The sequence below is a fragment of the Littorina saxatilis genome, linkage group LG8, assembly GCF_037325665.1.
Source record: "Littorina saxatilis isolate snail1 linkage group LG8, US_GU_Lsax_2.0, whole genome shotgun sequence".
NCBI classification, from domain to species: Eukaryota; Metazoa; Mollusca; class Gastropoda; order Littorinimorpha; family Littorinidae; genus Littorina; species Littorina saxatilis.
The window spans coordinates 33,535,267-33,607,355 of NC_090252.1; the positions used below are offsets into that span (position 1 = coordinate 33,535,267).

General features: G+C 41.5%; 1 protein-coding gene and 1 long non-coding RNA gene across 2 annotated transcripts in view; both read right to left on the reverse strand.

Annotated features, from left to right (window-relative positions):
• Window positions 1–20,466: 20,466 nt before the first annotated feature.
• On the reverse strand, window positions 20,467–34,281 carry LOC138974614 (myosin-10-like). Its single transcript, XM_070347336.1, has 8 exons — window positions 33,604–34,281; window positions 32,230–32,727; window positions 28,722–29,399; window positions 27,348–27,845; window positions 23,826–24,503; window positions 23,280–23,360; window positions 22,674–22,949; window positions 20,467–20,574 (listed from the first exon to the last, which is right to left on the reverse strand). Exons 1-8 carry the CDS (start codon window positions 34,279–34,281, stop codon window positions 20,467–20,469), a joined length of 3,495 nt encoding a protein of 1,164 aa, XP_070203437.1.
• Window positions 34,282–61,261: 26,980 nt separating this feature from the next.
• Window positions 61,262–72,089, reverse strand: part of LOC138973373 (uncharacterized) — a 458,327-nt gene continuing 447,499 nt past the window's right edge. Inside the window, exon 2 of the long non-coding RNA XR_011457994.1 lies at window positions 61,262–61,880. This is a non-coding gene — a long non-coding RNA (uncharacterized lncRNA). The remainder of the gene's footprint in view (window positions 61,881–72,089) is intronic.

A 72,089-nucleotide genomic window follows, 5' to 3' on the forward strand; every position in this document is an offset into this window, starting at 1 on the left:
ACAGTTAAGCCAGTCTTACTAACTCTTACTTTTTGCAAAGACGTTGAGCAGTTTTCAGATGTATATGAATCTAGGGCTTTCAAAATTTACTGACATGTTGGACTCCATGACATCCAAACATGAAGTTCAGTTACCCCTTTTCAACTTTGAAGGTCACATTGTGGGCGAATTTTTAGCAAAAAGTTGGAACATTGGTATGACTGTTCTTACTCACAAGGGAAGTGATTTAGTTATTTACTGATTTTCATTTTGTGTGGCCTTCTTTCACCCATTTAATCATTCATAAATGTTCATACCCAAGGGAAGTAATTCACATATATATCTATGGCCAATGTTTTCACAGGGCATCTTCCCCCCCCCTCCCCTCCCAACACACACTCACATGGGCTAAAACTTACATGGCTTTTATGGGTATGACGCTCTTACTCACAAGGGAAGTAATTTACTGATGGTGTGTTTTCATTTCGTGTGGCCTTCACCGATTTGAATAATTTATTTTAGCTTATCCAATTATAGTGTGGATGAACACTGTCTCCACTCAAAATAGTCCTTTGCTATTGTACATTGTGAATCAGCATTTTTGTTTTTGTCCTGTTTGAATAAAGTGCAATAATTTTACAACCAAAGTGTTAATGTTAAAGATGTTTACATAATGTGTGAAGGATGATGCATTTGAAAACTAATATTGTTAAATGTCAATTGACCTGTGACAAGTCAGCAAAGTGCAATATCCAAGCATGAAACCCGCACACAATTCCCAAACAACATGCTTTCTTTTCCACAAAATTCCATCCAGGTGAAAACAATTATGTGAACGTCATAACATGGTGTTTTTTTACATTAATAATCAAGCCTAACACCAACTAACATGGTGTTAATAGGCATTTGAGCAAGCTTTAACACCAACATAACATGGAGTTAATAGGCATTTGAGCAATCTTTAACACCAACATAACATGGGGTTTTGCATGTTAAACCAGCAATAACATGATGTTAATCACATTACAAGCAAGCTGTAACACCACCAAAACAAGCAGTTTTGCAAGTTAAGTCTACGATAACATGATGTTACTTGGCGTTAAACCAAAGCTTTAATGCCATCAAAACTTAACATTTTTGCATGTTACAGACATGCTGTAACATGGTTTAACATGATGTTTTGACCGTCGCAAAACGCGCTGAAATTCCAGGCAATTTCGCAGCGATAACTTCAACAAAATCCAATCAAAATCTGGCGTTGTCGTGAACACCAAAATGTGATAAACCCATTGAAACTTGAAGTTTTGTTGGGATTTTGAGTAGTTTTGTAAGATACAAAACGCCACTTTTCGCCCAGTGTAGGCAGTGAGCCGAACTCAGTGCCCGTGTTGTTTTCCGGACTTGAAAAAAAGAGTTGTTTCGGACTGTTGCAACTTGGTTCATTTCTGCACGATGGGTCGTCCAAAGGATAGCTCTGCCAAAGTGTCCAAGGAGAGGTTGGCTGACATATCTAAATTCCTGTCTGACGGCATATTTCCCGAAGGATGCCAAGACCGAGGAGTACGAGCAAATTGGAGACGGATGTGTCTTCGTATGAGCTGCAAGGTGGAACTTTGTTCAAGCGTCAAAAGCGCGACGGATCACGTACGTAGCCTACCTGTATAAAACACTATCGTAAATGTCAGTTGCATTTTATTTCTAATTTTATAATGCTCTCTGAGGTTTGGGTTTTGCATCACCCTCGTCAAAAATGACGATTGACCTGAAAAAAAAAAGAAATCAAATCCAAATCGCGCCTCACTAAATATACGGCAAACATTTCGTCAGGCACTTGAGCGTGCGAAATGATGTTTACTGGTGTTAGTTGTCAGCTAATGATAATAATAATAATAATAATAATTGTCAGTACGTACTGGTGTCACATGACTGATGTGAACCAGTTGATTGGCTAATGGCGATGCGCTTAAATCTGTTAGCGCACTCTTGGAGTGCGCTAACTTTTCCACAGAGCGTATTCTTACGCCCTTTGCCAAAGCGAGACTGTACTCTCATCCTCAGAATTAATTAATGACATGTAGCTTATATTCTCCACAATACCAAATGACCATAAATTCCCTGCTTCTCAATTAAAGCAGAAGTGGTTTTTTTCTGACAGATTGCATGTGCCTGTGCCAGTGCCAGTGATCTAAAAATAGAAGCCGCTGTGTTTCATCTCATTTTCGCCGACTTGCATAGATTCTTCTCATAATATGCCGTGTTAGTGGCATGTAGCTTATCATCCACATTTCCAAATGATGAGTTAGCATACAATTCCCAGCGGCTAACAGAAAACACAAGTGTTATTCCGATAACGTACACAGCATTTGGAAGACTGATTCGATCGACTCTGTCATACGTAGCAGACTACACTGAAATACGACTGCATCAGTTCAGTAAATGAATGGTTTCAGAATTATTATTTCAAGGCAAGAACAATCGTATACGAAAACGTGTAGGGTTCAGAACGTTCTTACCATATAATTATAAGACTTATTACCAGCCTACCTGGCTCATTCGTGCAGACTCAGTGACAGTGCAGACTGCAGTGGTTCGATTGTTCTTGCCTAGCAGACGACATAAACCCCGCTCAGCAAATTAACATGTTGGGCAAATGTGAACGAAAAAACGATGGGGATATAATACGTGTAGGGTTCAGAGCATTCTTACCGTTCATATTTAGTATCAGACTCCCCGATGAGTGAAGATACAACACGAGAAATATGCCACATTTATTTTGAAAATGTGCGAACCGTCGAGTCCTTCGTGGGGTAGTCAATTCAAGGGGAGTCACTCCGCACAGTCAATCCATCGAAGCTCGACTGAAGGTTTCGAATTGCAAATAATGAAGAGCACAGTCCTTTCTCCGAGTTCAAATGAGGTATCTCTGACAGATTATCACTGTTTAGCTTAACGCTACACTGGAATTTACCAACAGAAATCAAAATGCGTGAGACGAAAGCACGACACACTTGAGACACCGGCCCACACAAAAGTAGATCTTACTGTACACGACCTGACCACACAGTTATGCCTATTCAAATGCGCGTAGCAAAATGTGCTTTTGGAATCTTCTTTTTTCTATGGCGGTACTGACAATATCGTTATTGAAACAATCCCAGTGCACTAAGGGATTTATAGAGCAAATCTCGAAAATAATTATTGAACTCAGCGCTATGCGCTTCGTTCAATAATGAATTTTCTCGATTTGCTCTATAAATCCCTTAGTGCACTGGGATGTCTCAATAACTTAAATAATAATAATAATAATAATAATAATAATAATAATAATAATAATAATAATAATAATAATAACTAAGCTTGTGACAGTTCTTTTCTTATTACGAGACCAGCAATTATAGATGAATATTAGACTTCACTACACTGAGGTGGTATTTTTGAGATGCATTCATTATAGAAGTGTCCCAAGCAAACCGTCCCAGCCTAGTAAAGGCAAATGTTCACATCATGTATGATTGTGGTGTTGTGTGGGTTTGGTGTGTGTGTGTGTGTGTGTGTGTGTGTGTGTGTGTGTGTGTGTGTGTGTGGTCGTTCTAGTTGTCACTGAGACAACTTTGTTAGTCGGCTAAGTATTCCTCTCTTTTTTTTTTTCAATCTAGATATCCGCGTCATCACATCCGAAGAGGAGAGGAAGAAGATCCTTCGATCCATGCACGATGGTGCAGGCTGCAGTGTGGAGTCCCGAGCAGTAAGGGGTCACATCGGACGTGACAAACTTTTCAAGAAAATCAGAGATGGTTGTTATTGGCCTGGTCTTTCGATCGACGTGAGAAACTATGTAGCAACGTGTGACCAGTGTCAGCGCATGAGCACTCGACTTGACAAGTCAGCTCCATCTCTTCAGAGTGTCGCCGTGCCATCCTCCCCATGGACTCAGATCGGCATCGACATCTCATCAATGCCAGAATCTCCAGGTGGTTTCAGCAGTATCGTTGTTACTGTGGACTATTTTACGAAATGGGTGGAAGCCAAGCCCCTGCCATCAAAGTCGGCAAAAGACACTGCAAGGTTCCTTTATGAACTGATCTGTCGTCACGGGTGTCCTAAGATACAGATTAATGACCAGGGAAGAGAATTCGTTAATATCCTTTTCCGGTCAAAGATGTATACAGAAATTTCCCTTTATTTTTGGCGATGTAGCCCTCATAGAAAAAGAAAGTCATAAACATTTAGGTGTTATTTTTCAAGATAATTGTAAATGGGCCTTACACATACAGTCTATTGTGGCAACTTGTCGAGTACTTGTGGCTTGTTTAAAATCTTATAAATATAGGCTCAGTCGAAGATCCCTAGAAGCAATGTATAAATCTTTTATTTTACCTCATTTTGATTATTGTGATGTTGTGTGGGATAATTGTACAAAGAAGCTTTCAGATGAGCTGGAGAAGCTGCAACTCGAATCCATTCGAATTATTGTTGGTGCTGTTAAAGGCACTTCACACGAAAAATTTTATACAGAATCTGGCTTTATACCACTTATAGAGCGAAGACGCCGTCACAAATTAATGTTATATTATAAAATGGTCCACAGCAATGTACCAAATTACCTCAACGTTTTATTGCCACCTCTTGTTTCTGACCTAAATCCCTACCACCACAGACACCCACTAGAGCGTAAGACTCCCCAGTGTAAATCAGATTTGTACAAGTCATCTTTTATTCCTTCTGCAACTAGCCTCTGGAATAAGTTGAATGAAAATATACAACAATGTGATTCTGTTGGTCTGTTCAAGCGACATTTCACAGCTTTTGATATTTCAATTCCACCATATTACTATTCCCCAAATCGCAAAACTGAAGTTTTGCACTGCAGGTTAAGACTTGGAATGAGTGATTTACAATATGATATGTTTAATCGCCACCTAGTAAACAACCCGGAATGTTCTTGTGGTTATTTTGCTGAAACTGTTCATCACTATTTGCTATCATGTCCCCTGTTTAATGATGCAAGAACCGCAACAATCGGTACATTAGCTCCAGAATTTGTTAATATTGACACACTCCTGACAGGTGATTCAAACATTTCCATATTTGAAAATAGTGCTATTTTTGTTGCTGTCCAAAGCTATATTGAGAAATCAAACCGCTTTGGGACACCTTAGTTCGATGTTGGTGTGGGTTTTTCTAAATATATTACTTGGGGCCCATCTTTTTTTTGATATTTTGTTGTGTCTTTCGTTCTCGTTTTGTATTTGTTTTCGTTTTCGGTATTGACACAGATTGTGTTCGATAATTCAAACTAAGTTTTCCTTGCTGTTTTTCTCCTTTTCTTTTTTTCCTTTTTATTTATTTTTTTTTTTAATTTTTTTTTTCATATATATATTTTGTTTTGTTTTAAACTTCCGCTCCTTGACGCACCCCCCCCCTCACCTCCCCTCATCTTCCCCCCTCCGCCCTTGTGGGCCACACACAGACTCTCACCCCAGAGATGTACTCAGTGACTCTCCCTCCATTCTCTCGCAGACATTCCAAAGATAACGACTGTTCACGAGTCTCGTACATTGGGCAAAACCAGGGGGGCCATTTACTTTCCTCTTTTTCATACAGGTCAACAGACACATACATACATTTGATATCACTTAACGGACATCAACAATACAGTTGTCTGTGGACTTCTCCACACACATTAACATTACAGTAATAAAATGAAAATAAAAACCCTAAAACTAACATCGGTAACAAATCAACACACAATTCAATCAATTACAACATGTTATTTAACGAAAACACATAAGCCCCCCTTTTTCAATGAAGCTTTTTCATACAGGCTGAAAGAATACACATACGTCCAACGACGGACACGTACGATGGAAATATGATCAGGTGATAATAAGCAAACATCATGCATTTGATAAGGCTTAGTAGAAGTCTTTATCGACATAGGACGAAATCCAGCAAATTGCCATGGGGGTGGATAGGGGTTGGTTGGTGGGGCAAATAATGTTCAATTTCCGACGCGCGCACTTCAATGCTGCTGCCGCTGCTGCCGCTGCTTTGCCGCTAATGCAAGAGCGCGCGTGTATCCTCTGGCACTCCCTTGCCAGAAAGTTTGGCGCCAAAACCTCCACTACAACACCCTCCCCCCTCCCTCCTTACTTCTAGGCCCCGCCCACATCCGCTATCTCCATTCCTTCCCCCCCTCTCACCATCCCTGTCCAGTCCTAAATACCATCGCCTCACCTTCAGTTTAAAAACAATTTATCGTTCCTCTAAACTGACACTTAAACTTCCGCTCCTTGACGCACCCCCCCCCCTCACCTCCCCTCATCTTCCCCCCTCCGCCCTTGTGGGCCACACACAGACTCTCACCCCAGGGATGTACTCAGTGACTCTCCCTCCATTCTCTCGCAGACATTCCAAAGATAACGACTGTTCACGAGTCTCGTACATTGGGCAAAACCAGGGGGGCCATTTACTTTCCTCTTTTTCATACAGGTCAACAGACACATACATACATTTGATATCACTTAACGGACATCAACAATACAGTTGTCTGTGGACTTCTCCCAACCAAGGAAGCCCTTCCTTTGCCCAATAGACGAGAATCGGTAATCAGTGTTTAGGTAATTTATCGGAGAAAAGAGATCTGTACTTGTCTATAATATTATTTGGTATTTGGTCTAAGTACCTTAAGTAACAGGTGCTTGCCCAGTCTCCCATGAGTTTAACAATTTCCCCCGGGACTCCGCAAGACATAGCCCACGTTGCGCCACCTCTTCTAAAACTGTGACTACTAAAATTCCCCGCAGCAGCTGCAGTAACAAGGCGCAAGCGTTTATTAAATTTGGAACCTTTGAGTGGAAAGGCTTGGGACTTCGAGGGTGCCGCGCCCAAGATCCGAAACATTGCAGTTACCGCAGTAACGGGGCACAGAGGATGATCCAATAACACAGGTAATCTGATAGCTAGTGTTTTTTCTTTGCGTTGGATCGTTTTACTCCACGTCACCACAATTGTAACACAGTCATGTTCGGTCATAAGGAAGCTGTCTCTAGTCAGCTGTTTTGTCGGGTCAAAAGTGCCATCGTCTTGAAAGAGGTTTGACTTCCTCAACAGTCCAAAGAAAAGAACCAAACAAGCCGCCCAAAACACACAGTCTTCAGCATACAAAAAGTTTAGTTCTTTGCGAATTGATAGTAGCACTTCAGGAGTAATCGGCGTCTTTCTCGTAGGAGGACACCCCATGCATTTGTCAATTCCCTTCAGGGTGGTTTTGACATACCAAGAGTCTCTATATGGGTGCTGTTCGCCACATTCCAAATGAAGAATGCGAATTATGTTGAGGTACTGTTTCACCGACGCTGGTTTGATGCGCCTCGCAAGGAACGCAGCATACTGTGCCACAGTTTGCTCTGACGCTGGCACCGGAAGAATGTTCATAGAGTCACAGAACTGTAGGTAGGAATTTAAGTGAGTCTGGTAAGTCTTTTTGGTACTGTCCGCAAAGTTCAGGGCGCGATAACCTGCCACCTCTCTCTTCAGTTCCGCACCCAGACTAGCCGTAGCCGCACCTGCAACCAAGAAAGGCAAGCGTCGCACTTGACATATGATCTTCCCAAAAGATTGCGGGTCTGCGTCCGTGGTGGTACCATGATAACAAGTCCACTAATTGGTCCAACTTCCCTTCGTGGAGGCGTGATATACTGTCAGCCATAATATTAACCGATCCTGCCACATGCACCGCAGAAATATTACAATTTATCTTAGCACATTCCCACGCCATTTTTCGTAACAGACAATTAACGTAAGTGTTCGTCGATCGTCCTTTGTTTATGACACCTTTAGCAACAGTACTATCAGTGTGGAAAACCACGCTTTTTCCTGCCCACAAGTGCGACCAGCGTTCAACTGCTTTCACGACTGCAATGATTTCCTTGAAATTTATGTGCAGGTTTTTTGCTGCGGGAATGTCCTTTTCAAAACAAGTATAAACCCAGTCACTTTGGTAAAAGGCTCCTGCTGCTGTATTGCACGCATCGACATACACATGCTGCGTAGCATGTTGATGAAAATACACGGTACCATTGAACACTGTAAGAAAAGCCAACCACCATTGCAAGTCTTCATGAAAGGCTTTTGTAAGTCTAGTTTTGTGCTTTTGCTGCTGCAAAGGTTTTTGTGCGTCAAGTATGCGACGGAGAAAAAATCTGCCTCCCCGAACCACACATGACGCCCAGTTGAGAGAGCCTGCGAGGCTCTGTAGCTGCTGCTTGCTTGCGCGTTGTTTCCGCTGAAACTGCTGTAGCTTCTGTCGTAGCTGTTGTATCTTGTCGTTGCCCAACGACAGTGTGCAGGCCTGGGTGTCAATGTCCACCCCCAGGAAGGTGATGCGCTGGGTAGGCCCCACCACTTTCTTCCAACTGATGTTAAATCCTAATTCTCTGAGTAATCTAATCAAGGTAAAAAGCATTTTTTCACACTCTTCTTTTGTTTCTGTTGCTAACAAAAAATCATCAATATAGGCCACTACTCCACTCATTCCTCGTCTAATCATACACCGTCTCACAGCCTGTGAAATCCTATGGAAATGAGCGGGACCTACGTTACTGCCAAACGGCAGTCTGCTGTCAAAAAGATAAGTAGGTGTTTTGTCATCACCAAAAACCCATTTGAGTCCAGTTACCTGATAGTTCTCTGGGTGGATACACACAGATCTGTATGCTGCTTGAAGATCAACTTTAGCGCACCAATATCCGCTCTTTGCTAATTTACAGGCATCTCTTAATGTTTGAAATTTAACACTTTCCGGTATTGAGTAATCGTTCATTGCTTGTCCATAAGGTCTGCTGCCATCGTGAATGAGTCTGATTTCTTTATCGTTTTTTGGTATAGCTGCCAAGGCACTAACTATGGTAGGCTTCTTTGAAGCAATAACGTAGTTTCCTTTATTTATCTGATCTATGAGTTCCTGCTCTACTGCTACTTCTTGCTGTATCGCTGATTTGTGGTTCTTATGTTCTACTGGTGTTACTACACTGCCTCTTGCAATAATGCGAAAACCGTGTTCTATGCCATCCAACAAAAAGGTCTTATCGCTATCATCTACCAGCTCATTTTGCCAAATATGAAGTTTTGCGCTAATGTAAGAACTACCACAGAGAAAGTTACGATTGTCAGGGTTCTGTGCTGCATAAGGACTAGAGTGGTTGGGGCCTACCTTGGCCGTAGAGGCAATTTGCTGTGCTGGATCCTATATTAGGGGGTGGCTGCCAGGGTTCGCTGAGTGCTGGGTTGTGGGATGGTCCTTGCCGCAGCTGCTGCACGCGTGCTCGTAGATACAACGTGGACCATAGGCGCATGACCCCTTGTTGTACTGCAGGCACACCTCTTTGCCCCCCGGTCCTGTCGGTCGCTGTCGGTGCGCGCCACTGGCTCCGCCGTTGCCGCCCGACTTCTTGATGGTTGGCGTAGCCCGCTCCCGAAGCACAACTGTCGCCAGGTGTGGTGCTTCGGTCCCCCAGGACAATTTGTCGGCCGCCTGACGCTGTCGATATTCGTCGTCGAAGATGAGCACAGACTGCCAGGTGAAACGGCAGCCTAACTCCCCCACCATCTCTGTGTAGCGTAGATAGGCCGCTACATCAAAGTCTTTATCCCGGGACAGGAGTGTGGCCATGATTCTGGCATTTGCCACAATCCAGGCGGAGGGTGACACCCGATCTAACTTCGGCTTTGTATTGGGTAATTTGATTGTCACCCCTCCGCCAAGAGACACCTCCTCCTCCACAGCCAACGAGGATGAAACAAAATCGATGATTTTTAATCCCTCACCTTTGGGTCTTGCCGGCGTCACTGGCGAACCGTCCATGTTGAGTCGCCCCAACAATTCCGCCAAACCACTGGCACCTCTGGCGGTGTCGTTGCTCATGGGGCCTCCCCCATCTTTTGCTTGCAGGGTTTTAATCCCTGCCCGAAGCAGGGCAAGATGCCCCCTTTTCATGTTGGCACTCAGGGAGTCCAAATCCTCCGGCTCGACACATTTGAGGGCCGCCAACGAATCGAACCCCTCTTTGACGAGGACGCTGGTCACCGCTGAAGGAAGGTTTGACTCCTTACACCATTGTTCTATTTCGGACATGATCAACAAATAATGTTCAATTTCCGACGCGCGCACTTCAATGCTGCTGCCGCTGCTGCCGCTGCTTTGCCGCTAATGCAAGAGCGCGCGTGTATCCTCTGGCACTCCCTTGCCAGAAAGTTTGGCGCCAAAACCTCCACTACAACACCCTCCCCCCTCCCTCCCTACCTCTAGGCCCCGCCCACATCCGCTATCTCCATTCCTTCCCCCCCTCTCACCATCCCTGTCCAGTCCTAAATACCATCGCCTCACCTTCAGTTTAAAAACAATTTATCGTTCCTCTAAACTGACACTTTTTGTCTCATCTCTTTTTCAAAAAATGTGTCGCATTGATCATAATCCGTCATGAAATTTCAGGAATGTTTATGTGAGCATTTACCATAAGTTTTAAACTTGTTGTGCTCCTTCTTAACCTTTACCTTTGACCATGGGTCCTCCAGGACCCAGAGACACAATAAACCAAAGATTTCTCCTAAACTACTGAACAGAAATCAATGAAACTTTATGTAATTGTTGATCACCTAGTTGTGCACATGCACACATGAGGACGCTAATCTAGGTGAAGTGGTCATTAGGTAATTAAGGTGTTAATTTGATTATAACACTCACGACGATACGGGTCGTGGAGGACCCATACATATTAAAGAGTGCCCTACGTGACTATTCCTTAACCGACAGCGCGGGTCGCACAGGGCCCATGATGTTCAAAGAGGTAGACAGCTAATTATTCTTCTCCCGATGATGCGGGTCATCCACGACCCATACTGTACAAAGTAGCTCTAGGCAGAGTGTTGTTTATACTTTACCTGACAATACAGGCCTATACAAGAACTGTTGGCAAAAAACATACGCCTGCTTGTTCTGGATAAACACATTTTGTTTGAAAGTCTGAGATCCAATCGCTTTCGTTTTGGTATTGACATTCTGAGAACCAGTTGCCTTTGGTTTGGTTTTGAAATTCTGAGAATCAGTCGCTTTTGTTTCGGTCTTGAAATTCTGAGAATCAGTCGCTTTTGAAATTACGAGAACTGGACGCCTCCTTGAGCCACTTAGACAATCGCATCACTGCCACTCTTCGGCTGCATGATTATATTTGTCATTCTTCACTTCAAAAGAGCGGCAACATCTTGTAACTGCAAGGATGGAGAGCAGAAAAGGTGAGTCGTTGTTGTTGTTGTAATGCAATGTAATGGTGTGTGTGTGTGTGTGTGTGTGTGCATGCGTGCATGCGTGCGTGCGTGTGTGTGTGTGTGCGTGCGTGTGTGTGTAACTTGTTCTATCCGGCTGGCCATTGAATGTACATACTGTTTTACATATTTATTCTGTGTTCTCACTAATTGCTGTCTGTAATGATTTTAAGTCTTGTCTTATTACTTTAAAAAAAAAAGTTTTCTGTAATGTGCAATGAGCTTGTTTTTCAATGAGGAAAGGCGCATTATAAATAAAATTCATTATTATTCATTATTATCATTATTATTACTGTTTCTTTTAACTTTGGTCTTGTATTTTCATCCATTTGTTTTTATACACAGTGGTGTAGGCATGTAATGGTGTCGTGATGTCGTGATATTGTTAGTCAATGTTGTTTATCGTCTCATGGTGAAAGTAATAGAAAATCGATATCTTCTTCTTATTCTTGTTTGCTCGATCAAACTTGGAGGCCAGTCCTTGAGACAATCTGTTCATGAAATTAATGGCCTGTGTCTATGGTTGCAGATGCGCAGGAGAGACCAAACATATTTGAGGCCTTGGCAGTAGCAGAAGGCGGCGCTTTTGAGGATGAGGGCCTGTGTAAGTTATAGAACCACCCATCCCCCCATATGCATGATATTACAAACCACTAACACCCCCCTCCTCTCTCTCTCGTTGTGTATATCGGCCGGTGTGCTTATCACTATGCACGATCATCTGGTTTATTTGCACTGGTTTTATTTTATAATTTTTGCATTGCTTTCTGTGTGCATGTACATGCAATGTGTTTACGAGTGAGAGGTCTGTGTTTTTGTGTCTTTGTTTGTATTTTATTTTTTTATTATGGTGAGCTTATATAGCGCGAACCACAATTAACTGTGCTCTCCGCGCTTTACATACTAATTTCTGCCGTGTGAAATGGAATTTTTTACAGACAGACAGACAAACAAACATTTTTTACACACAATATATAACGCATTCACATCGACCAGCAAACCTCAAGCCTGTTAGGCGAAACTTTACCTTTCACGGCCTTTATTCCAAGTCACACGGGTATTTTGATGGACATTTTTATCTATGCCTATACAATTTTGCCAGGAAAGACCCTTTTGTCAATCGTGGGATCTTTAACGTGCACACCCAATATAGTGTACACGAAGGGACCTCGGTTTTTCGTCTCATCCGAAAGACTAGCACTTGAACCCACCACCTAGGTTAGGAAAGGGGGGAGAAAATAGCGGCCTGACCCAGAGTTGAACACGCAACCTCTCGATTCCGAGCGCAAGTGCGTTACCACTCGGCCACCCAGTCCATGTATGTGTGATACAGAGAGAGAGAGAAAGAGTGAGAGAGAGAGAGAGAGAACAAGAACAAGAACAAGAACAAATCTTTAATTGTCTAAGGCCACAGCCCCTTACAATAGTGGTTAAAATAACAGCAATAGTATCTGCACAGTTATAAATTATAGTCACGCATAAAATTCAACAAATACATTAAAACCCTGATGACATGTCACTGAACCTCATTTATAAGGGTTCGTCTCTTCTGTAGCATGAAGAACACAAATCTGCTGAAGCTGTTCATCACATTTTCCTCATTATTGCCACAGAAATACACAAGTTGTTGTTGCAGCGTCTTAGAGTTCGAGATTTTCAAATACTTTGCTCGAAGGTCTTGATAGAAAGGACATAAAAATACAACATGGTGTTCATCTTCTTTATCAGCTGTACAGAGAGGACAGTTTCTTGTCGTTTGGTTTGGTGCGTACCGAAACTTGTGAGCGTTGATTTCGGATACTCCTGCGCGGAAACGAGTAAGAGCAACTCTGTACTTAATATCTTCGATTAATTCAATGTATTTCTCTTTTTCCAAGCATGTTTTGTAACAATTATAAATGTCAAAACGTTCACTGCATTCTAAAAAGGAGAACCATTCTTGACAAAAACAATCTTGTAAACGTCTTTTAAACTCTTGTAAGAAACACTTCTCATTCCCAACCGTTCCGTACATCCACACAGCAGCAAAACCATTACAACATAAAAGACTCTGCACATGTGAGACCCAATTTGTGTGGCCCTTCGATGCCAAATTACATAAAGCTTTATATGCAATCTTGGAATATCTTGAATCAGGTTGCTTCAGCAGTGTAAACCAGTATTTCACACATCTGACTGCAGAGTTAATATACAGCGGATGTCTTCCCAATTCACCATACACAATGTTGTTTGGAGTTCGAATTGTCACTTTCAGAAACTTTTTACACGCAAACAGGTGGACCCTTTCCACAGAGTCATACTTTCCATATCCCCATAGCTCTGAACCATACAAGAGCATAGGAGCGATCCGTGCGTCAAACAGTTTGAAAAACACCTTTGCCGAATGGCAGCCAAGTCTGTTCAGTAATCTAACGATTTCGATCACTCCTTTTTTCGCCATTGTTGTCTTTGTTTCTACTGCAATGTTCCAGCTCAGTTGGGTGGAAAGGGTTACACCGAGATATTTAAACGAGTTCACAATCTCAAGACGATCCATTCCGTAGAACCACTTCTCTTTCTGTGCAATGTGCCCGCCCTTTCTAAAAACCATGACCTTAGTCTTTGTCAAGTTCACGTTCAGACACAGTTTTTCTGCAGAGCAGCGCAGGACATTAAGCTGGTTTTGTAGGCCTACTACAGTGCTGGATAACAGCGCAATGTCGTCAGCAAAAAGCATTACAAACAGTTCTAACTCAGACGGAGATAAACGTATCCCATGTCTGCCTCGTTGTATGACATCCTGCGCCAGTTCGTTGATCAGAAACGAGAAAATTGTCGGTGAGGCCACACAACCTTGCTTAAGGCCTTGTATACATTCAAAGAAATCAGTGTATTCGTTTCCGCACCGCACGCATGCTTTCACATTTTCATACATGCTCTTTAACACCTTAAATAACAACAATAATAATAACAGCACTTTATTGTCCATTAAAATATTACATAAAAATGGAAATTTTTCTTCGGCACACCCTGTATTTTGCCTTGTATGCCTAATCGAAAAAGCACTGACCAGAGCACGGGGCGCTTAATGCTATCGTAAGCCTTACAAAAATCTATGTAGGCTACATACAGTTTGGCCTTTTGTGAAAATTGTTTCTGGACGCAAGCGTAAAGGGTAAACACATGATCAATAGTTGAGTAATTCCTCCGGAAGCCAGCCTGGCTTTCATCTAAAATGTTATTATTTTCTGACCACACAGACAGGCGGTCGTTCAGAACAGACATAACAATTTTGCTCATCGTACTGGTGAGGGAAATTCCTCTGTAATTATCAGGGTTATCACAGTCTCCTTTTTTATGTAACGGCACAATAATGGCCTTGGACCACTCTCTTGGGTACACCCCCTTCTCGAGAATGTTGTTGAACAATTTAACTAAAAAGGGTAAAATAAGACTTTCAGACACTTTCAACATTTCATTCAACACACCATCAAACCCTGCCGCTTTACCATTTTTCAAATTTCTGATTGCTTTACTAATTTCAATTTCAGTTATTTCACTGTCAAGAATTTCGTCACTGATACCTGTATCAGGCAACTGATCGTCTTCGGGTTCACCTTCAACTGTATCGGTGTTTAAAACATCCTTAAAATGTTCGTACCATGCCTCTTTTGGTACGGAGTTGGAGTGCACCTCTTTTCTATTACATTTCCTTATTTCCTTCCAAAATTCCGTTGGTTTATCAGCAGAGAGCACTAAGTTATGAACTTGTTTTAACCTGTACTCTGTTCGCTTTGTTCGAAGAAGGTCTTTATACTCCTTCCTGACTTCAGCGTACTTTTGCTTTGCTATCTCTTTTTCTTCTTTATCTTCTGTTTTAATTCTTTGGTAACTTCTCAGCAACCGTCTCGCAGATCGCTTCTTTTCCAAACATTCAACATCAAACCATGAGGACGCACTTCTACCTTCATCGTCACCTCCGACTTTTTTGGTCATGCACTTTGCCGACTGTAACATTGCTTTGTTAAAAATCTCCAGCCCCTCGTCCATGTCTGCGCTGATGATGTCGCACGCTTCCTTTAACTTAGCTTTAAAATCGTCTGATTTAACACTTTCAATAAAATCATTCTTTTTTGCATCGTTCCACACAACTTTTGAGACACGTGCTTGTTTAGGGGGCTGGCGCTGATTCCCTTTCAACCCAAGCGCAAAGGTCACAGGCATATGCATTGATTCAATTCTGTCGCCAATGGTTAAATCGTGAATGTTATTAGCTAGGTCAACAGAGGCTAAACAAGAAATTAATATGTAAATCGCCGTGAGCTCTTGTGAGAAACGGCGATTAATAAATGTCCATTTCTATTCTAATCCACCACACTGTTACCACTATGGGAGATATAAGTAAACTTGCACGAGTTGTCCGCATTGCAAACACCATTCAAGATTTTGAGATCAAAGCATACACATAGATCGATAAGCTTTGTACCAAACCCATTTAGTGTATAGTCTTCAGTCATTCTACCATGTGAAATCGTGTCATGGTCATGACCTTGATCAAGGAGGTCAAACATGTTCTGCGTATCTACCTGGTAGTCTAGTGTTCTAGAATTAAAATCACCGCACAAGAGCGTGTGGCAATCACTTGTCATTTCTAAAACATCACTTAAACATAGCTCCACTTCATTTAGATGGCACGAGGAGTCTGTCTTTTGGTAATAAGGGCTCCCACATGGTGGCACATACACTGGCACGAACACAATATCTCGATCACCACCACACACATGTTTTGACAGTTTCAAGACTAGCATATGATCATGTGAGGAGTCAACCAATTCAACGTGCTTTGCTATGTTTTTCTTACACATCACGACAATACCCCCTGACTTGCGACCCTGATGTGAGAGCTTGATAGCTGGAGACATAAATTTTACGTAATTTTTAAAGTGTAGGGACAGATCAAAGGAGTCATCAATAAACGTCTCAATAAAACATACAATATCAAACTTTCCAACATAGGCAGAAAAATCTGTATCACCAAGCTGAGAGGCAAGACCTCCCACGTTCCACACCAAAAAAGACAGTGCTTTACCTACACTAAATGTATCACTAGCTTGACGGGAACGCTGATCATGAAACCTTCCCCTGTACTCGTCTGATCTTGAACTCATCCTTGTATCAGTGTTTGTCCCCCTTGTGTTGAGAGAGAGAGAGAGAGAGAGAGAGAGAGAGAGAGAGAGAGAGAGAGAGAGAGAGAGAGAGAGAGAGAGAGAGAGAGAGAGAGAGAGAGAGAGTCCGGAATTTCTGAATAGTTTCTTGAGCAGTTGTTTTCTTTTCATCTGTTGCATTATCAGTTTGGCAATGTTTGTTTCAGCGCAAGATGTGGATGCAGATGCAGGCTCGGACACAGAAGGCCTTGTCAGTGTAGATGACGAGACGAGTGAAGAGGAGCCGCCTGCACCAGCAGATAGTGGCACACCCAGTGAGGAGTCTGATTCTTCGGGGGAAGGGGCCAGACTGCCACAACATTCACGGGTGAAACTGCCAAGAATGGGACAAAATGGAGCAGGAATCCAAACCCCAACAAGGCAAAGACCCTTGCCAGAAATGTTTTCAGGGTTTCTGGCAATCAGGCTGTTGGTTGTCAGCATGCTAACAGTCCACGTGATTCTTACAGGCTGTTTGTAAATGACAAAATGATAACTGAGTGACATTGTCCAGTTTACAAACATTGAAGGTTCCCGGATCTTGAAGGAGAAGTGGGAGCCAATGGACACAGTTGAATGTGAAGGTCTCATTGGTATGCTTCTTTTTCTGGGTACCAGAAAACCAGGCTTTGTGAACAGTCAACACTGACACATTGTTGGACTCTGTGAATGGTTTCACTATGATCAGAGCATGCATGAGCAGGAGACGCTTCCAGCTGCTCATGAAACATTTGCGTTTTGACGACAAATCAACTAGAACTGCCAGAAGGCAGAGAGACATATTTGCACCGTTCTGTGACATGTGGGACGAGTTGGTTTAAACAGTGTTTATTCAACAATTCATATATGTATTTGAACATCATACATGTTACGGATCATCAACAAGCTCAAGCTTATGGTGGTGACCCTAACGGGAGAATTTAAAAATGTGGATTACGATAACTTGCGACGAGACTTCGACAAGTACTTTTTAAACCAAAACAAACAAGAAACAAACAAAATGTGCAAACATTTATATACATATATATATATATATATAAACGTATTTGACAAAAAGCAAAGGCATAATGGAGACAGGACACGACAATAGAATGGACAAAGAATATAAAAGGGAAAGAGAGAGAGGAAAGGAGAGGGAGAGAGAGAGAGTAAGCGAGAGAGAGAGAGAGAGAGAGAGAGAGAGAGAGAGAGAGAGAGAGTACATAAGTATACATCACAATTGCATATTCCAATAACAATCGCTATAACTTCTTAATTAAATTTAGACTTAAATTATCTTTAATGAATGGGGCATACTGCACTTGTCCCAACATTATGTCCCAGGCTGCTATGTGACTGTGGACGAGCAGCTGGTGCTCTTTAGGGGGGGGGGGGAGGCTGCAGCTTTCTGCAGTACCTGCCATCCAAGCCGGATAGATATGGCATAAAAATCTTCTGGGTGGCAGATTCTCAGTCCAACTTTCCATTGAAGGGTATCCCTTATTTTGGGCGAGCAGCTGGTCAGCCAAGGACTATCAATCTGGGGCGAAAGTGATAGAGAGATAGAGTGAGAGAGAGAGAGAGAGAGAGAGAGAGAGAGAGAGAGAGAGAGAGAGAGAGAGAGAGGCAGAGAAAGTGATACAGAGATAGAGTAAGAGAGAGAGGTATGAAATCAGAGAAAAGGAAACACAGAAATAAAGAAAGAAAATGAAGAGAGAGAGAGAGAGAGATAGAGAGCGATAGACAGAGACAGATAAACAGATTGACAAGCACACAGACAAACTGCTAGACAGACAGACAGACATACAGACAGACATATACACAAAGAGAGAGGCTGATAGAGTGAGAGAGAGACAGACAGACAGACAGACAGAGAAAGTGACAGAGAGATAGAGTGAGAGAAAGAGAGAGAGAGGGAGAGAGAGAGGGAGAGAGAGATGGAGAGGCAGAGAAAGTGATACAGAGATAAAGTAAGAGAGAGAGGTATGAAATCAGAGAAAAGGAAACACAGAAATAAAGAAAGAAAATTAGTGTATCTTTATCTTCCATGCCTCAGCAACTCGGGAGCACAACTTTTCCCGCAAAAAAAGCATGATCACATGATGTATGACTCTCTTGGAGAATATGGGTCGTGGAGGACCCGCACCATCGGTTGAGGAATAAACACTTCGAGGCCTCTATAAAAAGTATGGGCCATGGACGACCCGCATCGTCGGTTATGCAAGGGTGTATGTGTGTTCTGGCGAAGGTTAATGATGTTGTTATATTATCATGTGTCTGTTTATGAATAAAATACTGTTTAAAGGAAGAGAATTCGTGAATCAAGTGTCTGCTGAGCTTCACAGGCTGAGTGGAGGGAAACACAATATAACAAGCGCCTATCATCCACTGGCCAATGGCCTTGTTGAGGGAAACAACCGAACAATCCAGTCTTCGCCGCTGAAAACTCTGCGTGATGAAGAAGATTGGGTTGATGCTTTACCAGGTGTGTTGTTTGCCTTCAGAACGAGCGCACAGAAAAGCACACGGTACACCCCTTTCTTTTTGCTGTATGGCCGACAAGCCCGACTACCGATTGAGGACGAAATTGACCCCATCTGCTCATCCAGCACCGATGGCAACGACGTTAATGTCAGCGTCTTCGAAGGTTGTGAAGACACGTCTTGTCCTGAAGATATCAAGCAAAGGCTGGACAGTATCAGGCAGCTGTCCACTGTCGTGAAAGACAAAGTTTCAGAGAACATCACTCAGGCGCAAGACAGACAGAAACGTGACTACGAAAAGCGCCACGGCCAAAAGCGAATGTTTGTGGTGGATGAGCAGGTACTTCTGTGGAATCTGCGTCGCGCGGATAGGAAAGGGGGGAATGAAGGCTCCGTGGCAAGGTCCCTATGTGGTACATGCTGTCAATCAAAATCAGACTTACATTTTGAAAACCCCTGACGGCACAATCTTAAAGCAAACAGCACATGGCGTTAATCTAAAGCCGTACAAAGCTGCAAACGACTGCGGTCCACAAACTTCAATGAATACTGGTGCCAGTGTTCCGCAGAGTTCATCGACTGACGACGTCAACATTTTTGACACTTCCTGCAGTGCCAGTGCTAGTGTTCCCAAGAGTTCATCGTCTGATGACGTCAACATCAATCAGCAGTTGATGCAAGACGGGAAAGGTGAATTGTGCTCAAGCAAGAGAAAGCGACAGAACAGCCTGAGCCGAACCTGTTTATGACTCTTCCAAACGGGTAAAACCTGACCGTTCATCAGAACCACAAAATGTTAGGGTTGACCCTGCGCCTCCAAAGCAGTTTACCCCAACGAACTCCACAAGGAGAAGACTGAAATGCAAGACTCTGGGGTTAGCCGCACCTACAAGAATGCTCTTCAGACCGAAAACAAAAGTGGGTGCTCCGCGTCAAACAGAAACAATTATTGGTGACGGGAATTGTTTTTTCAGAGCGTTAAGCCTGGAGGTCCCAGGGTCTCAAGATTTTCATGAAAAGATCCGACGCGCGGTTGTAGAAACCATCAAACACAACAAAGACGTGTTCGGCCGTTATATTGGTATGGACACAGAAGAATACCTCAGATCGACAAAGATGGCAGCAAATGATATCTGGGCTACAGAAACAGAGATCATGGCAGCTGCCATGTACCTGAACACCACGATCAGCGTGTATACTCCAAGTGGAGATGAGAGAAGGTGGCTCGATCACAACCCCCATGACAGAGCTGAAACCCAAGAGAAAATTTATTTGGTGAACCTCTGTGCGCACTTCGAAAGGGTTGTTTCATGCGAGTGTTAGACGTGTTCTTAAATAATTTAACAATTATTTTTTTTGCAAGTGCACTTTTAAACTAGAGCAGTCTTTTTTCCCTGGGCGTAGTCATTTTTACCTGGGTGAAGGAGTGTAATCTTCCCAGGAAAATAACACTCCCAGTGATATTTTACTGGGAAAAAAACACTGTTGTAGTGTTTTTTTCCTGCAGTGTTATTCTCCGACTACACCGGTACAGTACGTGCTGCACACACAACAGCGGACTGTCGATGTGCCGCATGCAAATATGCCTTGTCTATGCTGATACACTTTGGAACGATTGGTACCCACGGCTGAAAGAGATTTATGTACAGTCTTAATACACGATAGCAGACTGTCAAAGTGCCGGGAACAACCAGCTTCGCTATGCCGGTATACTTTGGGACCATTGGTAGCGACGGCTGACAGAGATTTACGTAGACTGCTGTCCCAATACAAACAACAGCGCACTCGGTTGAAGTGTCGCGGGCAATCGATCAGCTTCGCATATTGGGCAAAGCTTGCACTGATTGGTAGCGACGGCTGACAGAGTACGTTTTATCGCAAATCATTTAAAAGTGTGTTGAGTGTAGATCTGTGTTCACTGATCCCCAAGCATTCCTGTCACGAAGTGGTTTGCATGTGAATTTATTATGCGTGTTCTGCCCTTTTGCACTGTCTCTACTCTTTCACACCAAACACTTCAAAAACAGAATTTGGGAGGATGCAGGCTCATTATTTCCTCAACCAAAACATACTTCTTCACTTTAAATACATCAATACGAACAACTTTTCAACACACAGTTCGCACAATCTTCCGGCTTTCACTCAAGGCATGTAAATACATATTCTAACAATACTTTCTCAAATATAGATTAACGCACACAAGAAGGTACCAACAGACACTCACGAGTTCGTATCACGGCTCACTGCATGTCGCCAGTTCACTTACTTGTCTCGCTGAATCCTCGTAGAATAATGAATTCAGATGCCAACACACAGAGATGCTAACACACCCCTTTCGCTGAAGATGCCGACACACCTTTCACTGAAGATGCCAACACGCACCTTTCACTGAAGATGCCAACACACATCTTATGGACGATGCCCACACACACCTTCCAGGTTTCTCCCCGAGAAACCCTTCCGCCCGTAGCGGAAACAACCGTCGTCAGCTACGACCGGTCTCGATGAAGACTCCACTCGTCTAGTCATCTGCGCAGAGGTGGTCCCTTGCTTCCACCGTCGTCTAGCGCTTCTCTCGTGTAAGGTCCCTCCCTTATACGCCATGGAAATCCCTCATGGAAACTCCTAAAGAATTTAACCAAGTCTTAATACAACATTCTCTAAAACCATCTCTTCTTCCAAACGTTCATGTACCACTCATACATTCTCGTTCATTCCACGTTCACATTCCGTACAGATTCAATATCCAAACTAACACTTAATCAATGAATAACACTCCCCATACAAAGCATGACCGTCTTAAACATAACATAAATGCGTAGCAATTATGTTCAAGAAATTCCCCATGAAAAACCGTGAAACAATTACATCAAGAATTCTCTCAACGCTTCACACTAAGATTGGGTGCACTTTATACACACTAACCTTTACGCTCCAGCTATGTATTCCAACGTCAATAATATACAACATAGTAAATCATTTACCTTAAGAGACCCGTCTCTTGAAAGAGTACTTGTTCCCAGAACAAGTCTGACACACGCTGAACAACCTTCCCGGTTGGAAATCTCACACGCTGTGACGTTAGTTACCCCAGACCAGCTACATGTCTCAAACACAGCTCACATCAAGCTAAGCCAGTTTTACGTGCAACACCCGAAACACGTGAATAACGCCAGTCCGGTCAGCTACCCTCGCCTGTACAACATTTAGGGAGGTTAAAAACACGACGTGGTTTCACCTCACAAATATGCTACTCACATCTTTGTGACATCCCCCTTCCCGGGGAAAAAAGAAAATTCTTGAGTTTTCTTTTGATCAAAACAACCTTCTTTTTCCACACATCCCATAAACCTGTGGTATGCTCTGATCTACGAATGACCTGGACAACATGTCTGTCAACGTATTCCTGTCTCATGCTATTGGATGAACCTCGAATCCTAATTCTTGCCGTTAAAGACACCACCGCATCACATGTTTTGAAAATGTCAACCATCTTTCCAAACACCTGCTTCATTTCATCCTTTTGACTATCTGTCAAACCAGGATCAACAACAATATCTCTGATTGTCTCTTCCTTCCCCTTAGGCAATGTAGGTAACGGCAACGTTTTCCTCTCCTCAGTCAGAGGTAACACTGCAACATTTGCCTCTCCACATTTACTTGGGAAAACATCATGACTGCCCCAGTCAGACCTCAGTGTAATGCTTTCGCAATAATCACTACTTACTTCCTCAACATCAACAACTTCCTCTGCACAACCTGCATACTTCTCATCCTCTCGTGACACACTCAACACCTCTTCCAATGTCTCATCTTCTCTCAGCAAACTTTTCAGATCCTCCTCTTTAACCGACAAATCAGGAGTAACCACATTTTTCAATGGCACCGGGGAATCCTCCAGTTTCTTTTTGGCTTTTGCCCTACTCGTACCACACACGACCTTCTCAAGTACCACCTCTTCAGTGATTTTCTTGTGACTTACATCAGCACACAATCCAACACCCTGCGTATTCCCAAGGAATAAATCTACTCTGGGTACCACACCCCGAAGATTACCTATCACTAGGTCAGCGACTGGGTCTGTGAGCACACAACATTTCAACTTTCCCTGAAAATATGGGGTATCGACAACCACTTCCGCCAATGAATACAAATCAATCCGTCCACTAAAACCCTTCACTTTTTGGACCTCTCCCTTTATGTACTGGCTTGGTAAGACCAACGACTTCCTTACCCCAGCTACATTAGCTCCTGTGTCTCTCAGTACTGAAACTTGCTTCCCATTAACGAGACCTTCCGCTAATGGCAACGACCCGAATGCTGCCGAGCTTACCAACACTCCAGCGTCCTGACAATCCGCTACCGACTTGGCTGAATATGCCACCTGAATACATTCTCTAGCGTAATGGCCAAACTGCCCACATCTGTAACATGTGTCCTGATTCTGCTGTTCAGTACCTGTATCTCTAATACTTCCTTGCTGCCATCCTCTTCTACCCGGCCTACGATCATCTCCTCTGCCTTGAAACCTGGTATTTCTGCTCATACCCTCCTGTCTTCTGCCACTATCACCTTGACCACGATTGTAAGACTGTCCTGATCCACGATTCTGATTGAACGCTACATTCCCAGTCCCCAAAGGATTTACTTGACTCTTTCTGGCCAAACATTTATTTGGATGGGCTGATTTGTACATTTCTGCGCTAGCAATCATGTCTTTTGAATTTTTACAATCACGTTCTTTCAAAAAGACTGCCAAATCAGTGCATACACTGGTAAGAATCTGTTCACACAACACAAAATCAAACAACGCTTCATATGATGTCTCTATATCCGACAACCTCAACCAACGGTTGAACAAATGCGTCATCCTTGTTACGTATGTGCCAAAACTTTCATCAGCCTCTGGCTTCGTACTGCGAAATTTCTCACGACATCCCTCTCGAGTGCACTGAAACTTCTTCAACAACTCTTTCTTCAAGTCTTCATACGACAAAGTACCCGTTGAAAACAATGAGTGAAACAAAGACAACGCTCCACCCTCCAGATAAGCTGATAAGTACGTAGCCCACTCTGAATCATTCCATTTGTTCGCCTTTGCATGCGTTTCAAATCTGAACAAGAAACTGTCAATGTCATCTTTATCTTCCTTGAACATGGGTAGTTTTGGGTACTGGGGCCTAATGCTGGGACCTGATCTCCCCCCTGCATTTCCACCTGTACTTTGCTGCGCTTCTGCTTTCTTAAACTCCAAATCCATTCTCCTCGCTTCAGTATCTGCTTCTAGCCTCTTTGCATCTAATTCCCTATTTGCCTCAATTTGTAATTTCTTTACTTCTGTTTCTTGTCTCTTTGTCTCAGCCTCAGCTTCTATCTTCTTTGCTTCAACTTCAGCTTCAGCTGCTACTTTCTTTGCCTCCCTTTCCTGAATTCTCTCTTCTCTATCCATATGATCCTGAGCAAACTTAAACAAAGCTTCTGCCTTTAAGCCATGCTTCTCTCCCAATGCCAAATAATGATCATAAGTGCTACCACCAGTATCACTATGCTCTGCCATCTTTACAATGTCAAAATATCAAAGTAATCTCAAAGTAATACAATGGATCAAGTAACACCAGTTCACAAAATTGTTTTAAGTATCAAAAAGTTGTATCATACACCAGTTTCTCGCAATACTAAACACACACAAAAGAGTATCATAAAATACTAAACTAAAAGAAATCTTGTGCCTTTTTTAAAAACAATCCTCCAATTGTTTACTACTTAACTAAAACCAGTCTCAAAAATAAACAATAAACTTAATAGAGTCACACACAAAAAAAAATTAAATTTGGAAAATATCAGATTAAACAATCAATAGCAGCTTCAAACACTTGTCAATCAATGTCAAACTTAAACTAACAACTTTAGAACATCAACAACAACAAAAAAAATACCAAATAATTAACTAGAAATGTCAAAGATTCTCAAACCCAAATAACACACTTTAAATGAAGAATTCACTTCCACACACCACTAACCAGCGTCAGATCCTTTAAGGAAAATCAATCGCCAGAGCAAAACCAAAACAAAATTTAAATGTTCACAACAACAACAACAACAAAAAATGTACCCAAAAATTTGTCCAAGTACAAATGTTTACAAATTACTACTAACCAAAAAAACCCAATAAATTTACAAAAAAAACCAAACAAAAAACTTTCCCCAAACCAACAACTAAATATCAAACAGTAGTATAGGGGAGATAATCACCCTATTACTAATCCAACTCCAAATAGGAACAACAATAACAATGATAAACAAAACACTTTTCAAACCCAAAGTACACAACTAAAAAAAAAATATCAGAGTCTAAACAAACCAAAAAAAATACAAAATTTCAGAATTTACAAAAAAAATGGCACACCCTATACTATTTTATTTAAAATAAGCCTGCACCTCAACGACAACAATCATACACAACAATCAATCCAAGATAGAATCTAAGAAAAATAGTTTTTAAAAAACTTATAGGACAGGGAGCTAGAATTTAGATAGAAAGATAGATAATAAATACACAGAACAGGAAGCAAACAGAAACTAAGGCCCTCTCTACGTAAGAACTATACAACTACGTAGACCCCTAGAGCTGGAGAGGGGGTGTCCAATAACATACACATACACAAACACTACAATACGCAAAGTATCAAAGTATGTATAATTAGCTACACTAAGGCACTTCTTTCTCAATTTCTCAATTTCTCCAATGAAAGGGAAGCAACTGCTTTTTAACTACAACAAAAATCTATCCTTAGAAACAAAAACCTATTTAGGGCTAAGTCGGGGTCACCACTGTCACGAAGTGGTTTGCATGTGAATTTATTATGCGTGTTCTGCCCTTTTGCATTGTCTCTACTCTTTCACACCAAACACTTCAAAAACAGAATTTGGGAGGATGCAGGCTCATTATTTCCTCAACCAAAACATACTTCTTCACTTTAAATACATCAATACGAACAACTTTTCAACACACAGTTCGCACAATCTTCCGGCTTTCACTCAAGGCATGTAAATACATATTCTAACAATACTTTCTCAAATATAGATTAACGCACACAAGAAGGTACCAACAGACACTCACGAGTTCGTATCACGGCTCACTGCATGTCGCCAGTTCACTTACTTGTCTCGCTGAATCCTCGTAGAATAATGAATTCAGATGCCAACACACAGAGATGCTAACACACCCCTTTCGCTGAAGATGCCGACACACCTTTCACTGAAGATGCCAACACGCACCTTTCACTGAAGATGCCAACACACATCTCATGGACGATGCCCACACACACCTTCCAGGTTTCTCCCCGAGAAACCCTTCCGCCCGTAGCGGAAACAACCGTCGTCAGCTACGACCGGTCTCGATGAAGACTCCACTCGTCTAGTCATCTGCGCAGAGGTGGTCCCTTGCTTCCACCGTCGTCTAGCGCTTCTCTCGTGTAAGGTCCCTCCCTTATACGCCATGGAAATCCCTCATGGAAACTCCTAAAGAATTTAACCAAGTCTTAATACAACATTCTCTAAAACCATCTCTTCTTCCAAACGTTCATGTACCACTCATACATTCTCGTTCATTCCACGTTCACATTCCGTACAGATTCAATATCCAAACTAACACTTAATCAATGAATAACACTCCCCATACAAAGCATGACCGTCTTAAACATAACATAAATGCGTAGCAATTATGTTCAAGAAATTCCCCATGAAAAACCGTGAAACAATTACATCAAGAATTCTCTCAACGCTTCACACTAAGATTGGGTGCACTTTATACACACTAACCTTTACGCTCCAGCTATGTATTCCAACGTCAATAATATACAACATAGTAAATCATTTACCTTAAGAGACCCGTCTCTTGAAAGAGTACTTGTTCCCAGAACAAGTCTGACACACGCTGAACAACCTTCCCGGTTGGAAATCTCACACGCTGTGACGTTAGTTACCCCAGACCAGCTACATGTCTCAAACACAGCTCACATCAAGCTAAGCCAGTTTTACGTGCAACACCCGAAACACGTGAATAACGCCAGTCCGGTCAGCTACCCTCGCCTGTACAACATTTAGGGAGGTTAAAAACACGACGTGGTTTCACCTCACAAATATGCTACTCACATCTTTGTGACATCCCCCTTCCCGGGGAAAAAAGAAAATTCTTGAGTTTTCTTTTGATCAAAACAACCTTCTTTTTCCACACATCCCATAAACCTGTGGTATGCTCTGATCTACGAATGACCTGGACAAAATGTCTGTCAACGTATTCCTGTCTCATGCTATTGGATGAACCTCGAATCCTAATTCTTGCCGTTAAAGACACCACCGCATCACATGTTTTGAAAATGTCAACCATCTTTCCAAACACCTGCTTCATTTCATCCTTTTGACCACCTGTCAAACCAGGATCAAAAACAATGTCTCCGATTGTCTCTTCCTTCCCCTTAGGCAATGTAGGTAACGGCAACGTTTTCCTCTCCTCAGTCAGAGGTAACACTGCAACATTTGCCTCTCCACCTTTACTTGGGAAAACATCATGACTGCCCCAGTCAGACCTCAGTGTAATGCTTTCGCAATAATCACTACCTACTTCCTCAACATCAACAACTTTCTCTGCACAACCTGCATACTTCTCATCCTCTCGTGACACACTCAACACCTCTTCCAATGTCTCATCTTCTCTCAGCAAACTTTTCAGATCCTCCTCTTTAACCGACAAATCAGGAGTAACCACATTTTTCAATGGCACCGGGAAATCCTCCAGTTTCTTTTTGGCTTTTGCCCTCCTCGTACCACACACGACCTTCTCAAGTACCACCTCTTCAGTGATTTTCTTGTGACTTACATCAGCACACAATCCAACACCCTGCGTATTCCCAAGGAATAAATCTACTCTGGGTACCACACCCCGAAGATTACCTATCACTAGGTCAGCGACTGGGTCTGTGAGCACACAACATTTCAACTTTCCCTGAAAATATGGGGTATCGACAACCACTTCCGCCAATGAATACAAATCAATCCGTCCACTAAAACCCTTCACTTTTTGAACCTCTCCCTTTATGTACTGGCTTGGTAAGACCAACGACTTCCTTACCCCAGCTACATTAGCTCCTGTGTCTCTCAGTACTGAAACTTGCTTCCCATTAACGAGACCTTCCGCTAATGGCAACGACCCGAATGCTGCCGAGCTTACCAACACTCCAGCGTCCTGACAATCCGCTACCGACTTCGCTGAATATGCTACCCGAATACACTCTCTAGCGTAATGGCCAAACTGCCCACATCTGTAACATGTGTCCTGATTCTGCTGTTCAGTACCTGTATCTCTAGTACTTCCTTGCTGCCAACCTCTTCTACCCGGCCTACGATCATCTCCTCTGCCTTGAAACCTGGTATTTCTGCTCATACCCTCTTGTCTTCTGCCACTATCACCTTGACCACGATTGTAAGACTGTCCTGATCCTCGATTCTGATTGAACGCTACATTCCCAGTCCCCAAAGGATTTACTTGACTCTTTCTGGCCAAACATTTATTTGGATGGGCTGATTTGTACATTTCTGCGCTAGCAATCATGTCTTTTGAATTTTTACAATCACGTTCTTTCAAAAAGACTGCCAAATCAGTGCATACACTGGTAAGAATCTGTTCACACAACACAAAATCAAACAACGCTTCATATGATGTCTCTATATCCGACAACCTCAACCAACGGTTGAACAAATGCGTCATCCTTGTTACGTATGTGCCAAAACTTTCATCAGCCTCTGGCTTCGTACTGCGAAATTTCTCACGAAATCCCTCTCGAGTGCACTGAAACTTCTTCAACAACTCTTTCTTCAAGTCTTCATACGACAAAGTACCCGTTGAAAACAATGAGTGAAACAAAGACAACGCTCCACCCTCCAGATAAGCTGATAAGTACGTAGCCCACTCTGAATCATTCCATTTGTTCGCCTTTGCATGCGTTTCAAATCTGAACAAGAAACTGTCAATGTCATCTTTATCTTCCTTGAACATGGGGAGTTTTGGGTACTGGGGCCTAATGCTGGGTCCTGATCTCCCCCCTGCATTTCCACCTGTACTTTGCTGCGCTTCTGCTTTCTTAAACTCCAAATCCATTCTCCTCGCTTCAGTATCTGCTTCTAGCCTCTTTGCATCTAATTCCCTATTTGCCTCAATTTGTAATTTCTTTACTTCTGTTTCTTGTTTCTTTGCTTCAACCTCAGCTGCAACTTTCTTTGCCTCAACCTCAGCTTCAGCTGCTACTTTCTTTGCCTCCCTTTCCTGAATTCTCTCTTCTCTATCCATATGATCCTGAGCAAACTTAAACAAAGCTTCTGCCTTTAAGCCATGCTTCTCTCCCAATGCCAAATAATGATCATAAGTGCTACCACCAGTATCACTATGCTCTGCCATCTTTACAATGTCAAAATATCAAAGTAATCTCAAAGTAATACAATGGATCAAGTAACACAAGTTCACAAAATTGTTTTAAGTATCAAAAAGTTGTATCATACACCAGTTTCTCGCAATACTAAACACACACAAAAGAGTATCATAAAATACTAAACTAAAAGAAATCTTGTGCCTTTTTTAAAAACAATCCTCCAATTGTTTACTACTTAACTAAAACCAGTCTCAAAAATAAACAATAAACTTAATAGAGTCACACAAAAAAAATTAAATTTGAAAAATATCAGATTAAACAATCAATAGCAGCTTCAAACACTTGTCAATCAATGTCAAACTTAAACTAACAACTTTAGAACATCAACAACAACAAAAAATACCAAATAATTAACTAGAAATGTCAAAGATTCTCAAACCCAAATAACACACTTTAAATGAAGAATTCACTTCCACACACCACTAACCAGCGTCAGATCCTTTAAGGAAAATCAATCGCCAGAGCAAAACCAAAACAAAATTTAAATGTTCACAACAACAACAACAACAACAAATTTACCCAAAAATGTGTCCAAGTACAAATGTTTACAAATTACTACTAACCAAAAAAAATAAATCTACACAGAAAATAAACAACAAACTTTCCCCAAACCAACAACTAACTATCAGACAGTAGTATAGGGGAGATAATCACCCTATTACTAATCCAACTACAAATAGGAACAACAATAACAATAATAAACAAAACACTTTTCAAACCCAAAGTACACAACTAAAAAAAAAATATCAGAGTCTAAACAAACCAAAAAAAATACAAAATTTCAGAATTTAAAAAAAAAATGGCACACCCTATTACTATTTTATTTAAAATAAGCCTGCACCTCAACGACAACAATCATACACAACAATCAATCCAAGATAGAATCTAAGAAAAATAGTTTTTAAAAAACTTATAGGAAAGGGAGCTAGAATTTAGATAGAAAGATAGATAATAAATACACAGAAAAGGAAGCAAACAGAAACTAAGGCCCTCTCTACGTAAGAACTATACAACTACGTAGACCCCTAGAGCTGGTGTCCAATAACATACACATACACAAACACTACAATACGCAAAGTATCAAAGTATGTATAATTAGCTACACTAAGGCACTTCTTTCTCAATTTCTCAATTTCTCCAATGAAAGGGAAGCAACTGCTTTTTAACTACAACAAAAATCTATCCTTAGAAACAAAAACCTATTTAGGGCTAAATCGGGGTCACCACTGTCACGAAGTGGTTTGCATGTGAATTTATTATGCGTGTTCTGCCCTTTTGCACTGTCTCTACTCTTTCACACCAAACACTTCAAAAACAGAATTTGGGAGGATGCAGGCTCATTATTTCCTCAACCAAAACAACATACTTCTTCACTTTAAATACATCAATACGAACAACTTTTCAACACACAGTTCGCACAATCTTCCGGCTTTCACTCAAGGCATGTAAATACATATTCTAACAATACTTTCTCAAATATAGATTAACGCACACAAGAAGGTACCAACAGACACTCACGAGTTCGTATCACGGCTCACTGCATGTCGCCAGTTCACTTACTTGTCTCGCTGAATCCTCGTAGAATAATGAATTCAGATGCCAACACACAGAGATGCTAACACACCCCTTTCGCTGAAGATGCCGACACACCTTTCACTGAAGATGCCAACACGCACCTTTCACTGAAGATGCCAACACACATCTTATGGACGATGCCCACACACACCTTCCAGGTTTCTCCCCGAGAAACCCTTCCGCCCGTAGCGGAAACAACCGTCGTCAGCTACGACCGGTCTCGATGAAGACTCCACTCGTCTAGTCATCTGCGCAGAGGTGGTCCCTTGCTTCCACCGTCGTCTAGCGCTTCTCTCGTGTAAGGTCCCTCCCTTATACGCCATGGAAATCCCTCATGGAAACTCCTAAAGAATTTAACCAAGTCTTAATACAACATTCTCTAAAACCATCTCTTCTTCCAAACGTTCATGTACCACTCATACATTCTCGTTCATTCCACGTTCACATTCCGTACAGATTCAATATCCAAACTAACACTTAATCAATGAATAACACTCCCCATACAAAGCATGACCGTCTTAAACATAACATAAATGCGTAGCAATTATGTTCAAGAAATTCCCCATGAAAAACCGTGAAACAATTACATCAAGAATTCTCTCAACGCTTCACACTAAGATTGGGTGCACTTTATACACACTAACCTTTACGCTCCAGCTATGTATTCCAACGTCAATAATATACAACATAGTAAATCATTTACCTTAAGAGACCCGTCTCTTGAAAGAGTACTTGTTCCCAGAACAAGTCTGACACACGCTGAACCACCTTCCCGGTTGGAAATCTCACACGCTGTGACGTTATTTACCCCAGACCAGCTACATGTCTCAAACACAGCTCACATCAAGCTAAGCCAGTTTTACGTGCAACACCCGAAACACGTGAATAACGCCAGTCCGGTCAGCTACCCTCGCCTGTACAACATTTAGGGAGGTTAAAAACACGACGTGGTTTCACCTCACAAATATGCTACTCACATCTTTGTGACATCCCCCTTCCCGGGGAAAAAAGAAAATTCTTGAGTTTTCTTTTGATCAAAACAACCTTCTTTTTCCACACATCCCATAAACCTGTGGTATGCTCTGATCTACGAATGACCTGGACAACATGTCTGTCAACGTATTCCTGTCTCATGCTATTGGATGAACCTCGAATCCTAATTCTTGCCGTTAAAGACACCACCGCATCACATGTTTTGAAAATGTCAACCATCTTTCCAAACACCTGCTTCATTTCATCCTTTTGACCACCTGTCAAACCAGGATCAAAAACAATGTCTCCGATTGTCTCTTCCTTCCCCTTAGGCAATGTAGGTAACGGCAACGTTTTCCTCTCCTCAGTCAGAGGTAACACTGCAACATTTGCCTCTCCACCTTTACTTGGGAAAACATCATGACTGCCCCAGTCAGACCTCAGTGTAATGCTTTCGCCATAATCACTACCTACTTCCTCAACATCAACAACTTTCTCTGCACAAACTGCATACTTCTCATCCTCTCGTGACACACTCAACACCTCTTCCAATGTCTCATCTTCTCTCAGCAAACTTTTCAGATCCTCCTCTTTAACCGACAAATCAGGAGTAACCACATTTTTCAATGGCACCGGGGAATCCTCCAGTTTCTTTTTGGCTTTTGCCCTGCTCGTACCACACACGACCTTCTCAAGTACCACCTCTTCAGTGATTTTCTTGTGACTTACATCAGCACACAATCCAACACCCTGCGTATTCCCAAGGAATAAATCTACTCTGGGTACCACACCCCGAAGATTACCTATCACTAGGTCAGCGACTGGGTCTGTGAGCACACAACATTTCAACTTTCCCTGAAAATATGGGGTATCGACAACCACTTCCGCCAATGAATACAAATCAATCCGTCCACTAAAACCCTTCACTTTTTGGACCTCTCCCTTTATGTACTGGCTTGGTAAGACCAACGACTTCCTTACCCCAGCTACATTAGCTCCTGTGTCTCTCAGTACTGAAACTTGCTTCCCATTAACGAGACCTTCCGCTAATGGCAACGACCCGAATGCTGCCGAGCTTACCAACACTCCAGCGTCCTGACAATCCGCTACCGACTTCGCTGAATATGCTACCCGAATACACTCTCTAGCGTAATGACCAAACTGCCCACATCTGTAACATGTGTCCTGATTCTGCTGTTCAGTACCTGTATCTCTAATACTTCCTTGCTGCCATCCTCTTCTACCCGGCCTACGATCATCTCCTCTGCCTTGAAACCTGGTATTTCTGCTCATACCCTCCTGTCTTCTGCCACTATCACCTTGACCACGATTGTAAGACTGTCCTGTTCCACGATTCTGATTGAACGCTACATTCCCAGTCCCCAAAGGATTTACTTGACTCTTTCTGGCCAAACATTTATTTGGATGGGCTGATTTGTACATTTCTGCGCTAGCAATCATGTCTTTTGAATTTTTACAATCACGTTCTTTCAAAAAGACTGCCAAATCAGTGCATACACTGGTAAGAATCTGTTCACACAACACAAAATCAAACAACGCTTCATATGATGTCTCTATATCCGACAACCTCAACCAACGGTTGAACAAATGCGTCATCCTTGTTACGTATGTGCCAAAACTTTCATCAGCCTCTGGCTTCGTACTACGAAATTTCTCACGAAATCCCTCTCGAGTGCACTGAAACTTCTTCAACAACTCTTTCTTCAAGTCTTCATACGACAAAGTACCCGTTGAAAACAATGAGTGAAACAAAGACAACGCTCCACCCTCCAGATAAGCTGATAAGTACGTAGCCCACTCTGAATCATTCCATTTGTTCGCCTTTGCATGCGTTTCAAATCTGAACAAGAAACTGTCAATGTCATCTTTATCTTCCTTGAACATGGGAAGTTTTGGGTACTGGGGCCTAATGCTGGGACCTGATCTCCCACCTGCATTTCCACCTGTACTTTGCTGCGCTTCTGCTTTCTTAAACTCCAAATCCATTCTCCTCGCTTCAGTATCTGCTTCTAGCCTCTTTGCATCTAATTCCCTATTTGCCTCAATTTGTAATTTCTTTACTTCTGTTTCTTGTCTCTTTGTCTCAGCCTCAGCTTCTATCTTCTTTGCTTCAACCTCAGCTTCAGCTGCTACTTTCTTTGCCTCCCTTTCCTGAATTCTCTCTTCTCTATCCATATGATCCTGAGCAAACTTAAACAAAGCTTCTGCCTTTAAGCCATGCTTCTCTCCCAATGCCAAATAATGATCATAAGTGCTACCACCAGTATCACTATGCTCTGCCATCTTTACAATGTCAAAATATCAAAGTAATCTCAAAGTAATACAATGGATCAAGTAACACAAGTTCACAAAATTGTTTTAAGTATCAAAAAGTTGTATCATACACCAGTTTCTCGCAATACTAAACACACACAAAAGAGTATCATAAAATACTAAACTAAAAGAAATCTTGTGCCTTTTTTAAAAACAATCCTCCAATTGTTTACTACTTAACTAAAACCAGTCTCAAAAATAAACAATAAACTTAATAGAGTCACACACAAAAAAAAATTAAATTTGGAAAATATCAGATTAAACAATCAATAGCAGCTTCAAACACTTGTCAATCAATGTCAAACTTAAACTAACAACTTTAGAACATCAACAACAACAAAAAAAATACCAAATAATTAACTAGAAATGTCAAAGATTCTCAAACCCAAATAACACACTTTAAATGAAGAATTCACTTCCACACACCACTAACCAGCGTCAGATCCTTTAAGGAAAATCAATCGCCAGAACAAAACCAAAACAAAATTTAAATGTTGACAACAACAACAACAACAAAAAATGTACCCAAAATTGTGTCCAAGTACAAATGTTTACAAATTACTACTAACCAAAAAAACCTAATAAATTTACACAAAAAAAACAAACAAAAAACTTTCCCCAAACCCACAACTAAATATCAAACAGTAGTATAGGGGAGATAATCACCCTATTACTAATCCAACTCCAAATAGGAACAACAATAACAATAATAAACAAAACACTTTTCAAACCCAAAGTACACAACTAAAAAAAAAATATCAGAGTCTAAACAAACCAAAAAAAATACAAAATTTCAGAATTTAAAAAAAAAATGGCACACCCTATACTATTTTATTTAAAATAAGCCTGCACCTCAACGACAACAATCATACACAACAATCAATCCAAGATAGAATCTAAGAAAAATAGTTTTTAAAAAACTTATAGGAAAGGGAGCTAGAATTTAGATAGAAAGATAGTTAATAATTACACAGAAAAGGAAGCAAACAGAAACTAAGGCCCTCTCTACGTAAGAACTATACAACTACGTAGACCCCTAGAGCTGGAGAGGGGGTGTCCAATAACATACACATACACAAACACTACAATACGCAAAGTATCAAAGTATGTATAATTAGCTACACTAAGGCACTTCTTTCTCAATTTCTCAATTTCTCCAATGAAAGGGAAGCAACTGCTTTTTAACTACAACAAAAATCTACCCTTAGAAACAAAAACCTATTTAGGGCTAAGTCGGGGTCACCACTGTCACGAAGTGGTTTGCATGTGAATTTATTATGCGTGTTCTGCCCTTTTGCACTGTCTCTACTCTTTCACACCAAACACTTCAAAAACAGAATTTGGGAGGATGCAGGCTCATTATTTCCTCAACCAAAACATACTTCTTCACTTTAAATACATCAATACGAACAACTTTTCAACACACAGTTCGCACAATCTTCCGGCTTTCACTCAAGGCATGTAAATACATATTCTAACAATACTTTCTCAAATATAGATTAACGCACACAAGAAGGTACCAACAGACACTCACGAGTTCGTATCACGGCTCACTGCATGTCGCCAGTTCACTTACTTGTCTCGCTGAATCCTCGTAGAATAATGAATTCAGATGCCAACACACAGAGATGCTAACACACCCCTTTCGCTGAAGATGCCGACACACCTTTCACTGAAGATGCCAACACGCACCTTTCACTGAAGATGCCAACACACATCTCATGGAAGATGCCCACACACACCTTCCAGGTTTCTCCCCGAGAAACCCTTCCGCCCGTAGCGGAAACAACCGTCGTCAGCTACGACCGGTCTCGATGAAGACTCCACTCGTCTAGTCATCTGCGCAGAGGTGGTCCCTTGCTTCCACCGTCGTCTAGCGCTTCTCTCGTGTAAGGTCCCTCCCTTATACGCCATGGAAATCCCTCATGGAAACTCCTAAAGAATTTAACCAAGTCTTAATACAACATTCTCTAAAACCATCTCTTCTTCCAAACGTTCATGTACCACTCATACATTCTCGTTCATTCCACGTTCACATTCCGTACAGATTCAATATCCAAACTAACACTTAATCAATGAATAACACTCCCCATACAAAGCATGACCGTCTTAAACATAACATAAATGCGTAGCAATTATGTTCAAGAAATTCCCCATGAAAAACCGTGAAACAATTACATCAAGAATTCTCTCAACGCTTCACACTAAGATTGGGTGCACTTTATACACACTAACCTTTACGCTCCAGCTATGTATTCCAACGTCAATAATATACAACATAGTAAATCATTTACCTTAAGAGACCCGTCTCTTGAAAGAGTACTTGTTCCCAGAACAAGTCTGACACACGCTGAACAACCTTCCCGGTTGGAAATCTCACACGCTGTGACGTTAGTTACCCCAGACCAGCTACATGTCTCAAACACAGCTCACATCAAGCTAAGCCAGTTTTACGTGCAACACCCGAAACACGTGAATAACGCCAGTCCGGTCAGCTACCCTCGCCTGTACAACATTTAGGGAGGTTAAAAACACGACGTGGTTTCTTCTCACAAATATGCTACTCACATCTTTGTGACAATTGCACATAGTTTTCAAACAAACACGTCACGCATGGTCAAGGGAAACAATTGGGGTTGGGACCGAGAGAAAGTAACAACAGTATGTCAAATCTCCACACGGCTACACCTTTAAGAGAAGAACAGAGTTCTCGCCACATACAGGGGGGAGCATGATTGCATTTACACCCCTATGTAAAAAACAGAGCAATGAGTCGGTGTACTAGCTGTGTGCGACTAGTGTGATACCGGACCGCTCGGGCAAATTTAACCGTGGCACTGCTCCTGTACACATCAATACTGTACACACGAGGGAGGGGAAAAAACATGCATGGGTAGGAAACTAAATGGTCTGAAGATATGTCAGCACACTGCCTACAGGTATATGTGGAACGTCTGAGGTTAACCTGTTTAAAAATATACCGTAAATCCCTAGCATAAGCCCACCCCCCTGTGCACAGATTTAGGGCAAAATTGGGGGGTGGGCGTTTGCTAGGGATAGACCCCTTTGCACAAAGTAAGTTTTGTGCTCAACCGTGTAATTGAGTGAATACAAACCCCGAAAGCATGTAAGTTAGGTTGTGTGAGTAGAAGTGAAGGAAATAAGAAAAAAAGGACTTTCAGGCAAAGAAGCCCAACCATGAGAGAGAGAGAGAGAGAGAGAGAGAGAAAGAGAGAGAGAGAGAGAGAGAGAGAGAGAGAGAGAGAGAGAGAGAGAGAGAGAGAGAGAGAGAGAGAGAGAGAGAGAGAGAGAGAAAAGGACTGGCTCTTCTGAAAACAACACGAGCATAGTCATTTATATCAATTTATAAAGTAAAAAGAAAATCGCCAGACCTTTGCAAGGACAAACAATAACAACACAATTCCGGGAAAAAGAAACTTGATGAAATGTCGAAATGTCAACACCAATGAAGCCCTTTCTTTCTGTACAGGGAAGAAATTACACGATCGTCTTTGGAAATGAAACGTTAACTGAACTTGGATTTTGTCTTCAAAAGGCCCAATCTTTCTGAGAAAGAAAAACCCACAAACTTAGGAAAAAAAAGAGAAGAGAAACTCGAAAAAAACATGAACGATGGGTGGGAGTGAGGAGAGGGGACAAAGAATAAGAAAAAAGGAAAGAAACACGAAAAGGTAAAGAAGGGGGAAAAGATGACTTTTAGAACAGTCTGCACAAATCCTAGTGAAAGTGAGCCTATAGTCTCTTTGAAAAAAGCAGGGTGGGCGTTTGCTAGGTAGTTACCCCTGTGCACAACTTTTGGCCCAAAGTGGGGGGTGGGCGTTTGCTAGATGGTGGGCTTATGCTAGGGATTTTACGGTACTATTCGGGGGGCCATATACCTGATAGGTGCAACTATCAGTGTGTGATAAATACCTGGCTTTACAACCAGAATTTGGGGCAGGGTTTTGGAGAGGGTAGGGGTATGAAGTGTGAGAGTAGTTCCAGCTGTTAAGCAGTTAATGTATTCACTGTGTGCCCTGTTTAAAAAACATTTATAAAGACAGGTAGCTATTCAGTGTTTGTTGTCAAAGTCTCCAATGGCAACCACAATCGATGCTTTTAGAGCTGTTGATATCACTGCACAGGTATGCATTACATACTTATGCTGCCATAAGTATCATAGCAGAGGTATAGAGAGTCTTCAAAATGGAAGAATCGACACGCACGTACTGTATAGACCGATCAATTAATAATTGTTATGTGGGGCAAAAGACTACTTTGTATCATTTCAAGAGAAAAACAATATTAAACAACGTACACCAGCACGCAAAGTGCTGGTAGTACCGGTGTAGGAGGCATAAAAGACTTCCAGGAAGAAAAAAAACTGGGAGTGTATTTTTCCCAGGAAAAAAACACGGCTAATCTCGGAAAGGGAGTGTTATTTTCCTGGGAAAATTACACTGACGCCAGGAAAATAACATTGCCACTACGGCGGCAAATAAGACTGCCAGGAAAAAAACCACTGCGTGAATTATGTTCATTTTGTTCAAAGTGTACGAAGGCAGTGAGCCGAACTCAGTGCCCGTGTTGTTTTCCGGACTTGAAAAAAGAGTTGTTTCGGACTGTTGCAACTTGGTTCATTTCTGCACAATGGGTCGTCCAAAGGATAGCTCTGCCAAAGTGTCCAAGGAGAGGTTGGCTGACATATCTAAATTCCTGTCTGACGGCATATTTCCCGAAGGATGCCAAGACCGAGGAGTACGAGCAAATTGGAGACGGATGTGTTCTTCGTATGAGCTGCAAGGTGGAACTTTGTTCAAGCGTCAAAAGCGCGACGGATCACGTACGTAGCCTACCTGTATAAAACACTATCGTAAATGTCAGTTGCATTTTATTTCTAATTTTATAATGCTCTCTGAGGTTTGGGTTTTGCACCACCTTCGTCAAAAATGACGGTTGACCTGAAAAAAAAAGAAATCAAACCCAAATCGCGCCTCACTAAATATACGGCAAACATTTCGTCAGGCACTTGAGCGTGCGAAATGATGTTTACTGGTGTTAGTTGTCAGCTAATGATAATAATAATAATAATAATAATTGTCAGTAAGTACTGGTGTCACATGACTGATGTGAACCAGTTGATTGGCTAATGGCGATGCGCTTAAATCTGTTAGCGCACTCTTGGAGTGCGCTAACTTTTCCACAGAGCGTATTCTTACGCCCGCCCTTTGCCAAAGGAAGACTGTACTCTCATCCTTAGAATTAATTAATGACATGTAGCTTATATTCTCCACAATACCAAATGACCATAAATTCCCTGCTTCTCAATTAAAGCAGAAGTGGGTTTTTTCTGACAGATTGCATGTGCCTGTGCCAGTGATCTAAAAATAGAAGCCGCTGTGTTTCATCTCATTTTCGCCGACTTGCATAGATTCTTCTCATAATATGCCGTGTTAGTTGCATGTAGCTTATCATCCACATTTCCAAATGATGAGTTAGCATACAATTCCCAGCGGCTAACAGAAAACACAAGTGTTATTCCGATAACGTACACAGCATTTGGAAGACTGATTCGATCGACTCTGTCATACGTAGCAGACTACACTGAAATACGACTGCATCAGTTCAGTAAATGAATGGTTTCCGAATTATTATTTCAAGGCAAGAACAATTGTAATCGAAAACGTGTAGGGTTCAGAACGTTCTTACCATATAATTATAAGACTTATTACCAGCCTACCTGGCTCATTCGTGCAGACTCAGTGACAGTGCAGACTGCAGTGGTTCGATTGTTCTTGCCAAGCAGACGACATAAACCCCGCTCAGCAAATTAACATGTTGGGCAAATGTGAACGAAAAAACGATGGGGATATAATACGTGTAGGGTTCAGAGCATTCTTACCGTTCATATTTAGTATCAGACTCCCCGATGAGTGAAGATACAACACGAGAAATATGCCACATTTATTTTGAAAATGTGCGAACCGTCGAGTCCTTCGTGGGGTAGTCAATTCAAGGGGAGTCACTCCGCACAGTCAATCCATCGAAGCTCGACTGAAGGTTTCGAATTGCAAATAATGAAGAGCACAGTCCTTTCTCCGAGTTCAAATGAGGTATCTCTGAAAGATCATCACTGTTCAGCTTATAACGCTACACTGGAATTTACCAACAGAAATCAAAATGCGTGAGACGAAAGCACGACACACTTGAGACACCGGCCCACACAAAAGTAGATCTTACTGTACACGACCTGACCACACAGTTATGCCTATTCAAATGCGCGTAGCAAAATGTGCGTTTGGAATCTTCTTTTTTCTATGGCGGTACTGACAATATCGTTATTGAAACAATCCCAGTGCACTAAGGGATTTATAGAGCAAATCTCGAAAATAATTATTGAACTCAGCGCTATGCGCTTCGTTCAATAATGAATTTTCTCGATTTGCTCTATAAATCCCTTAGTGCACTGGGATGTCTCAATAACTTAAATAATAATAATAATAATAATAATAATAATAATAATAATAATAATAATAATAATAATAATGATAATAATAATAATAATAATAATAATAATAATAATAATAATAATAATAATAATAACTAAGCTTGTGACAGTTCTTTTCTTATTACGAGACCAGCAATTATAGATGAATATTAGACTTCACTACACTGAGGTGGTATTTTTGAGATGCATCCATTATAGACGTGTCTCAAGCAAACCGTCCCAACCTAGTAAAGGCAAATTTTCACATCATGTATGATTGTGGTGTGGTGTGGGTTTGGTGTGTGTGTGTGTGTGTGTGTGTGTGTGTGTGTGTGTGTGTGTGTGTGTGTGTGTGTGTTCGTTCTAGTCGTCACTGAGACAACTTTGTTAGTCGGCTAAGTATTCCTATCTTTTTTTCAATCTAGATATCCGCGTCATCACATCCGAAGAGGAGAGGAAGAAGATCCTTCGATCCATGCACGATGGTGCAGGCTGCAGTGTGGAGTCCCGAGCAGTAAGGGGTCACATCGGACGTGACAAACTTTTCAAGAAAATCAGAGATGGTTGTTATTGGCCTGGTCTTTCGATCGACGTGAGAAACTATGTAGCAACGTGTGACCAGTGTCAGCGCATGAGCACTCGACTTGACAAGTCAGCTCCATCTCTTCAGAGTGTCGCCGTGCCATCCTCCCCATGGACTCAGATCGGCATCGACATCTCATCAATGCCAGAATCTCCAGGTGGTACCAGCAGTATCGTTGTTGCTGTGGACTATTTTACGAAATGGGTGGAAGCCAAGCCCCTGCCATCGAAGTCGGCAAAAGACACTGCAAGGTTCCTTTATGAACTGATCTGTCGTCACGGGTGTCCTAAGATACAGATTAATGACCAGGAAAGAGAATTCGTGAATCAAGTGTCTGCAGAACTTCACAGGCTGAGTGGAGTGAAACAAAATATAACAAGCGCCTATCATCCACAGGCCAATGGCCTTGTTGAGAGGAACAACCGAACAATCCTGTCTTCGCTGCTGAAAACTCTGCGTGATGAAGAAGATTGGGTTGATGCTTTACCAGGTGTGTTGTTTGTCTTCAGAACGAGCGCACAGAAAAGCACACGGTACACCCCTTTCTTTTTGCTGTATGGCCGACAAGCCCGACTACCTATTGAGGACGAAATTGACCCCATCTACTCATTAGGCACCGATGGCAACGACGTTAATGTCAGCGTCTTCGAAGGTTGTGAAGACACGTCTTGTCCTGAAGATATCAAGCAAAGGCTGGACAGTATCAGGCAGCTGTCCACTGTCGTGAAAGACAAAGTTTCAGAGAACATCACTCAGGCGCAAGACAGACAGAAACGTGACTACGAAAAGCGCCACGGCCAAAAGCGAATGTTTGTTGCGGATGAGCAGGTACTTCTGTGTCGCGCGGATAGGAAAGGGGGCAAAATGAAGGCTCCGTGGCAAGGTCCCTATGTGGTACATGCTGTCAATCAAAATCAGACTTACATTTTGAAAACCCCTGACGGCACAATCTTAAAGCAAACAGCACAAGGCGTGAATCTAAAGCCGTACAAAGCTGCAAACGACTGCGGTCCACAAACTTCAATGAATACTGCACCTGGTGCCAGTGTTCCGCAGAGTTCATCGACTGACGACGTCAACATTTTTGACACTTCCCGCAGTGCCAGTGCTAGTGTTCCCAATAGTTCATCGTCTGATGACGTCAACATCAATCAGCAGTTGATGCAAGACGGGAAAGGTGAATTGTGCTCAAGCGAGAGAAAGCGACAGAACAGAGCCGAACCTGTTTATGGCTCTTCCAAACGGGTAAAACCTGACCGTTCATCAGAACCACAAATTGTCAGGGTTGACCCTGCGCCTCCAAAGCACTGTTTACCCCAACGAACTCCACATGGAGAAGACGGAAATGCAAGACTCTGGGGTTACCCGCACCTACAAAAATGCTCTTCAGACCGAAAACAAAAGTGGATGCTCCGCGTCAAACAGAAACAATTATTGGTGACGGGAATTGTTTTTTCAGAGCGCTAAGCCTGGAGGTCGCAGGGTCTCAAGATTTTCATTAAAAGATCCGACGCACAGTTGTAGAAACCATCAAACACAACGAAGACGTCTTGGGCCGTTATATTGGTAGAGGAATACCTCAGATCGACAAAGATGGCAGCAAATGGTATCTGGGCTACAGAAACAGAGATCATGGCAGCTGTCATGTACCTGAACACCACGATCAGCGTGTATACTCAAAGTGGAGATGAGAGAAGGTGGCTCGATCACAACCCCCATGACAGAGCTGAAACCCAAGAGAAAATGTATTTGGTGAACCTCTGTGCGCACTTCGAAAGGGTTGTTTCATGCGAGTGTTAAACGTGTTCTCAAATAATTTAACAATTATTTTTTTTGCAAGTGCACTTTTAAACTAGAGCAGTCTTTTTTCCCTGGGCGTAGTCATTTTTACCTGGGTGAAGGAGTGTAATCTTCCTAGGAAAATAACACTCCCAGTCATATTTTACTGGGGAAAAAACACTGTTGTAGTGTTTTTTTCCTGCAGTGTTATTCTCCGACTACACCGGTACAGTACGTGCTGCACACACAACAGCGGACTGTCGATGTGCCGCATGCAAATATGCCTTGTCTATGCTGATACACTTTGGAACGATTAGTACCCACGGCTGAAAGAGATTTATGTACAGTCTTAATACACGATAGCAGACTGTCAAAGTGCCGGGAACAACCAGCTTCGCTATGCCGGTATACTTTGGGACCATTGGTAGCGACGGCTGACAGAGATTTACGTAGACTGCTGTCCCAATACAAACAACAGCGCACTCGGTTGAAGTGTCGCGGGCAATCGATCAGTTTCGCATATTGGGCAAAGCTTGCACTGATTGGTAGCGACGGCTGGCAGAGCACGTTTTATCGCAAAGCATTTAAAAGTGTGTTGAGTGTAGATCTGTGTTCACTGATCCCCAAGCATTGCACATAGTTTTCAAACAATTGCTTCACTTAATTATTCTATGCATTTCTTTGAATGGGACTTCCGAGTAAGAAAGCAGACAGCAAAAGGTATATATACTTGAACAAATATATTCAGCAGACTGGAATTGTATCTGCAAAGTAGGTGGCTTGTAACTGACTATAAGTTAATTGATACTGATAGCTAGTGCATTCTGGTACTGGTAGATGCATATTGGCTCAATCTTGCTGTTTTTAACTCTTCTATTTAATACTATTTAATACAGTCTAGAGAGGAGACGGACATGGTGTGAGCTTGTCCAGGGGGGTATATGAACATCTCAGTGGCAGGGGGATGGAAGCACTTGTTAATGAGTAGGAGTGTGTATGCGCGTGGTGTGCACGAGGATGTATGTACGTGAGTGGTATTTGTAAATGTGTATTATGATAATATCATCTTTGTATTTATATTATTGAAATTGTTATATCTCGATGTACAGCGCTAAGAGCATAGTTAAATTTGTGAAGCGGCGCTATATAAGCTATCTTTATTATTATTATTATTATTATTATTATTACTAGTTTGATCAGCTGTCTGAGACCTGTTGGCTCAATCTTGATTTGTGTACATAGACCTTGAAACCCATTTCAGCATGTCACAGCTCAAATGTAATCTTCATATTGAAGTCATTGTATGTTGGCCATAATAAAAACTAGCTAACTAAAAACTAGCTAAGGTACTATTCTATACAACAGCTAAAATTCAGGTCTGCAAAAATAGTCTTGAATCAACCAGTAAACAGTTAATGATATGCACACAACACAACAGAAATTTGGTTGTTCACATTTTATCAACAAGGAAGGACAAACGTACTGTTTTCAAGTTTCAAAACATATCTCAGCGCTACTCGGCGCTGTCTGAAAGGTTTGAACAGATTCACTCTAAGTATAACCTCATCTTTTTTTGACAAACTAAAGAAAAAAAGAGTAAAATATCTCACGTTGATATGATCTATGGTCGCTTCCAAAAGTTTGTTGTTGTTGTTCTTGTGTTTTTTGTTGTCGAACGATGCGATTGAGCTCTCAAAAATGGAGTAGGAATTGGGGAATCCCCTTCATCGAAACCAAAACCGGAAACGACCTTTCGGGACATAAATTGTGTTTTCCCGAGTGAATTGCACGTATTAGTATGATCAATCTCATCATCGACTCGGTTTATTAATTTTCTGCCATAAGATTAGGTTGAAACGCCTACTCGTCAGTTTATATGCTTATCGAGCTAACTGTTTACGAGTTATTGCCCTTGATATGAGCAAGCAGTAATAAGACGTTTTGCAATGAAAACCGACATTGTAGGAATCTCGAAAACGTGTCCTAGCATGCGCAGAGCAGGCAGTATAGATAATTTAGGGTACCTTGGTACTTCGTTGTGGCCATTATTGTCAGGCATTTTTCAATCAGTGTTAACATTTTTCCTGTACAATGGTGCCCAGCACGGGGACCATTGTCACAATTCTTTTACCGTCAAGATATTGAGAACGTGCCCCTTTGCAAGACCTTATGAGTTACTAGGTCACCAGATATAATCACGTGGAACCATGTGTGACCACACTGGTGGCTACATGCGGCCATAGACCATTTAGTCTTTGATGCGGCCAACTATTATTGTTTTCGTGTGAATTGTGTGCAGAAAGTCAGTGGCTTTTGCATTCGGTGTATCTGTTTCCGTACAGTCTCGAACCACATTACTTTGTGTTCACTCGGATCACAGGCGGAGGTATCGTCCACTGGACTACTACTATCACAGAAAGACTGTCTGGCTGTGATAGTAGTAGTAGTCCAGTGGACGATACCTCCGCCTGTGCTCGGATACGCAACCCAGTCACTCATGAGGCCTTGCAAAGGGGCACGTCACTACACTGACTGTGTTTATGTAAAGCCGAGCGGTGGTAGCTTCACGGAAATATTAACTGTCTGCATGTGTCTAGGGTGTTACTGTGCATGTGGTTTTAAAAGACACTTGTCAGGATGGCATTCAAACCACACGCACCAGACGAACAGACGAACAAAATGCAAAATCAACAGGAGTGTAATAGGATTTCAAATTGTATTCAAACAAAAACAATCAAAACAAACATACGCGGGTCCTTCCATAGAAAGTATATCTATAAAGTCTAGGTTGGTTTTAACAGTCTAAATACTATACTAACAAATAAAATCTGAGTCTCTAAAATGCTAAAAAATCGGGCATGACCCGTAGGTACCCTAGCGATCTAACTTACTCTTTGAAAACAAAACCTAAGTCCTAATCTGGATGAAAAATCGGGCAGGGGTTCGGGGCCTGGACAAAATCGAGTGACGCCACCCGATCACTGTTTGCTGGTAACCTTAGGGTAGCGCGCACTACCCTAATAAGCCTTGTGGTAACCTAGTAAACAGCGCGCACTGTTCACTACCTCCAGTGGGACAAGAGTTACGTATCGAGGACGTAGTCTGTCATGGCCGAACTTTAGGCCTACGGAGAAATATCGCTGGATATTTTCTCCCTAGATTAACAGAGACAAAGAAGGGAAGTCATGCTGTATTAAACAATAGTAAACAAGAATTAAAAATAAAACAAATAAAAAATAAATTATTTATTTATTTTACACAATTAAAAAAATTATTAGAGTGAAATAAAACATTAAAACGTTCATAATAAACAATAGTAAACAAGAATTTTAAAAAAAGGTAATAAAAATATAGACCGCCCATGCCGGGAATCGATCCCCGATCACTTTGGCCATAGGCGGACGTGATTCGCACCAGCTAGCTGGCTGTTCCATTGGCTGCACGGCAGTTGTACTCCCACCGCCAAACCTCCCCCCGTTAAGAGTCGTTTTTTGTGGAATATTTCGCATTTAGGTCCCAGGTAACATTATGAAGTTTTAATACGATCAATCGGACCTATTATCAAGTTAGTGTTTCAACTTTTGAACGAACTGCGCCCAGTAGTTTCCCAGCAATAAGCTGTTAAGTCGAGACGAACAGACAGACAGACAGACAGACACACAGACACACAATTAAAGTCTGCAGGACCCTAGTACTGCGTACTCGGGGATAAACGATTATATGCATGCAGCACTGGTGCGCCACTGCGCGCCTCTCTCGCAGCTATTAATAGCACATACCGAGCAGAAACAGCAAACAGCAACACCGGCCCCCACCATCAAAACAATCAATTTACCTGTTAAACCCTTAACACGCACACAAACAAACCGTTACATTGCTTACCTGTCTCGACGTGTCAAAGACTTTCATCACAATCACCACGATACTGTTATTCTACTGTGTGTGATGTACTGTGACACTGTGTAGCCTACCTCAACCTGCTCTCTGGCAAATCAGTGACGCAACTTGCATTACTTTACATATATCATGAATGCTGTGCTTGGTAGTCTTTCATACCGTGATATTTTCCGTGTGTGTGTGTGTGTGTGTGTGTGTGTGTGTCACTGTGTGTGTGTGTGTGTGTGTGTGTGTGTGTGTGTGAGAGAGAGAGAGAGAGAGAGAGAGAGAGAGAGAGAGAGAGAGAGATAGACGAGGGTTTTAAACTGACACGACTTGAGTCATGTCGAGTCAGTCAAGAAGCACCCAAACTTAAAATCTACCAAACACACACATACACAACATACACACACACACACACTCACACACACACACACACACACACACGCACACATACACACACGCATGCACTCACGCACGCACACACACACCCGCACGCAAGCACGCACACACACACACTCCATGACACGCGTCTCGCTTACTAGGTGCAATGCAATACATGAAAGGCAGCCAACCGTTCCAAAGTAACGATGGTAGCCACGATCGATGCCACCCTGAGGATCAATCATTGCATTCACTATGCCAGGGAAACTGCAGCGTCCACACCTCGATTGAGATGGGTGGGGGTAGGGGCTCGGAAAACTGTATTCATCAATCGATCTCCGCTTCTCCTTCTTCTTGCATTGCCTTGTCCTGAGCTTTCTAGTTTACAACAGTTTAAGGGACATTCGCTGCACTGTAATTTATAAACACCTACAATGATTTACCTAAAACTGATCCGAAACTATGCCAAATAATTAACTTAATTTTAATCAGCGAGCGGGTTGTTTCGCCCAGCTCTCCTCTGTCAGAAGCCGTATTCCGTTCGTCATCATATTTTATTTAGTTCTGATCGATTCGCATAATACAGTATAAACAAACACACAGTTCGTTGGAAAATGTCACGGTCTCAAAGACTACCAAACACAGCATTTAGATTTGAATAATAGAACGCTCAAACACTAATTAGTAGACCTTCCTCGTTTGTGTTGTCATCTATTCAACACCCAAAACGAACTCTGTAGCTCTCGGCTCAATTTCAAATTTGTATATCTAGGAATAACGCATGAAATACTCAGGGGCGAAAGGGTGGACGCAAATTATGACTGGCACAAAAAGGCGTCACAATGAGAATTACAGTCTGAGATTCCCACTCAGAACACATCCGTTTTCAATTTGAGTAACTCAGCGCTCAAACGTTTATTTTAAGTTATTCCCCCCTCTGCTTCTTTACCTCTGTAAACTTGTAGAGCTAGTTATTTTTCGATAATGACCCAGCAACCAAACAAATAACGAGCCAGCAACAGCCTGAATCCTCGATAGTGCAATGGGTTGAGAAGCTGTTCTGTTTTGGTACTACTTTTGCGACTGAAAAGTTCCGAACGCTCTATACGTACGAAATATACATCTCTGGAGCAAACAATACACACATACCGCATTTAAATTAACAACTACAGGCCTGAACACATGAATCTCCATATAAAATCCATGAGTTAGGTTGTTTTCTGAATCTAGATCTGCCGTGCACACACCGTTCATCACAAGCAAATTCCCAAGGCAAGTAACTCATACTCTTGCCGACAAGAGTAGTTCCCCTTCTTTTAACGCAGTTTCTTCGACAACACTGATTGCAATCCGACGGTCAGTTTTCAACAATATTTCATTTTATAAACAGATCACACGCAACCAAATGCACACATCTCATCAATTTAAACAACATAAAGCGGTTTCATACACTATTTTCCCCAGAAAACTGAACTTCATACAGTAATTAACGTTGGAACACGGGTGCAAAAGTTCGTCTGCTAGTCCCATTTGACGAAAGAACATTATCCTAAACTATACTAAAACATAAACAGAACACACAATATCTGCCTTTACCGCCACAGCAGAATAACAGCATATATGTGTACTTGATTTTAGTCTAAAACAGGGAAACTGACAAGAAGTGTTAACAGAATGGAATGATTTGCACGGAACTATACAACCGCGCATTAATCGATCGCCTGCGCAGGTTGACTGGTTGAGTGATTCGGATTCGATCAAACTTTCGCACAAAAACTCCTGTTTTCTTTGAATAACTGAAGAAAGGAGGAATAAAGAGGTTACACACCTCGTCTCAGTGATTATTAAAAATAATGGTCTCAGTTCGCGGTCATGAAAAAGCTCGCTGAAGCTCGCATTTTTCATGATCCGCCAACTTCGACCATTATTTTTAATAATCACTGAGACTCGGCATGTAACCTCTACTTATTCCCCCCTCTGCTTCTTTACCTCTGTAAACTTGTAGAGCTAGTTATTTTTCGATAATGACCCAGCAACCAAACAAATAACGAGCCAGCAACAGCCTGAATCCTCGATAGTGCAATGGGTTGAGAAGCTGTTCTGTTTCGGTACTACTTTTGCGACTGAAAAGTTCCGAACGCTCTATACGTACGAAGTATACATCTCTGGAGCAAACAATACAAACATACCGCATTTAAATTAACAACTACAGGCCTGAACACATGAATCTCCATATAAAATCCATGAGTTCGGTTGTTTTCTGAATCTAGATCTGCCGTGCACAAACCGTTCATCACAAGCAAATTCCCACGGCAAGTAACTCATACTCTGGCGACAAGAGTAGTTCCCCTTCTTTTAACGCAGTTTCTTCGACAACACTGACTGCAATCCGACGGTCAGTTTTCAACAATATTTCATTTTATAAACAGATCACACGCAACCAAATGCACACATCTCATCAATTTAAACAACATAAAGCGGTTTCATACACTATTTTCCCCAGAAAACTGAACTTCATACAGTAATTAACGTTGGAACACGGGTGCAAAAGTTCGTCTGCTAGTCCCATTTGACGAAAGAACATTTACTAAGCGATACTAAAACATAAACAGAACACACAATATCTGCCTTTACCGCCACAGCAGAATAACAGCATATCTGTGTACTTGATTTTAGTCCAAAACAGGGAAACTGAAAAGAAGTGTTAACAGAATGGAATGATTTGCACGGAACTATACAACCGCGCATTAATCGATCGCCTGCGCAGGTTGACTGGTTGAGTGATTCGGATTCGATCAAACTTTCGCACAAAAACTCCTGTTTTTTTGGAATAACTGAAGAAAGGAGGAATAAAGAGGTTACACACCTCGTCTCAGTGATTATTAAAAATAATGGTCTCAGTTCGCGGTCATGAAAAAGCTCGCTGAAGCTCGCATTTTTCATGATCCGCTAACTTCGACCATTATTTTTAATAATCACTGAGACTCGGCATGTAACCTCTACGTATTCCTGGTGCGTGGTCACATAATTACAACCCCCGGCCTTAACTGTATAGCTCTTGAGGCGATGAGAGACAGTTTTCTTGTTAGACATAATCACTTTAACCCACCCTACAGCCGAGTGTTATTCTAATCACGAATGCGACTTTGAGGATGCTCAGGTTTTGTTTAAGCCTATGTCCCACTGTCACGAATATTTTGGCGAACCACAACGAGTTATTACGAATTTGCCATAACGATGTTTGCCACGAATGATTGCGAAAAATCGGCCGAACAAGAACGAGGTAATACTAACCACAACGACCTCGGCGATTTTGTCCACGAATCCAAAATCGTTGTAGTTCGCCGTCAAACTTAGTCACAGTGGGACCGACTGTCCAAGACTGAGAGCATGGAGAATTGTATACGAATCACAACGGAGAGCGGCGATAGCCAGACCGACGCAGTACGACGCACAAAGAACAAGAAGGAATTACAACGAATACACAACGACATACAACGAATGTCATCAATTCGTTGCGGCGCTACGACTGTTTGTTGTTGATTCTATCTTTTTGTATGACTGCGGGAGTGGATCGTGGTGTGGTTAGTTAGTTAGTAGTAACTGACCGTTCATAATCATCTTCTGTGATCTATGAAACGTGACATTGCTAAACTGAACAAAATACTCTAAGTAAATGTGTCAAGTTCATCTAATTTCTATCGAAGTTCATAATTTGTTTAAAATCATAACTTATATCTGCAACTTTGACCGTTCATGGCTTTATTTTCGTGTTTGTTCGAGGATTTACAAAGGACTAATCACATGACGTCATCAATACTTGTGCTTTCAAGTAACAAGTTACCTCCCTTGCATTGAAATCTATGCATCGACTTGGTCGAAAATCCGGCTCTAAACACGAAAATAAGGGTGCAAATAGCATAAATCAGGCATGACTTCTAATAGTCATGTCACAATCTTCAATTTGAAGTTGGATTTAGTAGTTCTAGATGGGGTTTTCTGGGTTTTCGGTGGTTTTTCGAGTCAAGTAGCATCCCCCGCGGAAGCGATGTTTTGGGACATAACATTTTTTCCCGAGAGTATTGCACTTATTACGTACGTAGTACTGGCACAGGGGCGGATTAGGGGGGGGGGGAGGTGTTACAGGGGTTCCGGAACACCCACCCCCCGGCTGTCAAAAAAAAAATACTAACTTTAAAAGAAATAATGAGTGGCTGCTGACACCAGTTGATCATGTTTAAAATCAAGGATAAGCCATAAATTGTTCATAAAATAGCTAAATCTCTTGAGCTTCTGGGCGGCGAAGCCCCCCAGACCCCCCAACGGGGCCTTGCCCGTGTACCCCACTGGTTGTAACCCCCCCCCCCCCCCCCCCCCCCCTCTGGCTTAACTGCTCCGCCCCTGTGGCACTCTCATCATCTGCGTTGTTGAATCTGTTTATTAATTGTTTGCGGTCCGTTTGGGGTCAAACGAAGTCGTAGTCGTCTACTCGTCAGGTTCTTTGCTGATCGAGCCAAAATTCAACGAGAGTTATTGTCCTTGACATGGGAGAGCAGTAATAAGACGTTTTGTCACATGATTCAAAGGAAAACAGACCGTTTACAAGGATTTTAAAGACTCTCGTATATTTGTACCAAAATGCGCAGAGTAGGCAGTAGCACTGTCTGCATTGTTAGTTGTTCGATGTTAGACACAAACAAAACAACAACAACAACAACAAAAACAAAAACACAATCTCTCTCTCTCTCTCTCTCTCTCTCTCTCTCTCTCTCTCTCTCTCTCTCTCTCTCTCGGTGCTCTCTCTCTCTCGGTGCTCTCTCTCTCTCTTTATCTCTCTCTCTCTCTGTCTCTCTCTCTCTCTCTGTCTCTCTATGTCTCTCTCTCTCTCTCTCTCTCTCTCTCACTGTGCGTGTATGTGTGTGTGTGTGTGTGTGTGTGTGTGTGTGTTTGTGTGTGTGTGTGTGTGTGTGTGTGTGTGTGTGTGTGTGTGTGTGTATGTGTGTGTGTTAATTGCTTGTCAGTTCAGTTGTTAACATATTGAGTGTTCTCTCATCCTTGCCGCCAGTGTGTGAGTGTGCAGGTCGCGCTTGTGTATGTTTGTGTGTTAATTTGTTCATTTATGTTTACTTCTGTGTTTTATTTATTTTAAATATTCAATGAGGCAGTGGTTCTTTAGCCTAAATTCTGCTGCAATTGATCATGCTGTTGTATCCTACAACTCGTTTTTTGTTGCATTTGTTTAAGCTCCCCCCCCCCACCCCTACTCTCCCCCCCCCAGACACACACACACACACACGCCCATTCTATCCTACTTGTATTTGCCTGGTCACAAGTTGGAAGATGGTCACTGGTAAGGCATTGTGCCATATTCCTTCCTGTCTGTTATCCTTATGAAATAAGCATCAGGCAGTTAGTCACTGTTCACTCAGTCAGTCAGTCGACAGTCACACACTCTCTCTCTCTCTCTCTCTCTCCCTCTCTCTCTTTCTCTCTCTCTCCCTCTCTCTGTCTCTCTCTCTCCCTCTCTCTGTCTCTGGTGCACATCAAATGCCATGATACTGCACCCAGAAAAAACTAAAAGCATTGTTATTACCACAAGACAAAAGCATCAGCTAAGTCCTCTTAAATTACAACTGACCTTAGGTACAACTCAAATACAGCAAGTTAAAGAACACCGCATACTTGGTGTAACTGTTGATGAAGAAATGAAATGGCAAACACACATAAGCAACCTCTGCAAAGTGTTATCAAGGAATTTGTATTTGCTGTCAAAACTCAAACATTATGCGAAGTCTGAAACATTAAAAATGTTCGTTCATGCTCATATAATGCCTCATATTAATTTTGCTTCGACATTGTGGGATGGCTGCAGCGATGTTCACTTATTAAAACTCAATTCTTTGTACCGTCGTGCTGCAAAACTTATCCTGTATGAATCGCACATGTCTACAGAAATGAAGTTAAACATCCTTAATTTCCTTCCCCTAAAAACCCACCTTGCATACAATAAGGCTGTCTTTATGTATAAAGTAGTTCATGGCGATGTGCCCAGTTATGTGCAATCCCATTTTACACATGTTACGAAGAGGTATGGGTCTCAAAATTTACTTCCTCCAATTCCTCGTATAGATCTTTATAAATCCAGCTTAGCTTTTTCAGGATCATCTCTGTGGAATTCTTTGCCAATAGAAATCAAACGATCCGCATCATTAAAGGCCTTTAAAAGGCAGTTGCACACACATTTGAGCACACTATAAACTGCCCCTGCTGTCTAGTTTCCATTGTGTACTCGGATAATGTATGCAATGCTCTCAAGTGTTTTGTTTTTTATGCTTATACTCGACCATTATTTTGATGTTTTACTAGTTTAATACTTTGATTAGATACTGTTCCTTTTAGGTATGAAATGATAGCATGTGCTTGTGTGTAGATATGCGAGCGCACGCTCGCGCGCGCGAGCATGTGTGTGTGTATATGTGTGTGTGTGTGTGTGTGCATGTGTGTGTGCATGTGTGTGTGTGCATGTGTGTGTGTATGTGAGTGTGTGTGAGTTTATGTGTGCATGTGTGTGTGTATACGTGGGTGTGGATGTGTGTGTGTGTATGTGCGCAGTCTTTGCTTTCGTTTACAATTATTCTCTGTATATGTTCCAAGGACAGGTTGGAAGATTAGGCTAAGCCTAAAACCTTTATCCTTATGTAATAAAGTTCTGAGTTCTGAGTTCTCTCTCTCTCTCTCTCTCTCTCTCTCTCTCTCTCTCTCTCTCTCTCTCTCTCTCTCTCTCTCTCTCTCTCTCTCTCTCTCTCTCTCTCTCTCTACCACAATTTCTTCCTTTGAACTGTTTTACATTTTTTATTCACGCAATACCTTTCATGTTCGAAACTTTGAAAGGAGCTCATCACGTTTTGTTTACAACTGACGATCTGTATGTGAAAGTATTTGTTGTGACTAAACGTCACCCCATCCTACCACCAACTACCCCCCTACCCACCCACCCACCCACCCCTCCCCCTTCCCCCCCACCCATCCACCACCATCCCCAAACCACCTCCTCCCTAACTTCACTGTGACCCCCCAACTCGCTAGCATCCCCACTCCTTTCCCCTTTTTGTATCGAGTCACACAAAAACATTCTTCATGTTAATATTGTGATGATGATTTTCCTGATGCGCGTTCTGAACATTCTTGTCTCTCCTTGTCTCTGTATCTCGCTGTCTCTCCTTGTCTCTGTATCTCGCTGTCTCTCCTTGTCTCTGTATCTCGCTGTCTCTCCTTGTCTCTGTATCTCGCTGTCTCTCCTTGTCTCTGTATCTCGCTGTCTCTCCTTGTCTCTGTATCTCGCTGTCTCTCCTTGTCTCTGTATCTCGCTGTCTCTCCTTGTCTCTGTATCTCGCTGTCTCTCCTTGTCTCTGTATCTCGCTGTCTCTCCTTGTCTCTGTATCTCGCTGTCTCTCCTTGTCTCTGTATCTCGCTGTCTCTCCTTGTCTCTGTATCTCGCTGTCTCTCCTTGTCTCTGTATCTCGCTGTCTCTCCTTGTCTCTGTATCTCGCTGTCTCTCCTTGTCTCTGTATCTCGCTGTCTCTCCTTGTCTCTGTATCTCGCTGTCTCTCCTTGTCTCTGTATCTCGCTGTCTCTCCTTGTCTCTGTATCTCGCTGTCTCTCCTTGTCTCTGTATCTCGCTGTCTCTCCTTGTCTCTGTATCTCGCTGTCTCTCCTTGTCTCTGTATCTCGCTGTCTCTCCTTGTATCTGTATCTCGCTGTCTCTCCTTGTCTCTGTATCTCGCTGTCTCTCCTTGTCTCTGTATCTCGCTGTCTCTCCTTGTCTCTGTATCTCGCTGTCTCTCCTTGTCTCTGTATCTCGCTGTCTCTCCTTGTCTCTGTATCTCGCTGTCTCTCCTTGTCTCTGTATCTCGCTGTCTCTCCTTGTCTCTGTATCTCGCTGTCTCTCCTTGTATCTGTATCTCGCTGTCTCTCCTTGTCTCTGTATCTCGCTGTCTCTCCTTGTCTCTGTATCTCGCTGTCTCTCCTTGTCTCTGTATCTCGCTGTCTCTCCTTGTCTCTGTATCTCGCTGTCTCTCCTTGTCTCTGTATCTCGCTGTCTCTCCTTGTCTCTGTATCTCGCTGTCTCTCCTTGTCTCTGTATCTCGCTGTCTCTCCTTGTCTCTGTATCTCGCTGTCTCTCCTTGTCTCTGTATCTCGCTGTCTCTCCTTGTCTCTGTATCTCGCTGTCTCTCCTTGTATCTGTATCTCGCTGTCTCTCCTTGTCTCTGTATCTCGCTGTCTCTCCTTGTCTCTGTATCTCGCTGTCTCTCCTTGTCTCTGTATCTCGCTGTCTCTCCTTGTCTCTGTATCTCGCTGTCTCTCCTTGTCTCTGTATCTCGCTGTCTCTCCTTGTCTCTGTATCTCGCTGTCTCTCCTTGTCTCTGTATCTCGCTGTCTCTCCTTGTCTCTGTATCTCGCTGTCTCTCCTCTTTCTTTTGCAAACTGATCGTAGGATAAAACAGGTGAAACAGGGGAGTTACCTCAGTTATTTATTGATAATTATATAGTTTAAGAATGTGTTTAATTTATGATTTTCTTGATATCTTTTTGCATTTTCGTACTTATTAATGTGAACTGACCCGAAATGAGAGCAAGGGAGGAGGGGATACAAGAAGGGACGAGAACAAGACGAGGGCGCTTCTATGACGGCTTACTAGTGCCAAAACCTGGGGTTACCCATTATCACGTGATAATTACTAATTAACGCTGTCAGTTACTGTTTTCACTCGTTAGTTACTCATTTTCACGGGATAACTAGTAATTTTCACGGGAAAATGACTAATTTTTAGTTTTGGCACTAGCAATCCGTCAGGAAGTGAGCCAAAACTAAAAATTAGTAATTAACAGGTGAAAGTTAGTAATTTTCCCGGGAAAATTAGTAATTAACACGTGAAAATTGTAATTATCAAGGGAAAATTACTAATTTTCCCTTGATAATTACAATTATGAGGTTTTGGCACTAGTAAGCCCTATGACGGCTTACTAGTGCCAAAACCTGGGGTTACCCATTATGACGTGATAATTACTAATTAACGCTGTCAGTTACTGTTTTCACCCGTTAGTTACTCATTTTCACGGGAAAATTACTAATTTTTTAGTTTTGGCACTAGCAATCCGCCAGGAAGTGAGCCAAAACTAAAAATTAGTAATTAACAGGTGAAAGTTAGTAATTATTCCGGGAAAATTAGTAATAAACACGTGAAAATGGTAATTATCAAGGGAAAATTACTAATTTTCCCTTGATAATTACAATTATGAGGTTTTGGCACTAGTAAGCCGTCATACGCTTCAGCCTCAGTGCGAACAATGCAAATGCCGCCAGCGCGTGCGACTGAAGAATGCGCTGCTGGGACCAAGGGGAACAACCACTGCTGTCAAGTGATAACAAGGCTGCTGGAGTTACTCCGCAAAATCACAGCTGTGGCGTGTGGAGAAAATACTGAAAATGGAGTAGACGTGGAAACGTTTTGACCAAATACAGACGATCACTCCGTGGGAGAAGTTGATAGAAGAAGGCAACAAACACAGCGCTTCAATCGCTCTCAGTATTATATATAATAGTGTTCACGATTAGTTTGCAGAAGTAACTTCGATGAGTTAAAGAAAGTTACAAATCATCATCATTTCACATCCTGAACTCGGGTCAAAATGAGTTACTTCCCTTCGGGTCACATTTATCCCTGACAGGATGCCTTGGTTTTCTTTCTGTGGGTAAGAAATCGATTGTTTACATATTCAGAGCTTTTCGTAATGTGTTATTGATATAAGCAGATTCGCGTTCGTCGATAATGATTTTTCATGGTGTTGTGTAATTTTTAAATTACAAAGGAATTGATATGTAAGACAGTTTCAAGCGAGCTATCTTTCGCGGGTGTATTTACTTTGCAAACAACTCTAAATATGGCAAAAGTGTCACGTGATAATCAACTTTGGCTACTGACGAAGCAGACGATACTTTTTGTCCGTAACCAGTTGGCCGGAGTGATGCAACAATATCACAGTCTCCTTCCCACAGCAGTCTCAACATTTCGACTTGTTTTAACCCGTTAGAACGATGTGTTTATCATAACTGTGAAGAACAGAACGGAGATCACTGTCGAAGTCGACCAATGTGCTATCACTTTCGTCTCAGTTGGGAGATAACTCTGTATTCTTGTTTTGATAGATTGTGCGCAGTAATTATGCATGCTGTCAGAGAGACCATGAGCGATAGCGTGGACCGATGATTATCAGAATGCATCATTTCACTACAGTACATTTTCTTTTGCTATCATAAGCAAAAGAAAGTGACAATATCTGCTTGAAGTGGGTAACCCTCCCTGTGTGTGTGTGTGTGTGTGTGTGTGTGTGTGTGTGTGTGTGTGTGTGTGCCTGCCTGTGTGTGTGTGTGTGTGTACTGTGTGTGGGTTTGTGTGTGTGTGAGTGTGTGTGTGTGTGTGTGTTTTTTTCTGTGTGTGTTTGTGTGTGTGTTTGTGTGTGTGTGTGTGTGTGTGTGTGTGTGTGTGTGTGTTTGCGCAGTATGTGTGTGTGTGTCTGTGTGTGGGGGGGGATGTGTGTGTGTGTGTGTATATATTATATATATATGTTTGTGTGTGTGTGTGTGTGTGTGTGTGTGTGCGCAGTCTTTTGCTTATGTTTACAATTATTCTCTGTACATGTTCCAAGGTCAGGTTTGAAGAATGGGCCTAAAACCTTAAATCCGTTTGTAATACAGTTCTGAGTACTCTCTCTCTCTCTCTCTCTCTCTCTCTCTCTCTCTCTCTCTCTCTCTCTCTCTCTCTCTCTCTCTCTCTCTCTCTCTCTCTCTCTCTCTCTCTCTCTCTTTTTTGAACTCGGGATTAAAAACTGAGTGGTATGAGTAACCTATTCCTGGTAGAACTGGTACAAATCAAAGGTTTGCCGGATTGGTACGAAAACATAACATATAAAACACAATAGTAAACCTTTTTTTTTTAAGGCACGCAAGGTTTCACGGCCGACACTTCACACACACACACACACACACACACACACACACACACACACACACACACACACACACACACACACACACTCATTTTTTCATGAAATTTTCAGTGGCCAAGCAATCTTCGACGGAGCCCGGACTATGGGGTTGTATTCAGCGTAGAAGGTTAAAAATTGATAATGAGTTTGGTTAGGGTTCACAAATTAAAAAAAAAAAATATTTGGTAATTCATCCAAACATTATTTTGTCTTTTTTTTTATAATTTCCTGAATCCAAAAAACATATGGATATGTTATGTTCGGATTTAAAACAAGCTTAGAAAGTTAAAGAAACGAAAAGCGTGGTTTCTAGTTATGCCATCTACACTACTGCGCTATACTGGCTTTATTTTGTCACTTCAAGCGATCAGGGGCCGCTGCAGTGTGGTCAGTTTCATTCCGTGAGTTCGACAGATTGAATAAATGTATTCATTTTGCTTCACGCGACTTGTTTATAATCAACAAACATGTACAAACGTACTAGCGTTTGTTCCTTACAAGGCTGGATATAAGTTTGGCTAAACGCACCAACAAAATCGATTAATTCATCAATATTCGCAAACCAAACGCAATTAATTTTAGTTTCATGTGCAATAGAGCAAGTTAATAAAACTCACAATGTTGAACATTATGCGAACAATGTACATTCCCTGTAGAGCATATTCTAGGCTTCAAATGTAAAAAGTCAATTTACCCAAGAATGAGGTAGGTGGTTTTTTTCTTCAAATTATCTCCCTTATACCATACCATTGCAAGGATTACTAGATTATGATAAACCCCTCATAGTTCGTGATCTGACACAGCATGTTTCCCTGAGTGCCAGGTCAAGATTACGCGCAGTATCCACACATTTATGTAAAAATAAGATTAAGAATATGATCAAATTATTAAAACAATTGTATGAGTGTTCTGTATTGTATTTGATTGAACGTTTCATTCATCAATCATTGTGTAAATCACAACGACTCAGTATATTTGTTTTAATACCGGCTTTAGTCGACATTCGGTCTTTTTTCTTAGCCGGGTGGGATTTTTGTGTGGGAAAAAAAGTGTAACTGACACCTTGGCCAATCCGCAAACCCAAGCCCGCAGAAAATCATCACCCTTAACAGAAAGCAGCCATCCTGTTTCGTGTTGGAATTGTTACATTTTAACAAGATGACGGATGCACTGACTTAATTTAAAAGGTGTCTTTCATCCTGGTTGTTTTTGACTCATGCTTTTTTGAATGTAAATAAATTGTGAAAACGCATTGTTTGAGTATGTGTGTGTGTGTGTGTGTGTGTGTGTGTGTGTGTGTGTGTGTGTGTGTGTGTGTGTGTGTGTGTGTGTGTGTGTGTGTGTGTGTGTACATAGACAGTAATGTTATAGAGCTACGTGGACCTACTGAAACTTAAACCTTTGCCTAGCATTACAAACACCTGTATACCTTAATGATATTACCTTGTAAAGGTACAACTAACGACAAAAAGAGGAATGTGGTTATGTTGTTGCTGTGGTATGAAGCAGCGCGCTCGACTGAATGTTGATGAGATAGGCGTGTTGTGGCTTTGAGAATACTGTTAATAATGTCTTTTGTAAGATGCAAAACCTTGGTTTTACACAAACAAGCGTGAGCAATATATCTGAATTATTTTTCTTGGAATTGACGTTGATCGAAAATAACTCTGTTAGGATGTTCAAGCATTGTTGAAAAGTTGAGTCAAACATATTTAATTTTACTAATCGATGTCACACTATTCTGTAGGAATTTGGACATGCATTACTGAGATATTTAGACTGTGAAATCAGCTCGACGTTGCGAAGGTAGTTCTAAAAGTACAACGGAAGACCAGACACAATTTGTTTCCCTTTTTTCTGATTCGTGTGTTTATACTGTAAATCAACTGTCAAAAGACGTTTTACGTAAATAACTCAATAAGGATTTTCAAGCGTTGTGGAAGAGTTGCGCCCAAGAATGTGAGTCAAATAATAACACTCGGTCGACCAGGTAAAACCAGCAATCGCACCAAATAACTGACTCCGATGTGTATGTGTTGCAGTGTCCGCACCACATGACTCCATGTCTTCCGAATATTGATCACGTGCCCCGAGCGATAGCCAATAACTCGGTTTGCCTGAGGTCACGTGAGTGCATGTCGCTTGAGGTCACGTGCGTTTGAGAAACACGCGTGCTCATGCAGCTATCACTGCAGGCCATCGCCAATAAACTGTGGCTCCGATGTGCAGATTTCAAAAGAAAAAGGCATCATGTCGAGCGGACACACTGCATAACATACACATGGGAATCAGTTATTCAATGTGATTGCTGGTGGCAGCTGGTCGACCATGAGTTATGCTTGACTCACTGAAGTGGAGCTTAATTCTGCCACAACGCTTGGAAGTTTTGACAGAGTTATAATTATTCGATCACCGTCTATTCCAGAAAACTACATGTTTCAAGCTTGTTTGTGTAACGTCAAGATTGTGCGTCAACGGAAGACATTTTGAACAGTATTCTCCAAGCCACAACAAGCCCACTGCATCCACATGCAGTCCTCTTGCTACCCCGTCACCACTACAACCACACTCCTCACCCTCTTTAGTTTTGACATTATAAGGTAATAGCAATATGGTATAGAGGTGTGTGTATAAGCTAGACACACAATTCACCATAAGGTTTAAACACACAGACCAACAGACAGAAACACACACACACATACACACACACACACACACACATACACACACACACACACACACAAACTAACACACACGCACACAAGCACAAAAACACACGCGCACTCACCAAAACAAATCGTCTCAAACTTTATTTACAATCCAAAAAGGCATGAGTCAAAAATAGACAAAAATGGAAGACACCTTCCGTTTTGGGTAAACCATCTTGTACAAACTATCTTGGAAGGCTTTGAAATTGAGGTCACTGCATCCCTCTACTTGTTCATTTATTCCACAACCAATCCCACTCGACCCACTAATAATGTAGCCAGTAATACTATGGAATATGTACGCTCTGAGCCAGTATAAAATATGACAGATTCGTTGTGATTTACAAGATCCTTGATGATAGAATGTTTAATCAAATACAATACAGAACATTCACAAGTTTGCTTTGTTTATTTTAAAACGTTTAAAATATAAATGAATGCCGTGCTTGATCTTGATATCAGGAAAACATGCAGTATCGATCGGTTCTCAAACTGAAGGGGTTTAGCATATTGTAATCCTCACATGTTGAAAAATGATAATGTACAGGACACTCATAGGAATGGTATAAGGGAGATAATTTGAATATAAATCAACTTTTTTCTTGTGTACATCAACTTTGTACATTTGAAGCCTAGAATATATATCAGGGAATGTACATTTTTCTCAATTTTGTAAAAGTAAGGTTTTGTTTTGCCAATTACCTACCTTTCTTGTTTATTCATTTTGAATGTTGGAACTTTGTCAGTTCATCTGTTTTTGGATTTGTGTACATTATATTGTTCTCATAATTTTCCATATTTTCCGTATTGTGATTTTTTTTTTAACTTATTTTATTGCAAGTTTATTGATTATTACTTTCATCAATAATATCCACTATAATGTACAAATGTACCCACATCGCTACGCAAAGATGCAAACACTCCCCCTCTAGTGATATCCATGTTTCTGCTTCTATAACCTGGACAAAGTTTCCTCTCAGAAATCAAAGGCATTGGTTTCATAGTTAAAATCTGGGTCATTGACCCGGGGTTACAAGGTTAATTTGTGTCTGTAAACTAGGGCAGTCTCAGCTGAAAATGTGGTTTATATAGTCCTGAGGTCACAAGGCCAAACAGCTCTCAGACTGCAGACTCTTTGATACCACAGAAAATCCGGGACAAAACGAATTACTTCTCTGTATACTTCTCCATTGGCTTGCAGCTAATACACCGGAGTTTTCCCATTTTACATTGAAAGTGGGGATTGCGCCTTTTTAGTTTAACAACGAAGCGCCTTAATTGTAGTCACGAAATTGCTGCATCAGAACTTACCTGACCCTGTTAAGTTACTTTCGATACGGGCAATGTTTTCTGGTCAATCTCTTCTGCAGAGCCGCTATGTGTACCTGCTACTGATGTGGTTGATTTGTCTAATTCATTTTGAGAAAGAAACAAAGCCACTTATTTGCACACAGAAGGCTTTTGTGGCTTTAAGATATTGTCATCATTTTTCACGAGTTTTTAATTCATAACAAGCTTGGTAACTAAAAACAATGTTTGGCGATGAAAATGAAACAGAAGATGATATATACTTTCCTTCGACGGACAAAAAACTGGTCTGCCAAGAAGCCACCAAACACATCTGTTTTTGTTGCTGTGCCTTTATCATAGTTATTCTTGACACGGGTTGCTCTGCATGAAACTGCTAGCTTTAAGCCAGCCACCCCCTCAACACCATCAAGTACCGACCATCCCCCGCACCCCCATTCCCAGTCTACATTTCACTCAGCTTGCCTGTTCAGCAAAACAGATTAAAATAACCTAATGCAACAAGATTTCATTCAAATAAACTACTGAAATGAATCTTCAATCTGCAATGGTAATGGTAAAGACTCTATCTCTTTTCTTACACTTTATGATCACTTGCAAAATAAATAGTGTCTAAAACAAACATGCACAAACACATATCACATATCACTTCAGCCTTCCCTTTACAAACTGGTGAGTATCAGCAACACATTGGTTTACTTTCTAAGGATATCAAGGTTGATAGTGAAACTGCGTAAAATCCGAAACTCACTCAAGATGCATAAGGTCGTCACGTATATCAATGCTTGTGAAGGAACGTTCGACTTTATGCTCACAATAGTCACGTGGAGACGTTGTCGCAACCGCATCTTATCAGCGCTTGCGACCTTAAGAAAAACAGGACATTTGCAGTAAATATATCAAAAGTGGTCGGCATTTGACAAAACAAAGGTTATATGTACAATAAGACACATTAAAAATGATGTGCATTTTACAAAAAATAGGAAAAAAACACAGGGGTCTTCACAAACGCCCGGCACTTGATAGTGCACATAGGTTGCTTACAATAAGGCATATCAAAAGTGGTTGGCACTTGACACTTGACAAAATATGGCAGAATAAAAGATATCCACACATTAAAAACCATGGGATACTTGCGAAAACAGACATTCAAAAGGGGAGCACCACTTGTTATAAAACATGGGATAGATAGTAAGCATAAAGCACATTGCACGTGTAGAACACGTTACATGATATGGTATATTTACAATAAGGAACATCAAATGGTGTAGGCACTTTGCAAAATATGTAATACTAAAATAAAGGCATACGAAGAACAAGTTAAAAATGTCGCTGTAAAATCTGCACCTTACAAATTAAAAGATAAATATCAGAGCACTTTCCTTGCGAAAAGGCACAGTCCATAGCAACATATAGTTACTTGATTTTCTAATATTTTGAGTTAACAGTTGTATACTGTATACATGTAACCAAAACGATACCAACAAACACATTTAGTCATATTTGTGCATGACAAAGAAAAGTAATACCTCTGATTTAGCTTAAAAGGCTGTCGAGGTAGTTTCATTTTTGTTCATTGGACAAGGTAAAGTGTCCAACAATGTCTGCTACCTTAAAAGCGTAGAAACAAAGAATATACATTCCTATACAACAAAAGCGTAAAATATTTACAAGAAAGCAATCAGAGTACACACACACACACACACACACACACACACACACACACACACACACACACACACACACACACCATACATACGCACACACATATATTGAACGAAAAGTAATCGAATTACAAAAGGATAGTATGGACAAGAACGCCATCAGGAGATAAACAAAAACACCGAATAAAACGTTGCATACAAAGGAACAAATTATAGAAACAAAATCAAAGCACATTTAAGGGCAGGAGCTACCTTCTAATACACCGTTTTTCTTATCCAAGTCATTTGACCACAGCATTCATGAAACATAACTGTTTGTGTTAAAATTCGGTGTACTTTTGCTTTAAATGTATGTAGAGTAATGTGTTAGTGTGTTTGTTTGCTTAACGCCCAGCCGACCACGAAGGGCCATATCAGGGCGGTTAGAGTAATAGTATACGATCAAAAGCAAAATTGCTCTTAGATTGACTTTAACCAAAACTATTAAATGAAAAAAAAAGCAAAGCGTTGAATCGAAACATGTTAGTTCACGGATGACAATATAATTTCATCAATATTCATTAGAATGATTTGAACGTTTGTAGAATTGTGTTAGACATTCTGATAGATGTTTTGTTGGAAACGATTTTTTCTAGGAAAAACAGTTAAAGAGATACAAATGTTTTTTTGTGGGTAAAACAATTATGAAAACTGGAAAATGTGCATCGCTTTCGCGTTTTTCCCCAGAGCTTCTCCCTTCGAACAAATGATTTATCAGCATGTCCAAAACATTTCTGCAAAAGTTTAAATCTTTCTGAAAAATAGTGTTGAAAGTATGTTGTCATCCGTGAACTAACATGTTTTGATTCAAAGCTTTGCTTATATATTTCATTTAATAATTTTTACTAAGTCAATCTAAATGCACATTTCGTTTTTTATCATATACTATTACGCTACATTCATGGAAGCAAAAGCACACCGAATTTTAAAACAAACAGTTCTGTTTCATGAATGCTGTGGTCAAATGACTTGAAGAGCAAAACGGTGTATTGGATGGTAGCTCCTGCCCTTAATGAGGACAAAAAGCACCCACAAAAATCATTCAATGTCTACTGTACACGTACTATAATAAAGTCAGTGTCAAGGTACAATAGATATAGTGTTTATCAGAAACCACAAGTCCACAGAATTCATATGACTGATGGTCCTCAATGGCCGCCATGGTTCCGATGGTTCTCATATGCATGACAGTAAATATGGTTGGATTATTGTTCGAAAAAAAACCCAATGACATCTAGAGAACTCATGATTGGCTGGTTGTTGGTTTTCTAACGTCATTTCAGCCAATGCTATGCAGGAACAATTCAAGTTTATCTCTTTTCTCAGTGGCTATTCGTGTACATGTCAACTGATTGAAAGTTCTTCAGAAGCACACACACCAAGTACGATGAATTGGAACTACAACTATATCCACCACATGAATTAATGAAATACGACTTCGATTGAAAAGACCTCTCTTCTTGACCCTTCCCATCTGGAAAGAAAACCCCTCGCACCAAAAGCAAAGCAAAGTTCAACAATACCAGGGGCGGACGAGGGGGGGGGCACAGGGGGCACGTGCCCCCCCCCATCCCCGAAAAAAAATGTGGAAAGCTGATTCTATTACTATTTCTAAGTTCAAATGGCACCATTTTGCTTCTTTGGGCCAAAAACATTTCCCGGGGGGCATGCCCCCGGACCCCCCTAGCAAATTCGGGCGCTTCGCGCCCATCACATTCACTTTCGATTAAAAGTGCACCCCCCCCCCTTACAAAGCAACTGATCCGCCCCTGAATACACTGAGCGCTGCATTGAGTCAGTTAAAGACTGGATGATAGACAATAAACTCAAGCTGAATGACTCAAAAACTGAGGTGATGCTGTCAGGCTCAAGGCATGCTTTAAATCAGATTGACTGAACTTCCCTGACAATAGGCGACACTCAGATTGTCTCCCAAACCGCTGTTAAGGACCTAGGCGTGTACCTGGACTCTGCTCTGACAATGCAAAAACACATTAGTTTTGTTTGTAAATGTGCCTTTTTTGAGTTGCGCAAGATTTCCTCTGTCAGATCATTCCTGACACTCCAAGCCACTGTTCAACTTGTCTCCTCTCTGATCCTGAGTTGACTTGACTACTGCAACTCATTGCTTGCCGGCCTCCCCACTGAAGAACTTGATCGCTTACAGAGAGTCCAGAACAGTGCTGCAAGGCTCATTCTGCAGAAGTCTAAGAAAGACCATGTCACTCCCCTACTTACCACCCTTCACTGGCTTCCTATGAAGTATAGAATCGAGTACAAGCTGGCTCTGTTAGGGTACCGCTGTTTTGAGAAATCACTTCCCCCCTATTTGTCCCATTCCCTCAGTATCTACGAGCCATCCCGTTCTCTCAGATCCTCCTCTGAAAAACTCCTTCGCATCCCCAAAACCAGGACCAAGACCTTTGGTGAAAGAACCTTTAGGTACCAGATTCCGACCGTCTGGAACTCGCTTCCAAGTTCTATCCGTGATTCCAGCAGCCTTTCCTCCTTCAAAACACAACTCAAAACATACCTGTTTCGTAAAGCCTTTGCTTAGCCTGAGTAGACTCTCCACAACTCTATTCTGTTTTGGAACTCTCTACCCTGTATGTGCTTTATGGTCTCTTTGTCAATGGTATCTTTGTGTGTGCGCGTGCGTGTGCGTGCGTGCGTGCGTGTGTGTGTGTGTGTGTGTGTGTGTGTGTGTGTGTGTGTGTGTGTGTACTTTTAACATTGTACGCTAAGTTTTGCTTAGTGCTTGGGTTCTTGGTGTTATGTCTCAGTTAAATGTATGCTTTGTATGCTTGTTGATTTGTGCTAGTTTATTCTATAATGAATTTGTAAAGCGCCTGGAGCCAATTGATGGGACTCGCGCTATAGAAAAGTTATTAATTATTATTATTATTATTATTATACATTAAATAAATGCGAAGATGTGCGTCACGTAAAAATTATGTCTCTTCTCATGTATGTGGCAGGAAGAAATGTTCGTCTCCGAGACGAACATTTCTTCCTGCCACATACATGAGAAGAGACATAATTTTTACGTGACGCACATCTTCGCATTTATTTAATGTATAATAACTTTTATCCGCTGATATGATGAAATCACCGAGACTCTCGGTGATTTCATCATATCAGCGGATAAAACAAACTCGTAAGGTCACAGGCTGTGCGTATATCGCTATCGTAGGTAATTAAAACAATGTGTTTTAAGGACCCTTGTCTTGGTCTCAATGTGGTCCAGTTGCACGGCCTCAGTGACTACATTCCGAGCTGGGAGTAGGGTGACCGGAGCCCCACGTCTGACATCTCCAGAGAATTGTACGGTCCTCCCGATTCAGCTGCTGGAAACAAATTAGATTGATTAGTTACCATAGATACTTTGCTATAATTAAGCAGGACTTTTTGCATGCAAAGCCGTCTCAAATGCCCGACCCTAATGGCTTTTCCCGGCCCTAATGGCTTTGCCCTGCCCTAATGGCCTTGCCCAGCCCAAAAGGCTTTGCCCGGCCCTAATGGCTTTGCCCTGCCCTAATGGCCTTGCCCAGCCCAAAAGGCTTTGCCCGGCGCTAATGGCTTTGCCCTGCCCTAATGGCCTTGCCCAGCCCAAAATGCTTTGCCCAGCCCTAATGGCTTTGTCCAGCCCTATAGGCTTTGCCCGGCGCTAATGGCTTTGCACAGCCCTAATTGCTTTGCCCGGTCCTAATGGCTTTGCCCAGTCATTTAGGCTTTGCCCGGCCTTAATATAATGGCTTTGCCTAGACCAAGAGCATGATCTGAGGTTGAGCGAGAGATAGCCTAGGCTGTTGTCACAGTAGTATCACCATAATGGAAACATTTACTGTGGCTGTGCTGTTGCAGGAGAAGCAGCCTTTTAGCAACGACACAGCCAACGGCTATATGGCAATACATTGGAACCACCCTTCTGAGGCCTATAAAAAAATCTGAAAAAAGCAGGTCTTAAAAAGAATAGTCTGAAAATGGATGTAATTTTACAGACATTATGAAATGAAAATAAAAACAAATCGCGTAAAGCGAAATCAATTCTTTTCGTCAATCTATGGGCCCTACAAAATGAACAAGAATACACATAATTATTTTCACCAAGACTAGTACATTCTGGGTTTACCAAAACATCGCGGTCGTAATAGAGCTGATAGATTGTCTTGGTAAAACAAGCCAAATTAATCCAATTTGTATTAAACGGTTTTCATGAACATGCTGCTGCCAAGGTGTCGTAGGTTATATATCCGTCTGTATGCAAAATTTGGTGGAAAAAACCCTCAGGTCAGTGAAAATAACAAAACAGTACATATCGTTAGGAATGATTGGCCTTGCGATTCACAATATCGGCGTAATGTTTGCAAACATTTTGAGATTTAATAAACCAAGGGAAGTGAGCGCTCTAAATGCATACCACGTGTGTGATAGTGCAAGTGAGAGTTATGCGGAACCAGTCTGCTGGCACCTTAGAACACTATTGAAATGAGCAAACGACTTTTATTCTCAAAAGAGGATGAATGCTGCAAGCTCACATGTTTCCCATTCTCCAAGGCACACTAACTAACACTCACGTATACAGTCATACACACGAACCAGCTTTTATTCCTGACGGGGCATAGTCTTTAGATCAAGACTGGTTTTCACAGAACAAACTCACAAACACACACATTGATTGCTACAGGGTTACCTCGAAAGTATCTGTGACAATCTTTAACAACTAAAGCAGAGCGGCATTTATAGATCTGATAAAAAAGGGAAGTAAGCACTCTAACTGCCTAAAACCAGGGTGAAAGATCGAGTAAGTGATAGCTATGCTTAGCCAGTCTCCTGACCGTTTTTATTTTTGTATTTTTGAAATGGCAATGATATTATCTGTTGGATGTACAGAGAAAACTCAACATTCCAGTTTCTGCTGACGATATTTTGTGAATTTAATTCTAAACAGTCCTACGTTCAAGTCTATTCTTTACATGTAAGCTATTTTGATTTCAAACTGAAACGAACACTTCAGGATTTGCAACACCAGTCTTTCCCCCTAATGAGATAAATAACGTAAAAGAAAATGAAACTAAAAAAACAAGAACAACAAACGTCAGAGAGAATAAAATAAGATAACATAAAAAATCCAAAAATAAAACAGAATAAAACAAAAGAAAAAAATGTCAATTAGATTAAATGAAACAAAAAGGGACACTAAAATTAAATGAAACATAAACAAGAAAAAAACCATAAAGTAAATTGTAAATATAACAGTAAAGACAACATATTTACTAACAAATCCACTGTTTGTGTGTGTGTGTGTGTGTGTGTGAGCGTGTGTGTGTGTGTGTGTATGTGTGTGTGTGTGTGTGTGTGTGTGGGTGTGTGTGCAAACATTAATTTCTTTGCTTGCATTTCAACAAATTGAAAAGTTGAAACAAATGGTTTATTTCCCTGTCATAAAAACAAATTAGTGAGGCAGTGATAAAAATATTTCGTTTGATTTTGAACTTTGGACATTGAAACTTCCTCAAAAAGGATGACACATAGAGTACGGACTACCATTGGTTCATTTCCTAAATTTCCGGAGTGTGTAATAAAATTAATGTAGTTCGTGTCAAGAAGGTTCCGGGGTTACAAAGAGTAACTTAACCGTCCTATTCCGTGCAACGAAGAGTTCAAATGAACGGCATGAAATATGAATTATACACAAGGACATTCAAGTCACATTTCCGGGTCAAATTCCAGACGACCACGTGGTGTTCATAATTTCCCGACTGCCTACGCAAAGCTTAATATATCATTTGTAACTTTGATAACTGTATTTTAGGTATCAAACTGAAAGGGATGCGGGGGGTGGGGAAGTATGGACCAAAATGACTCACTGGATCAGTGAAGTTCACATTTCAAGGGAGTTATTCTTTTATACTGTTAATGTGTGACGAGGCTTACCGCATCCATTCTGTACGTGAGCAAGAAACCGTATATGGGAAAGATACTTCGATCAGACAAACAGAAACAAACTGAAGGATACTCAACTATTGTGACGAACAATGTACATACATACAAACCAAGACTATGCATTCGATGAACTGTATATAATAATCAACAGTATTATCCAAGTAACCAACATTGAAATTATTAAGAAATGTTTTGTCTAAAAAGCAACAACAAAAAACGTTTTGTCTTGGGGCAGATTAAAGAAAACTAATTATCACTGTAGGATTTAATCTAGTCGCAGCAGGGAGCACAAAGAAAGTCAAGAATAGGAAGAGAAAAACCGAATACATGTATTTGTAACCTGACTTACCATATTCTTTAGGCCACAGCTTCATCCCAAAACTGTCCTTTTTTGTTTGTTTTAATAATCTTTAAATATCTCTTCATGTTATAAGAAGTTCCGCCATTTCTGCTTACAAAGCGTTGATTGTGGTAAACCTCAGGACAGTCGGCTTTGTCAAATACGATCTACAACAGGGGGAATTCCGTACTATATCCTAAAGGCATCATGTGCTATATATTAACCACTTTTTAAAATTCCTCAGTTTGTCTTTAACTGATGGATGGGTCAATAATGATGATGACTTGTCTTAACCTTCGCCGGTCGTCGTGGGTCCGTGTGGACCCAGAAGGGTGTTTAATTGCAAATATCTCTTAAACCAGTTGGAATGTTTTAATGAGCCTTTCAGAATGCCTCAGACACCTAAAATGCTCTTATGTCCTAAAAGATCATTACATTTCAGCGAGAAGTAATTAAAAAAACAAAGGTCAAATTTAGACTACACACGGAAGACATCGTGGGGCCGTGCGGACCCATGTTTCTCAAACTGTAGGAACTTACATAAAAACTAGGGACAGAAGTCACCAACCTTGTCCATGCTGACGGCAGCGTGGAGGCCTGGGGACAGCTGCACCAGGAACCTCCTCGTAGCTGTGACTACTGACTCGGTCTGGGAATCCGTCACCCTGGTTGTCTTCGTTACGTAGCGCTTAGAGGTACCACCACTTACCTTGTCCATGGTGATGGCGGCCTGGTGGCCTGGGGGCAGCTGCATCAGGAACCTCCTCGTAGAGGTGACCACTGACTCGGTCTGGGGGTGCGTCACCCTGGCTGTTTGCGTTGTGTGTCCTGATTACAGTGCCTTTGCGTTGACCTGTTTACCAAACATCGTCACGCGTCCAGTGAAGTTGATGGGGATATGTGCGTATGAGTATTTTGGGGGGAAATGGGTTGGAGATTCTTATGCACTTTTCTTAATCACAAGTCATGCAAAATGCTGATCAATGTATGTAGCCGCGGTCGTGAAAACAACAGCGGGGAGTTTATTCCCTATATCACTAAATGAAACAAGTGTATGCACAAAATCAATTAATCTATCAATTATTTAATAACTCAGCAACTCTGTAGATCAACCGACTACCATTATCATCGCTTCGACTACTATTGGTGTTTCAGCTGATGATGCTTCTGTTGTTGCTGATATTGGAGGAAACAAGGGGGTATCTAGGGTAAAAATACGCAAAGAAGAAAATCACAAGAAGAAGAGTAAACTTACTCATTTTCCTATAATAAACCACGAAGACTACGAGAACCACGATGAAAAGGACGAGGAATCCTACCACACCAATCAATGCAGACACGAGGGGGCTGGTTGGTGGCGGCTCTGTCGTAGCTGTCATTGTAAAACAAAAGTCAGATTAAAAGCTTCTGATAATCCGCCTACATGGGACACGATTGGTTCCAATAGCTTACATTGATGCCGTTTAGAAATGGAAATGTTGCTATTGGAACTATCGTTTCATCAAATGTTTAATAGTGTTTCGAGTTTGACAACCATAATCTAATATTCGTATTGCCTTTCATGACCCTTGTTTGTTTCAATAGGTTTAATTAAATCCAACTATTCTTAAGATAACCG

Coding starts and splice junctions, on each gene's coding strand:
- LOC138974614 (XM_070347336.1), bottom strand. CDS start 34,281: ATGGCAGAGCATAGTGATACTGGTGGTAGCACTTATGATCATTATTTG. Junction 23,361..23,825: donor ATGAAAGTTTTGGCACATAC/GTAACAAGGATG, acceptor AGATGTGGGCAG/TTTGGCCATTACGCTAGAGA. Junction 22,950..23,279: donor GTCAGGACGCTGGAGTGTTG/GTAAGCTCGGCA, acceptor GGGAATACGCAG/GGTGTTGGATTGTGTGCTGA.